Genomic DNA, 60,256 nt, shown 5'->3' with positions numbered 1-60,256 from the left:
CTCGCTTCTCCCGTTTGAGTCTGGGTCCCTAGAGACTCGCCTGGATCTGTAGCCCAGAGTCTGAGACTCACTCCTGAGTGAAAACGACAACCGCGCCCTCAGCCACCAGCCCGCTTTGCGTGCGCACCGCCGCACCACCGCACCACCGTACCTTTAAATTTTCCACACTACGCCTCCTCTGTGCATCGGAATGCTGTTGTTTTTGCTTCTAGTTGAAGAGTCTCTCCTCAGCCAGCCTTCCTGTGGTTCTGGTTGATGTCCGTTCCGACTTTTAGTTGTATTTTTGAAGTGGTTGTTTACGGCGGTAGTCTCCGGTGTTTACCTATGCCGCCATCTTCGATTCCCTTGACACTTTTTAAACAGAAATCTCTGGAATTAGTCTGTCAAATCCCCTGCAGGAAATGATGACTTAGCCAGAGTGAAGGAGAAATCAGTGGAGTGGATAAATGGAGTTGAGCCATGGGAACAGCTGACGGCATTATGATTAAATTTGACATACAATAATCTTTGTCATCTCTTTCCCGCCCCTTTCTCTACTTCCTGGCAGAGTCCAACACATGAGCTCAGGGGCTTTCATATGGGAGACAGTCATCCACCAGTCCTTGGGTTAAAACCAGAGGGAGGATTGGCCATTCCCAATTTTGTACAAATGGTCTGTTCTTCCTAAAAATGCTGGGGTCCAATCCCAGCGGGTCCAGGGTTCCCCAAAGGTGTGGACGGAGTCGGCAAAGAAGGAATGACACGAAGACAGCCTTCAGTTGATCAGCAGCCTAGTCAGGACCTCTAGCCAGGATCTCCAGCCAAAGTTCTGGTCGGAGTTCTGGTTAGGAACTGATGAGGATCTGATGAGGATCTCATCCACTATGAACATTCTTGTACATGTTTCTGAATGTCTGTGTGCAAAAATTTCTCTAAAATACATACTTAAGAGGGGGATTGCTGGAACATAGGATAGTCACATCTTTAGCTTATTAGATATGTTGAATTATTTTTCAAAGCAGTTGTATCATTTCATGCTTGCCCTGGCTGTTCTTGTCATTCTACATCTTCTTCAACACATGGTACTGGACTTTTTCATTGCCAATCAGATGGGGATGAAGTGATCTCTCATGGTTTAATTTGCATTTTCCTTATACTGAGGAAGTTAAGATCTCTTCACATCTAGATGAACTATTCAGGGTTTCTTTTCTGCTAGAAATGTATTTATGTCAATTTTTATTAGTTATTCATCTTTTTCTTGTTGATATGTAAGAATTCTTTATATAACTTTTATACTATTTATCCAGTTTATTTGTTATAGATATCTGTACTAGTTTGTGGCTTATCACTCTAATTTTGGTGTTTTGGGATAAACAGACATTCTTATTTTTAAGATAGAGAAATTTGTTAAGATTTTACTTTTGTGTATTTTATTACTTGGTAAGAGCATATCCTATTTTGGCTCAAATTCTTGCGATGTCTCCCTATTTTATTCATAATCATACCCAGTGTTCTAACAATGGCATGATCTGGTTCCCCTTACCTCTTTGCCCTTTTCTCCTTCTACTCTCTGTTTTGTTTTTCCTGGTTCAACTACATTGACCTCCTTGTTCTACTTTTAATATGCTAGACATACTTCTGTCTTAGGCCTGAGCATAGGCTATTTCCTTTGCCCATAATGCTTTTCCCCCAGAAATATGTGCATGGATAACTACTTTATCTCCTTCAGTTTTGTTCTGGTGTCACCTTCCCCCTGAGGAGCGTGGTGTCTCAACTCCACACCAGCCTCCTCAACCCTGAGCACCAGAGCTGGGAAGAGGTGCCCACATAACATTCTGTCCACCAGGGAGAGACAAGAGTCTGCTAGAGACACAAGCACCCTATTAAAGGGCCAACACAGAAAATCTTGTTCATAGCCACTCCCTTGGGCTCTGCAGCTGTTCACCCTGGGTTCAGGTGGAGGGAAGGCAAAGTTGCCTAGAGTCATGTGAGCAGAGACTGGGGTTTGGACTCTGGAGAGATAGCTGAAGGGACAGCTGCCAGGAACCCTGTGCTGAGCCCCTCTTCCATACCACAGAAGTCATCTTTCATGGGTAGAGCATTCCCTTATGGCATCAGCCTGGGGCAATGCAATAGCCACACCCACCGGACTCCCTATTGTCCCACCCTGTGGAGCTCATGCCCTGCTGAGGAGTCAGCTGCCTGGACCAGGGACTAGAGATCCGGGCAGATTTAGGGGTATCAGTGACTGAGTTGTGCGGCTTTGGGGTAGGGGTCATTTTCCTCACTTTCTAGTGAATCTGACTGATGCCTCCCCCTTAAGGGAGATTTGCTAGCCCCATTGCCCAGGCTTCTGGAAGCCCCACCCTCCTGACTCCTGGTGGCCCCACCCTTCAGAGTGTGGGCTCCCCCGGAGGTCTGGGCAGAATCCAAGATAGGCTAAGTTGTGTGGCTCTGAGGTGGGGCCTACTCCCTCTCACCTTCTCCAAGTTTGATTGGCACTTTTCCCTCATGGGTGATCCACTAGCTCTATTCTCACGACTCCAGGTGGCCCCACCCTGCTGAACTTGGGCTCCCAGCAGAATATGGGATATTCTGAGTTGTGTGGCTCTAGGACAGGGGCCATCTTCCCTGCACATGCCTGACTGGTTCAGAGTCCTCCCTTCACAAAATCAAATCTTGGTCTGTTTGGGCCTGATAAACTCTGCTGGCCTCACCCTGATGACTCTCTGAGACATCACCACAAAGATCTGTGGGCACCCTGCAGGGGGCAGCTAGACTTGGTAAAACTTAGGACATTTGCTGAGTGACCTCAGACCCAGCACTGGCAATGAGATTGAACCTGTATCAATTTGGTGAACACCACTCGCCCTTACCTGAAATAGTGACTAGACAATTTGTCCATGAAACATGGGATTCACCAGTTCCCTAAGTCAGCCACATGACGTTGTATCCAGCTTGTGAGCCTCAGTTTGATTTCTTTCTCACTCACAGTAGGGCAATATCTAAGACCTTGATCTCTGATGGGTCTTTGACAGGGTTCCATACCTCATGGCTTTAGGATATTTTGGAAGTTCTACTACACTTCTTGTGAACAGCAATGAAATTGCCTCAAGCAAAAGAAAATTATCATTTCCTCCCAATTAGGATGGTAAATATTGGCAGTTTTTCAAATGGTGGAAATCCAAGTCTTGTTTGGTAGGGGAATATAGGGATATCCCATCTGAAGACATGGGAATGGATTAGGTATACTTTTATGGCATCCAGGATTTAAAGAAAAGGTATGGGAGCAATGTTTAAAAATAAACTGTAGTTTCTTATGGTACTAATTACTGGGATGTACACCTGAAACTAATATAATATTATATGTTAATTGTAATTTAAAAATAAAAGATGACTTAAATAGAAAACAAACAGAAAATACATAATATTTGTAGTCTCTATTTTCTCTGAAATCTTTCTCTTTCACTGGACACCCCAATGCTGTATGTGGACCATGTGACTTCACTTCCCTGGCCATCAAAGTGTGGAGGTTATGAACTGTTGAACCAAACAGGGTCCAGAAAAATTGGAATCAGGATTCAAAAGGATTAGACACCACCTCTTATGCTGGAAAGACAGGTAGACATGGGAGATGAAGCTAACATTTTGGTTCAGCCATTTCTGCCATGAATACAGAAAAAGCCATCTGCAAGATGGAATGAGGAGGAAAGCAGAATTTAGAGAGGGACCGAGAAGAGTGAACACATGGCTTCAGGGAGAGAGGAGGAGACTTGGGTCTTGGTGTCAATATAGTTCCTGGCTCCAGTCTCTTTGATACAAGCTGCTTCTCGTATCCTCAGGTTATTTAAATACCTGAATATCCTGGCAATTAACCCCCTTTTCTGGCTCATGTGACCTTGAGTGAATTTCTAGCCTTGCTGATCTGAAATGTTACTGTGCACATCCACTATAGAGCAGTCTTCAGAGCAGTCAAATGATCTTGGAACCATTCCCAGAGCTGTGGTTAGTAGTAGTATCTGAAGCATCTGAAGGGGTTCTTAATAAGGGACGGTTCCTGAATTTAGGCTAATAGTTGGGTCTAATGCATTTTGACAACTTGTGACCATGACATTACACTTTTGAACAAATGGAAACCATACGGAATTTTAGGTTAAACTGTATTCAGTGCTCAATAGTTTTATTGAAACTTAAAGAAATCAAACAGTTCAGAATGACATGATTAAAAACCATTAGAACTCAAATTCTTCTGCATAAAATATTTTGATGACTAAACCCACAGCACCTTTTTTTTTTTTTACTTTCCTGTTAGAGTTCCACAGAAGGAAATGGTCCAATACGGGTGTATTGGAGTACTGAAGCAGAGTGGTAAGGAAAAGCCTAGGCTTGCTCCTGATAAAAAGAAAAGAAAAAAACACACAACATCAATGTCTTTTCAAGGACATGTTTGGGAATGTGGGGATGCAGGAAGGGAGTGGGGAAAAAGGGGATGTCACAGTTTCCAAACTAGCTTTTCAACAATTTCAAGATCTAGCTAGTTAGCTATCAGCATTAAATCAATTGATTCAAAGATCTGGGAAATTGCTGTTAGGTTAGGTTCCTAGGTGGATACTTTGCTTTTGTGTAAGTTATTCTTTGAATGCTCAGAAATGAAGTGATTGCTTCAGCTATGAAAAGTCAATAGATTCTCTTAGTGTTGTCCTTTCATCTAGTAATTCATGTATTTCTTTGAATATGCCTTGAGTGCTCTCTAGATTCACCTTGAAAGGCAGTATTTCTGGACACTTAAGAGCACAGAATCGAGAGCCAAAATGCTTAGAATTGACCCAGGCAAGGGTTTTGTGATCTCTGTGCCTCAGTTTCCTCATCCAGGAACAAATGAGTTAACATACTTAAGTCACATACAATAATACATGGCAGGGAGCAAGCACTACCTAAGTATTAGCTTTGACATCTCTGAGTAGTTGGTGTTCTCTGGGAACACACCTTGAGAATAGTTTGACAATTCCACCAGCACTAATTTGGAATGCACAGTAAGGTGGCTACTCACCATGAATTTCTTCAGCCATGTATGTTGGGACCCCCTTGCACATGCTAACGATGGGTTTTCCAAACTTGTCCAGGTTGTCAACTTTGTCGGAGTTGATGGAGTATGTCAGGCCTTTGGGAGGTGGTCCACCTGCTCCTTCACCCTGAAACTGTGTATAGAGAAGACAGGGAAAAAGAAAGAGGGAGAATGAATGCTAAGCCCAGTGGTTCATTGAATTGAGGATTGTGTACAAGACCAACAGGCAGTATTGCTTAACTATAATTTTTCCATAATCAAAATGAAGAAGAACCAATCTCAACTGTGAGTATCTCAGAATTTCTAAGTGTCCCAAGGCATTTAGCTGGCGTGAAATTTAACTGTGTATCCTCTATTTTTTTTCTAAATCTAATATCCTTAACTCAATTCTTACAGAAAAATGTCCTTGAAAAAGTGCTGGAAGCTCTCCTGGGAGTGAGCAGAGTTTTGTTTCTCTAACAGTAAATGTTAGATGTTCTGAGAACCTCTGTAGGGGGAGGTGCGAGCCACAGCTTTTGAGCTTGGTGGCAGCTGCTTCTCAGGCACTTATCAATTCCACTTCCCCTTTTGTGTTGCACACTACTGTGGTCAAGAGAAAATGATTGTGACCGTCTCATTTTTTTCTGGAGATCCTAAGATGTCCCCTGGACAAAATTAAAAAAGACTTTTATTTTTACCTTCTTTTCCTTGACCATTGCATCAAGGGCTTGAAGAGAGGGCATGACACCCTTGTTCATTCTGTGCACAATGCATGCCTTCTTGCGAAAAACTCGGACTGCAGCAAAGCCCTGTTAGGAAGATGGTAGGTAGTGAGGAGTATGTTCTCCAAGCAGCTTTTTTTTTTTTTTTTTTTTTTTTTTTGTCAGAAATCGCTTTGCCAGCAGAGGGAAATGGAACTCTGAGATCATGTTGAACTGGGATAAGAGTGCAGGATCTGACCCTGTTTTGCAATCCTATTTATCGCTAACAGTTCTAAGGATAAACCACTAAATCTTTGAGGGGGCAGAACCTGAGTGTCTAACTTGTTGCTTTATCTTCAAGTTCTAGCGTGGTAAGAGTCATGACATATGTCTGTTTTGCTGAAATAAACTTTAAAATATTATCACATTTTAATCTCCTTTGATCTTTACATTTCAAGGAGGCAGGTAAGACAGGAAATAGTTTTCTAATTTATCAGATGATAAAACTAAACCAAAAAAGAGTTGGCTTTTTAAAAGTACAAAGTTTGTTAAATACAGAGCTGGTAATTGGACAATTGGGTCTTCTAACTAGAGCCAAGTATTTTTTGCTTCCCTTACCAATTAATACTATCATTTGCATTTCCCTGGGTCCTTTTGAATTACGAGTGAAATGCCAATTCTCATTTTTTAGAAGGAAATTGAAAATAGAATGAGATAGGCTATACTTTGGCAGCAGTAATATAGCGATGGCCTTTGATCATTGCTGAGGGTATCTGCAGGCAAAGCAAAAGGATGCTCATATTTGTCTTAGAGCCCTACCAACCCCTTGAACATAGTGGATCCTACTTACTGTTCATTGGTTTGAATTTTAACTGATGGTGGGAAACTTACTAGCAGCAGTTGTAGGGGGTGGAACTAGGTGAGCAAAATAGGCACTTTTGCTTATAACTATGCTTATGTGCAGTTAGAATTTACTTTTTATGGTTAGCAGGCAATTTTTTTTTTAGCTAAAAAAGAAACTTCGTATTTGTAAAGAATGGAAATAGCCTGTTGGCTACCTACAGTATTGTAATCCAAGAGCATATTCCAGGAGTCCAATCCATCATTGTTGTCAACATTGGCCACGTTCTGTGCATTGTTGACACTCACGGACAGCTGTCCACTTCCACCACTGTTGTTGCTATCGCCGCTGTTGACATTCTGAAATGTGTGAGAAATTGATAATGCTTTAATATCACACTTCTTTTGCAAATACATTTTGGTAACACTTTAAAATGTGAGACTTACATATTCAGCAAGGGCAGGAGCCAGGAGGACACCAAGAAGTCCAGCAAAGAAAATCTGAAATCACAAATAACATTGGTCTCCAGTCACATGGCAAGACGATGTCCTCTTCTTTCTTTCTCTACCCAAGCTCATAGAAAATATTTACTAATTTTACTACTCTGTGGGGTATGCTCTCTGTTCTTCTTTGCCCTTGTGTATTTTTAACCATAGAAAGTTTCAATGATAATGTAGAATTGTAGGTTAATTACTTAGTTATTATGTTGTGATATATAGTTTTACAATTTTTAATGTAGGTCTTGTGAAAAAAAATAAAGTGTTGGTATATTAAAAAATAAAATTGAAAATTAACAGCATGATATGAAAATGGTTATAAGTTCTGAGAATCACATCTGAAAATGATTTGTTACTTTCCCTATTTGATATGAATGCCTTCCTTCCTTCCTTCCTTCCTTCCTTCCTTCCTTCCTTCCTTCCTTCCTAGACTTCCTAATAGCAGAAATAGTCTTTTTAATTTTTAAAGCAATAGATTAGTAAACAGTTTGAATACTGGTGTTGAGAGGCAAAGGATGGAGTGCCTGGCTGTCAAGTGTGGTTGGCATAAGGGAAGTTAGTAACTGTCCCAGGTACCTGGGTTAGTCATTTGTCACGGGGTCCATGATACTGCTTGTCAAAACACAGTGTTTTATGCAGGGTGCCTGATTCTGAGTACCTATTCTCATTTCCTTTACTTGGGACAAAATGGTTTGAGAACTGCACTGGTAATTCAAGGTAATTTTTTTATTTGCTTAATTTCTCTCCTGATAGCTTAGGAAGAAAGTAAAAATTAGCCTCAAAAAAAAAGTGTCAAGAGATGAAAGAAATTTTAAAGAGGAATAGTACAACGCAGTCTTTTCACAGATCAGGAAATTGAGCTTCAGATGTTACTTAAGTGACTTGACCAAGTTTGTATTGGCCAAAGTTCTATCCCTTGTTCATTGCAGAACTAGGAAAGATCCAGATATGACCTCTTTAAAAAAACAAAAAACACAAACTGTGGTTTCTAGAACTTATTTCTAGATAATGATTTTATACTCTATTATGAAGCAGTCTGCTGTAATAAATTTCAGTATTTAGTATGTTGAAACATGAGAGTACTCATCTGATTCTAGCCTCATACATGCTGTTATAAAACACACATGATACCACCAGTTGTTTTGGCAGAATTTTGTGGTCCACCTGCTGCACTCCTAGCCCTTTATCTGGAACCACAGGTGAAATGCTGCACTAGTTCATGCTTCAGGTGTTTTCATGAATAAATGAGTCTGGACAAGGTCCTGGGCGAGCCGTTTTGACTTGGAGATCCATTTGACAGCAGAGAATGTGCCAGTAAGTCTCTCCCTCATTTGCTTTGATAAGATGCTTTTTATCTCGCCTGAACATACTTAGGAGTTTTGGTAAAAGAGGGAGTTAAGAAAGAGGGGAAAGATCAGACATTTTCTAGGGATTAGGGACTGCCTGCTCTTCGCCCAGACTTAAATCTGGAGATCTGGAAGGTAATTTTATTAAAGATAGCATGGTATAAGATTCTCAGACAGCTGTTTAATCCCAGTATAACTATCCTTGTAGAGATGCTTATAAACATCACAATTCTGTGAAAATAAAAGACATATATTTTTAAAACAAAATTTTCCATTATGGTGATATTGTCCTAAGAAGCAGATGCCCTTAGCTCAAAATGTTGACAGTCTCCTATTATAACGTAATAAATTCAAAAGAAAAATTCTACTCACTGTGAATTTCATCTTGACTTCACCAGAGCGATGGAGTGGAGGAGACAGGCAGGCATGGAATCAGACAAGTTCTCTCATATTTGTACTTGACTGGCTTTACTCAAAGTAGGTGTGACTGGGTGGAGTCAAAGACTTATCTTCCCTCATTTCTCATATCCATGCCATAATCCAGTGTAGCAAGAAGCTTTTGGAATATCTACCTGATTAGCAAGGCACTTTGACATGGAGTTCAACTGACTCATCATTTGTTGAAGTTGAAGATATCATAACAAACTCAATATGATTTATGATAACTTATGAAGTGCGGGTGTGGGTATTTTATATATTGATATTCCAGATTCAGAAAAGGAATAATCCCTAAAGTCAAACAAGATCACAGATAAGAAACTGTGGACACATTGGGCCTTCCAGGGAGCATGTGTGAACGTGCGAATGACTTCATTCCTGTAAGAATGTGAGAATGACTTCCTCTCCTTACCTTTACCTGAACCCATTGTAATAGTTTTGCTTAGGCTAAACATGTTCTATTAGCTAACCCCACCAAACTTACTCCCTTTTCTGCAGTCCTGAGCTCTCACCATGATAGTACCATGCATTTGGTTGGGCAACCTGGGGGCTGTCTTCAGCCTATTCTTCTGACCACCTCATCCCATTAGTTACTCAACCTTGTCATTTCATCTTAGAAATGCCTTTTGCTCTTTTTCATGGCTCCTCCAAGGCAGACGGCTGCTTCAGGATGAAGCTGAACATTTCTTTCCCAGCCACTAGCTGCCAGAAACTCACTGATGTGCATGATGCATGCAAACTTCGTACCTTTTATGAGAAGCGGATGGACACAGAAGTTGCTGCTAATACACTGGATGGAAAATGGAAGGGTTATGTGGTTGGAATCAGTAGTGGGAATGACAAACAAGATTTCCCCTTGAAGCAGGTGTCTTGATCCATGGCCGTGTCCTCCTGCTGCTGAGTAAGGGGCATCTCTGTTATAGACCACGGAAGACTGGAGAGAGCATAAATCTCTCAGGGCTGCATTGTGAATGCCAGTCTCAGTGTTCTCAACTTGGTCATTGTAAAAAAAGGGGGAAAAAGATATTCCTGGTCTCACTGATACTACTGTGCTTTGTCTCCAGGGGCCCCAAAGAGCTAGCAGAATATGCAAACTTTTCAATCTCTCTAAAGAAGATGACATCCACCAATATGTTGTGAGAAATCCCCTAAACAAAGAGGGCAAGAAACCTAGACCTAAAGCACCCAAGCTTCAGTGTTTCGTTACTCCAAATGCTCTGCAACACAAATGTGAGTATATTGTTCTGGAGAAACAACATACTAAGAAAAATAAGGATGAGGCCATCGAGTATGCTAAACTTCTGCCAAGAGAATGAAGGAGACTGAAGAAAAATGCCAGGAACAGCCCTGGCCAGGTGGCTCATTGGTGGAGCATTGTCCTGTGCACCAAAAGGTTGTAGGTTCGATCCCTGGTCAGGACACTTACGAGAGGCAATCAATTGATGTTCACATCGATGTTCTCTCTCTCTCTCTCTTCCTCTCTCTCTCATTAATAAAAATATATTCAAGTGAAGATAAAAAAGAAAAAGAAGAAAGAAAAACACCAGGAACAGATTGCCCAGAAACTTAGGCTTTTACCTCTGAGTCCAGTTAAAAGTGAGTTTTTTTCTACGAGTAACAAGTAAGTAAGATCAAGCTTTAAAAAAGAAAGTAAGAAAGAAATGAAAGAAATGCCTCTCAACTCTGTCCTTGCCCATAGCTCCTCTCACCTAGACTCTTACAACAGTTATGTAATTGATCACTCTGTCGCCACCTTTTACATTTCAGTGCATGACTCTGCCATGCTTAGCATCTTTCACTGACAGCTTATGAGATAAACTTCAAACTCATTGGAATGACTTCCAGGGTCTTTTATAATAAGGTTCCCAAAGCCTTCCAAGCTGTATCTGTCAGTCTCCGCCATGTAATACATTCTAGCTACAGCAGAGTTCCCATCATTCTTGGAATACTCAGGATGTTCCATGCCATTCTCTCACCCTGGAGTACCAACCCCTTGCCTTTCTTTTTTTTAATTAAATTTATTGGGGTGACATTGGTCAACATGAACATATAGGTTTCAGGTATGGGTTTCTAGGTTACAAGATCTGTTCTTGCCTTTCTTGAATTGGTAAACTGCTTTTCATTTTTCAAGGCCCAGCTCAATACCACTGCTTCTCAATTTTCCTGGAGCTATAAAAGAAATTTCTGTCCCTTTATTGACTTATAGATAATTTATTTTACAAAAATTATGTTAAAATAATAAAAAATATGTTCATCAAAAACAAAGAGTAGAAACTGTCACTGACAAACAAGTAAATGCTCAGGAGGTGAATTTAAGTTGTATTTTTGTCCTATTCTTCCTACAAATTTAAGGTGGTAAATCAAATTGCTGAAGAGGAAAACTTTATTTCATTAATCATTGATCTATAAATTTCCGCTTTGGATACCTTCTTGAGCCCATGATTATCTTTCTATGTGTGCGCTAGAGGCCCGGTGCACAAAATTCATGCACGGGTAGGGAGCCTAGGCATGGCCAGCCATCAGGGCTGATCGGGGCCTTCCAGCTGCCGGCCAGGGTCTTCCTTTGTTCCACGCTGCCCCCTGGTGATCAGCGCACATCATAGCGAGCAATTGAACTCCTGGTCTCCCGGTCAAACTCCCAAGGGGACAATTTGCATATTAGGCTTTTATATAGAGAGATTGTAACCACAGCATGTGATTACATGGTTATAAAGCTCGATTTACTACCAATAGCTCTATCAAAATGTTGGCCTGGGTGGTAAGATTTTATTTATGTTTTAAATTTGTCCACAAACTTCTTTCAAATTCACTCTTTAGCTGCAAAAGATCAATTAGCCTGGGGTGGGAGGTAGACATGTGAAGAGGTATTCATCTGCTTTGGGAACTGTCACATGGCTGCAAAGTCAAAGAGTGTTTGGCATGGTGCCTTTCCACTCAGCCACGAGTAGTTGTTTTAGTACACGGGCACAGGACCTAGAGCACTTTGTGCATGTCATATCTTACCAAGGACTTGAGGTTGACATTTCTACAGTGGGCCTGTGAATGGTCCATGACAAATAGCGAGACAGAGTGCAGGATTGAATAATCCCTCTGTTAGAGATCGACAATGCATGTTCAGATATCAAATGTACTAAGAAATCTGTAGGGGAGAAATCTATGTCACACTGTTTCATCCAGATTCTCCTCAATTTAAGTTTCCATAGATCCCAGTTGCTTTTCCTTTCCCTTTTATTAATTTATTTTTTTCAACACACATTAACATCCCTGGGGGTCCATGTGCTACTTCTGAGGATGCACCCTGGATTTGAAAATCCATTTGGGGAACTACTGATTGGAACTAGAAGCCAGGAGACTTTGATTCTATTGTGCTTTCTTCATTCAGTAAGTCTTTTTTACCCTCTATGGGTCAAAGAGAAAAAAATTCCTTCTGTATACAATATTGTTACTTTAGTGGCTCCAAAAATCAGAAGACCCTCTTCCTCTGTTAATTTTTTAAAAAATATATTTTATTGATTTTTTTACAGAAAGGAAGGGAGAGGGAGAGAGAGTTAGAAACATCCATGAGAGAGAAACATCAATCAGCTGCCTCTTGCACACCCCCTACTGGGGATGTGCCCGCAACCAAGGTACATGCCCTTGACCGGAATCGAACCTGGGACTCTTCAGTCCGCAGGCCGACACTCTTTCCATTGAGCCAAACTGGTCAGGGCATCTTCCTCTGTTCTTTGTGTTGCACATGTATGATGTGTGTTTGTGAGTGTGTGAGGGTGAGTGGGGGTAAGGTGGATAGTCAGCTCTTACCTCCACCCTTGTCTCTCATCCAAGGCCAAAAGTATGAAGGAAGCATGAGCAAGTCCCTTGCTTGCTCTCACACTGAGAGTATATTTAATATGCTTCTTGTCCCATAGGAGAAAGACCGAATATATCCATGTTTGTTTTTATCACCTCCATAGAACTTAGAATATGCTGGCACATATATGATGCTCGATAGGCCCGGCTTTAAAAATTGTAATTGCAGCCCATCCGGGTGTGGCTCAGTGGTTGAGCCTTGACCCAGGAAGCAAGAGGTCACCAGTTCGATTCCTGGTCCCAATGGGAGTGTATGTAGAAGGCACCCGATCGATGGTTCTCTCTCATCATTGATTTTTTTTTTATCTCTCTTTCCCTTCCTTTCTGAAATCAATAAGAATATATTTAAAAAAATATAATTGCATAAAAGAGATGCTTACGCTAGACAATAAAAATGAACTATATTGCCGAAACCGGTTTGGCTCAGTGGATAGAGCGTCGGCCTGCGGACTGAAAGGTCCCAGGTTCGATTCCGGTCAAGGGCATGTACCTGGGTTGCGGGCACATCCCCAGTAGGAGATGTGCAGGAGGCAGCTGGTCGATGTTTCTCTCTCATCGATGTTTCTGACTCTCTATCTCTCTCCCTTCCTCCCTGCAAAAAAATCAATAAAATATATTTAAAAAAAAAAAAAAAAAAAAAAAAAAATGAACTATATTTATTTATGAGTTTTGGAGCCAGTGGGAGAGGTGCTGACCTATATTGGCTAGAATGATGCATTAAGGGAGTCCCAGGAGGTGGTGTGGCCCCAATGAGTCAATAGAGCCTGCCCTGCTCACAGAGCTTGATGTGGGGCCATGCCAAGAACCCTATGGTCATTTTATCTCCCAGCACACACACCCAAGGCCTCACTTTCCCCACACCCTGTCATGTCGAACTGGGTGGGAACTCCCTTAGTGTGGAACAAATGGAATACAGCCCACATATATTATGTTCATGCTGTAGATCTGGAAGGCCTTTAGCGCTTTCAGACTTTTCTCTAAATGGAAGGGAATATCTCTGTGCAGGGCACTTTATCATCATTAAATAACCTTATTCAATATCCCTCTCCTGTGTAGACATGGTAATGGGCTGGCTTTGCAGTCAGTTATGAGGCCCTTAGTAAATCTCGTCTTCCATTTCATTCTTTGCTGTTTCTGATATTCAGGACTCTAATTAATTTGCTTCAGTGTAGAAGCCCGTTCAGGCAGAGATTCTGAGTCAGTCTCTTTGCCTTTATTTTTGTTTTCCTGAGCATCCTCTGCATCAGTGTGAAGACCCTTTGGATGGTCTCAAGTCAGGTGGTTCATTGTGAAGTGTGAATACATTTTGCCATCTCAGGGGAAATTTTTGTCTCGGCCAGTCATCTTGGTTTATTAGCCTGTAGTTAAGACTCCAATTACAGTTACATCCTATGGCTACAGCTCCCAGAGGTTATGGCAGTGATGTACTTGTATCAATGATGTCCAAAAGAATAGCAATAGGAACATGTATATGAACATTTTAATAACTATTGCTAGAAAGCTTCTAATTCCAGAAAACCCATGCCTAGTACATTATTGTTTTTGTATGGGAGAGAAATGATCAAATATCAGCCAAGTGGAACAAGCTCTTTCCTGTGCATTGCAGAGCCCTCTCCTTTCTCTAGTTCCTCCGGGACCACTGTCATCCAAAATATAGACAATGCTGCCTTTCTGTTGCTGCTTGTCTATCTGCCCAATTGCATTTGCCAAACTTTTTGGATCCTCCCCCATCCCAAGGCAACCAAACTGGAAAAGTCTTGCTAAAAGAAGGTCTCCTGAGTGATGACTTCACTTATATAAAATATATGAAAGTAGAGATAAACAGAATGTTAAACAATCAAGCCTGACTGAGTACGTCCATTCTGAAAAGGAGGTGGAGAAAATATGAGAAACAATAATCACAAAGCAATAGCAATATGTTGCTTTATAATGTTCTCACAGCTCATTCAGAAACAAGAGCACTTATTCCTTGTTTAGTGTTCATTGCGAAGCAGGTTAGAGAAGATGGTGCAAAAGCACTCATGATTAAGGTGTATTTCTTCAACAATGGCAGCCACTCCTGGAAAGGGCAAAATACTGCGATAAGGATATTGGATTCTCAGAGGGGCCTCAGGGAATTTTGAGCTTCCAGGTTAATTTTTTAATTAGCAGCAAGCCACCAGGCTCCAGCAAATGCGATGCCCCAGTTAAGCACAAGTGCTACAGAAGAGTCAAAGATGTAAAACAGCCAGTACTCATACTCCAGAGTCCTGAAATCTACATCTGAAACAGGCTAGCTTCATGATCACATGGCCAGTGTCTTCACAGGGCTTGTGCTTAGAAGAGAGACTCATGCTTGAATTCAGTGCTTTGCTGGTGCCATCTTGAAATTCTTAATAATTTTATTTTTGAATTTGTGTTTTGTAAGTCAAGTCTGATGAGACAATATCGCATACACTGGGACTTGGGAGCTGTGGCTCATGAGTGATCCCACCTTCTGCCTCTCCCCATCTCCCTGCATAGACCCTCTACCTCCACTGATGGGGCCTGGGTGCAGATGCAGAAAGTGTCAAGGTTTAACACATACACCTGCATGATGAGTCACAGGGTGAGGCCAGGTGGTGTGAACTTGGGGTTCAGTGGCTGTGAGGAGACCAGCTTATAACATTCTTAACTCTCTCAGATTCACCTTTATGGTTCTGAAATATCTCAGTTAATTACAATTAGATAGAGACAAATTGAGTCAGAATTATTTCACTTATCAAGAAACTACAACTTGCTACACACTGAGCTTGAGATAGTATATGGATTTAATTCTCACCAATAACCACTTGAAACTTCCCTTTCTCCCTGGCCTTTGTGCTTAGGTGTATCCCTGCGTGTCTGAGAACCTTTTCTCTTTCTCAAAGCTGTGTGGTGTGTACAACACCCTTGAGCTCCTCCCAGTAAATTAATATTTTAGTTGTTGTCCATGGGTGTTCCTCTAGAAAAGCAATCACTTGATTTCTTTTTGGTAATTGACACACCTTTAAAATTGATTTGGTCTCTTCATAAAGGAATATAAGGCATGCACAAAAGGAGATACCTAAACACATATGTATATTTAAGAAATGTAGACACCATTTATTGTTTAAAATTTTATGATTCACCTTAAAATAGGTTGAAGGTATATACAGATGATGTGTGATGGACATCTTATACATCTATTATGCTATAAGTCTTCTGTGACAGAACTCATATTCCTTGTGTCTAACATAGTTACTGTCACATGATTAGGGCTCAATCAAGGATGAGCTCAACTGAAATACAGGTACAAAATAGATTCTACTAATTTTGGCCATTTTCCCCAAATCTAGAAGAGGTTATACAATTTCCACTCTATTATTGAATAGGATGTGAAAAAGAAAAGAATTTAAACTAAAAAATATCCTCCTTGCACCTGCAATAGTATCAGCTTTTCTTGTCTGTAGTGATGTTCTCCCCTCTTCCTTTTAGCCACTGTTCAAAATGTTTGCCATTCTATCCAAGTCCTTTATGTCAGCTGATCAGGAAAGCAGCTCATAGAAATTTATAAAAAGCTTGAAAAATTGTCAAGAAAAAATGATAGCTGGGTGGCTCAGTTGGTTGGAGTGTTGTCCCATACACCAAAAGTTTTTGGGTTCCATCCTAGTCAGGGTAGATACAGGAGGTAATCAATTGATGTTTCTCTCTCTCATTGATCTCTCTCTCTCTCTCTCTCTCTCTCTCTCTCAAACTAATAAATATCATCAGATGAGGATAAAAAAAAGAAAAAAAATGAGTGACACATTATTTTACTATGCAAAAATAATCACTGTTAACAACTTTTTAGTATATTTCCTTTTCATTTCTTTTGAGACTTCTTTGATCCACATATTATGCAGAAGTGTATTATTTTGTCTCCTAATATTTTGGGATTTTCCAGTTATTTTTCTGTTATTGATATATAATTTAATTCAATTGTGGGCTGAGAACATACCTGGATTTCTATTATATTTCTATTATTTTAAGTTGTTAAGATATGTTTTATGGCCTAGGATGTGGTCTAGCTTGGTGAATGTTCCACATGAGCTTGTTCCATGTTCTGTTGTTGCTGAATGAAGTATTCTACGTCAGTTAGATCCAATTGATTGATGGTATTCTTTAGTTCAACTATATTCATATTGATTTTATGGCTTTTTGATCTACCAATTACTGGACAGGAATAGTGAAGTATCCAGCCAGAATAGTAGGTCTCTATTTCTAATTGCAGTTCTGTTAGTTTTGCCTCATGTTTTTATGATACTCTGTTGTTAGGTGCGTGTATATTAAGGATTATTATATCTCCTGGAGAATTGACCCCTTTATCATGATGTAATGCCTCTCTATCCAATTTCATTGATTTCTGCTCTTTATCATTGCTTTGTGCTTGCTTTGGGTTTAATTTGATATTTGTTTTAGGGTTTCTTTTTTTTTCTTCTTCTCTAATTCTCACATGAGTATATGTTTTCATTGATTTTTAGAGAGAGAGGAAGGGGGAGAGAGAGAAAAGCAAACAAACACATCAGTGTGAGAGAAACATCAACTGATTGCCTCCTGAACTCAACCCAGCCAGGGATTAAACAAGCATCCTAGGCAAGTGCCCTGACCAGGAGTCAAACCCACAACCTTTTGGTGTAAGGGACGATGCTCCAACCAAATGAGCCACCCAACAGGGTTAGAAGTGGTTTTAAAAAAATGTCCAAATAATTAGGGAATTTCCAGATATCTTAGTTTCATTTAAATTTAATTTAATAATGTTTTTTTGAATTTGCAATTCTCTAATAACTTATGAGGTTCAAATGTTTTACCTATAATAACATGATAATAATATTAGATAAACTTTATTGGGAGCTTACTCTGTGGTAGTTCTAGGTATTTTATGTATGTGAGCCATCAGTGTTCATGAGGATGCTTTGAGAGGGCACTTTGCAATGCTTCCTTCCACAAGAGAAATTAGAGAAGTTGGAATTCAAGTCCAGGTAGGATGTTTCTGGAACTTCAACTCTTCACCATTTCTTGTTAGTGCTTTCTCTTCCTCTAATCATGTTCTGTGCCCTTTAAAAAATTATATTTGCTCATTAGCTTCCTGTGGATTTGTAAAAACTTTTTGTAAATTGAAAATATGTGAATTTAGGGTCACTAAAGAAAAGAAGTGATTATTTATATAATGTAGAAAACGATGAAGAATATAAATGTTTTTGTTTGTCATCAATAGATGTGGCTAATATGTGTACTTTGGATTATCATAACATTCAACTTGTGCCTCTCCTCTGATACTTAACAGTTACTATATTTTGATAGCTTAACAGTTATTTGTATTTTATGATAGCAAACCCTCTGAGAGCAGTTTCATTTGGTCTAGTTCATCCTTCTGTCTCTTTCAGAATATTCTTTTTAAAATATATTTTTATTAATTTCAGAGAGGAAGGGAGAGGGAGAGAGAGATAGAAATATCAATGATTAGAGATAATTATTGATTGGCTGCCTCTTGCACACCCCCTACTGAGGTTTGAGCCCACAACTTGGGCATATGCCTGACCTGGAATCAAACCGTGACCTCCTGGCTCATAGGTTGACGTTCAACCACTGAGCAACACCAGACAGGCTTTCAGAATATTCTTCCCATGATTTTCATAAGGTAGGAAGCCACGAAGAATAGAAGGAAGAAGGGAAATGAAAGTAAGAAGGAGAGGAGGAAGAAAGACAAAATGGATAAAGGTAGCGTGAAAGGAAAATAACATGATAAAAAGTGGGGAGTTTAGGATATGGAGGGAAAGGACAGAAAAAGTATAGTCAAATAATTTGAGTGTCTTTTTATGGCAATTGAGCACATGAACCTTTTTCTACCTCTATGTTCACATCTTCTTTCCTTTATTTAGAATATTTCCTCACTCATATCAGTTGGGGAGATTAGTTTGGAAGACGACTATAGAGTGAGTTAAAAGCCAAGCTAAGAGTCAACCACTGTGTCCTAGAGTTGATGGAGAATTTTAAAAAGTTTTGAGCACAAGAGCAATGTAGGCAAAGTGGTGCTTTTGAACCATGAATTAATAGTGATGTTGAGGATGAAACAATGGACAGCCTGGAAGCAGGAAGTACAATTTTGGTCTTTTGGCACAGACAGGCTTTGTCTTCTTGGCATAGAGCTAAGCTTTATTCCCCTCACATCTAGATATGGCGATGTGACCGTCTTTATCAACGGATGATGAACAGATGTGGTCATTTTCAGTCTGAAGAAGTTAAAAGCAGATGTGTCTTCTCACACTGTTTATCTAAACTCCCATCTGCCAGTTTCATGATGTCAGGATACCATGAAGCTACAGATTCAAGATGGGGAAGCTGCCTAAGGAAGAAGGTGGAATCCATAAGTCATCACTTGGAAGAGAGCCACCCACCATGAAGTCATCTGTCTTAGACTTTATGTGAGTGAGAAATAAAAGTTTATTTAGTCAAATGGCTGAGATGTAAGTGTTGTTTGTTACGACAGCTAGTGTCAATTATTCTAATTAAAATCATCGTGACAGGGACAGAATGTGGTGGTGATGACAAGGAATGGAGTATGGGCTGATGTATTGGAGAGAAAGACCCAAATTATAGAGTCATTACAGAGGAAAAATGGCAGAAGAATCAAGGATAACTTCAAAATGAGCCTGGAGACCCAGAGAAATTATCAACAGAAATAACAGTGTCCAAAAAAAGATCAGCTTTGGGGAAAAGAATGCACTATTCTTTACTTTAGACATGTTGAGTCTGATATATTATGGCATATGATGTAATGTAAATCCCTGCAAAAAAAAAAAAAGAGTTGCAGAAGTAAATTGTGAGATAGAAAGAAAGGAAACGGGAGAGAATAGGGATGGAGAAAGCGAGCAAGAGAGAGATTGCGAAAGTAGAGGATTTAGGTCTTATAATAGAAAAGGTAACTGATATATGTATATATTGGAGAGAAAGACACACATTGGCTTAAACTTATGTATAGAAAGGCAACAACCCAAGGAATTTTCTATTTTTTGAACAATAGAATAGCAAGAAAAAGTCTTATTTTTGCCACTAACTATGCATGGACCTTGGCTATGTTTTTTTTTTTTAACCTTTTGTTTGTTTGCTTTTTTCTTTAAAATTTTATGTCCTTTTTTTTTTATTGACCCCCTCCACCCCACACCTACCCCCATTTTTTAACCTGTTTGAGTCTTATTTTCCTCACAAGAGGTTTGAACAGGATTTGAAACAGCTCTTTCAATCAGAACAACATGGAGCTTTAAAAGTCCACAGGCCTGTGCCCCTTCTCAGAACTGCTACGTCAGAGTATCCAAGGTGTGGGTATAGCATGAGGCCCTTCCATGTCAGCAATTGCATCCCCTCAGTGGGGAGTGAGCAGCTTAGCCATGAATTTCACTTATAACAACTCTTACAAACACAGTGTCTCATTCCCCCTATTTAAAAATTTTCACTGTTGCCCAGCTGGCATGGCTCAGTGGTTGAGCATCGACCTATGAAACAGTTCAATTTTTGATCAGGGCACATGCCCAAGTTGTGGGCTCGATCCCATGCAGCAGGAAGCTGATCAATGCTTCTCTCTTATCATTGATGTTTTTATCTTTTTCTCCCTCTCCCTTCCTCTCTGAAATTAATAAAAAAAATTTTTTTTTTAAGTTTTCACCATCAAGTTGTGGGTAGGCCTGATTTTTCGAAACCAATCTTGTGGCCAAAAAACATTCTTTTCTGGGAGGGGGGTGGAAGGGATGGGTGAAAAATGTGAAGGGATTAACAAGTACAACTCGGTAGTTACAGAATAGTCATGGGAATGTAAAGTGCAGCATAGGAAATATAGTCAATAGTATTCTAATAACTATCTATGGTGCCAGATGGATCCAAGATTTAACTGGATGATCACTTAGTAAGTTATTAAATGTCGAGGTGTATACCTGAAACTAATATAATATTGTATGTCAACTATAATTGAAAAATGAAAAATGACGAAATTTTTTTTTTTTTTATAAAAAGGAAACATATGGAGGCAGAAGCCTCCATCCTAATGCCTCCATCTCAGTAAGGCAAGAAGTTACACTCACCCAGCAACTAACAGGCGTGTAGTACTGGTAGTTACAAGTGTGGACTGTGAAGTCAGATTGGGCTCAGATTCCCTCCTGCCCCTGGAAGCATAATGCTGAGGAGTTACTTCCCTGCTCCTTAGTTTTCCTGTATGTAAAATGGAACATGGACAGAAGGTAGCTTAGTGGGTTGTTATGAGATCAAATGAAGCAAAGTGCTTGGAAAGTGCTAGAACATGTCAAGTGCTTCATAAATGCTAACTATATCATTATCAAGCCTATAGACTCAGAACTCCTGGGGATAGGACAAAGTAAAGGGTAGAGCAGTGATGGTGAACCTATGACACGTGTGTCAGAGGTGACACGCGAACTCATTTTTTTGGTTGATTTTTCTTTGTTAAATGGCATTTAAATATATAAAATAAATATCAAAAATATGTCTTTGTTTTACTATGGTTGCAAATATCAAAACATTTCTATATGTGACACAGCACCAGAGTTAAGTTAGGGTTTTTCAAAATGCTGACACGCCGAGCTCAAAAGGTTCGCCATCACTGGGGTAGACCGTAATACCTCTATCTGCTCTCATGTCTACTAGTATGGTTGTGGCTTGCTTTGGGGAGCTTTGGGAGCCAGACCTGGGAGAAAAGTGGCAGATATACTACAAAATTGTTATCCTTCTTGCTACTGCTATCTCAGAAAGCTAAAAAAAAATAAAAGCAGCACACAGGTCAGTAGCACAATTGTTTAGAGCAGCGGTTCTCAACCTGTGGGTCGTGACCCCTTTGGGGGTCAAATGACCCTTTCACAGGGGTTGCCTAAGACCATCAGAAAGCACATATATAATTACATATTATTTTGTGATTAATCACTATGCTTTAATTATGTTCAATTTGTAACAATGAAATTGGGGGTCACCACAACATGAGGAACTGTATTAAAGGGTCACAACATTAGGAAGATTGAGAACTACTGGTTTAGAGCATTTTCCCATCAGGTTACATACAAGAATCAACCAATGAACGCATAAATAAGTGTAACAACAAATCCATGTTTCTCTCTCTCTCTTCCTCTCTATCTCTAAAATAAAATAAAATGAATTTTTTAAGCAGCACATTTTACATCCACCACAGCTGAACAGACCAGTATAGCAGGATTCCAGTGAACTAGGTCAGCCCCAAATTGCCCAAATATCTGTTTTTTAAAAGCCCTATTAAAAAATCCTGCTAATTAGGAAGTCACTGTAGCTGTAGATCAAGGACATCATTTATGCTTACTATGTTATTCTTTGCTTACTGTAGTGATTTTCAATATTTAACAAATTTTCAATTTTTTGTTTGTTTTTGTATTCCCCCACCTTCTGAGTTCATGATCCCACCCTAACACTAGATAGCCTTTTCTGATTGTGGCATTATAAAAGTTATACAAATTAAACTTTATTTTCTCTTTTTCTTTCAATTTTAGAATTTCTCAATGCTCCTCAAGACAACTAGAGATATATAAATCACAGTTTCACAGTGTCTTGGCCAAAGCTTAATGTAAAAATTTGGTTAACCCTAGTAATTGGGCAGAGACATCTCTGAGCCCTGTTCTTCATGAGTCTCTGAAAATTGATACCAACTCTAAAGGGGAAGAGAAAGAAAGTCATAAGTTTGTTTGTTCTCAAAAGAGGCCCCCAGCCACTGTTCTTGCCTCTAGTCTCATGTCCACTCCTTGGGTGGAGGAATTCAAGAAGCAGGGTAGGGACGAATAATCACTGAGTGGGAACCCCAACTCAGATCTTAAGGGAGGACTTTACTTCAAGGTGGGGCGGGGGGGGGGGGGACAATATTAAGAATATGCCCTTCTATGTTAAGATGTCTGTGTAAAACAAGCATCTCGCAATGTTTTTAAAGGGTGGAAATTGAACTCTCATGTGCAACGTAGAGCAGATAAGCTGGGAATATTTACAGAGTGACCAAGTGGTGAATTTTCACTACTGACTAATGAACTTCACTGATATCAGGTTATGTGGTTGGGTCTCAATCTCGATAAAGGAGTTTGCTGGGGTGTGTCAGATATGACACAGCTTTTTCCACAGTGATCGATCTGGAAAGAGATTTCCACACCTTGAAACCAATATAAAGGGTAGGAGCTGCTCCAGGCAGACTCACTTGTTCCAGCACCTTCTTCCCTTCCGACAAAATGAAAACCCTTGTAAGTATTTGTTTATGCTTCTTTATACTTGTGTGGTGGCTGCCTGCAAAGAATGTTTGTATCCAATATGCCTTAGATTTCAGGGTTCTTAGATAAGCTTCTGGGATTGAATTAATGATGTCTTTTTTAGGAATAGTGTTGAATATTAAGTCAAATATTTATTTGTTTATTGTCTTTATTTTGAAATGTTTACTGAAAATACAAAGAAAAAGTTTTGGAAATACCTAGAGAATTTTAATGTGGAAGATTTTTGATAATAATTCTTATTATGAGCTTTGGAGGGAATAGAAGCATTTCAGGATAACTTCATTTACTATCTAAAAGAGAAGTGGTGATTTAAAATAATAACATTAAAAATATTAACAACAATAATAATAGCAGAAGTTATTTCCAAGTATATACTAGGCCCTATGCTAAACATATCACATGAATAATTTAATCTAGTTACTTCAACAACTCTGAGTTGAGTATTACCCCATTCTACAGATGAGAAGACTGAGACATGGAGAAATGTGATTTTCCCAAACCATTGAACTTGGGATTTAGGCTAGAAATGTACCCATCTTAGGCCCCACTTACAAGAGAATCCTGGCAAAGCATCCCTGTCATGACCCCCTCTACCCCTCCAACTGATCTCAGTCCAGCCCCAATCTCCCATAGTTCCTCACTACAGTGCTCCATGGCCAGTGGACTATGTTCTGTTCTATATCAGAATTCCTTGCTCCCGTCTCTATCCTTTATTCTCATTTAGAAGCCACGGGAGAAAGCAAAATGATAAGTACCTCCCCACAAGGTGTTAAAGACTGTCAACTTAAAGAGTTTCCTCTCCCAGGAGCCTCTTGATTTTCCAAGAGGAGACCTAACGGGAAGCACAGACCTATCGCTGTGGTATACTAATCACAGTGTTGAGTGGGTGGTTATTTGGAGGCAGGGGGCACTTCCTGAGCCCTCTCTAATCATACCACTAAGGTGGTCAGTCCTCCACCCACCTGTTCACGCCTCATTAATAGAATACATAGGAGTGTCAGAGGTTACTAGAACCAGCCTGGAGTCAGAGAAGATGTGTCCCTATGCAGATCAGTGGGTGGGATATCTGCATACAGGTCTTTGTCAGACACTCCACCCCCAGCCATCAGGAGAGAAATGTTATTGGCAATATAGAAGGGGCAGTAGAAAAGTCCCACTGACAGTTCTTAAAAATACCAGCCTTCTAGCAGATGCCCTCCAGCAGCAGTTTTCAATGATAGTGCGGTGCACTGTGAAGTCAGAAGAGACAGCACAAAACCAGGATCAGAGAATTGGATTAGACTTTTACACAACTACAGCTAAGTGTCGGAACTGCCTCAGTGTCAGTTACATAGCCTGTAGCCTAACCTTTCTCTGATAGTAACACTAAGGCATAGGTTGTGGGAGAATAAGAGGGTTTTCCTTGATGTCAGCCTGAAAAGTTAGCCATGCCCCCAAGCATCTTATTTTCATATTTTCCTTTAAAAACCCATTGTGTCTATTGCCCATGAATCCATGTTTAACGTGTTTTACTCTCTCATTTCCTTTTTTTTTTTTTTTTTGGTTAATTCTCACCCGAGGATATTTTTCCATAGATTTTCAGAGAGATTGGAAGGGAAGGGGAGAGACAGAGAGAGTGAAATATCCATGTGAGAGAGACACATTGATTGGTTGCCTCCCACATGCACCCCAACCTGAGCTGGGGTCTGAGCCTGCAACCGAGATACATGCCTTTGACCAGAAACAAACCCGGGACCCTTCAGTCCAGGAACTATCCGCTGAGCCAAATGGGCTAGGTCCGTTTTCCTTCCCTTTCTTTCTTTCTTTCTTTCTTTCTTTCTTTCTTTCTTTCTTTCTTTCTTTCTTTCTTTCTTTCTCTCTCTCTCTCTCTCTCTCTCTCTCTCTCTCTCTCTCTCTCTCCAGAGGACACAAATTGACCTCTTGCAATCCAAAGCCAGAATGAACCACACCAGGGCATTCCCATAGTAAAATCAGTCATTTCTCACTGCTCCTCTGCCCTAAGTTCTTCCTGGCATAAGAACACATGCTTTGTATCAGGTTTTGATGTTAGAAAGGGCTGGGAACTGGGTGACAAAAAATTCAATAAATACCTGTCAACCAAGTGAATGTGTGTGTGTTTTATACTTTGGACTATTGACCATCCATGACCACACACCAGTGTCTCTAGGTTATATTTTCTGAGATATTTATGCTTGTCCTGTCCAGTGTCCTCTCATGTCTCGATCTTCAATGATTACCTTATTGGGAATGAAAGTGACTGGTCTGTTTTTCAGGTGTTATTTCTGGTGGTGCTGGCCATCTTTGGAACACAGTCTCATGGGTTCGAGGTGAGTTGATTCATGACGAACTTTCTAGTTTGGAGATGTTGGGAGAGGAAAAGGAAGATACAAGATAATCTGAAGGACAGTAGAGAGTCCATATGACCTATCTGGGATAGAATCCCAGAAATAACCAGTAATGGAAACAATGAGATTGAATATTTCTTTCCAATGGCAATAGCTTAAAAAATGTAAACCATTGCTTTAAAATGTGGTCAATCTCAACTCTCTTGTGATATCATTGTTTCTTCCTTACAATTGTCCACTATGAGAAAGAGTTTTACATTCTTATTTTAACATGTGCTTTTGGTCTGGGTTCCCAGTGGAGAGGTTTTAGGCTTCAACTGCTTGTTCATAGCAGATATAAGGCTCTATTTTGCTGGGAGGGATTCTTTCAAATGCATGTGATTTATAGAAAACCCATTTTGTCTTTGTGACCAATCTAGGTTTTTAACATCATCAGCCCAAACAACAATGGTGGCAATATTCAGGAGACAATGACAATTGACAATGAAAAAAACACTGCCATCGTTAACATCCATGCCGGGTCGTGCTCCTCTACCACCGTTTTTGACTATAAACATGTAAGCTGCAAGGGAATGTTTATATTATTTGAATCCTATAATCTATCCTGCGAGTCCATCAGCATGTCCTTACTTCTGCTTTTCCTTTTAAATAATCAAGCTATTGATGAACAAACAGATAAAATCATTTCTGAGACAAAAAAATGACAGAGGAAACATACACCTTTACTTGACCTTTTCAGGTGGAAATTGAAAGCATGATGATACTGTCTCGCTACAGGCTCAGAAAGAATGGACAAAGCCCAAAGCAACGCATAGCACTCAGACTCTAAAAACATATTTATCGAATAAATAAATGAATGAATTGGGGTTTCTCATACAAAAAATTGTTCAGAAAAAGAGTGATCATGAAACAGTCACAAATGACCAGAAATCCAGAACAACTATACACGTTTAACTCTGCATGTAGGCTACACAATAAATCATGCTTCTTCTGTAAGCATGCTTCTTCTGTATGCTAATTAAAACACCGAACTATTTCCAAGTTTTAGTTACTCTCATTAACAAAAAATCTCAGAAATCTGCTCAGAAAACATATTCTGTCCTTTTTCCGTGTATTATTTGCTTATTTCCTGGTTGTTCACTGTAACTACGAGTTTGCTTTTACTCAGGCACAATGCTATGCACTGTGGATATGGGCAGGTTGTCGTCCATCTCACTGGATGTCTGGATACATTTTTCTTCTTGTCTTGTACAAGCATCCTCACATGTTTTCTCCCCATTGGTATTGGGAGTTCCAGGACACATTTGAAAGTATAGAGTCTTTGAAAAACATGAGCTAAAAGGAAGTTCTACTGAAATTGTTTTCAAGCAGATGTCAAGAAAATCCCAAAAGTGTCTTTAAAAAATGAAGTGGTGAGGATGTAAGCCTCTTCCATGATCATCACCATTGGTCTCAGTCTATTTTTGAATTTTAGGAACTGAAAATGTGTGAGAATTGAAAAATAGGAAGCAGAAGGGTTGATGTTACATACAGTCTTCTGGGCTGTATAACTATTTGGAACTCTGAAGCGTACCACTCTAGATGAAGATTGGATGCCCTTAGGTTCCTTCTGGCTCCAAGGTCCTTGCCCTCCATTGCTCTTCCAATTCCAACTTCTTCCAACCCATCCTTACCCAGCTAGCTTGGGTTAGAGGTGGAGAAAAGATGGAGAGAAGGTGGTGGAGAAGGGAAGAATAGATGAATCAAGTGTGTATGGGGGAATGAGGGTGGGTATGGGCATGTTAAGGAGAGTTTCTAGACCAGTTTCTGTCCAATGGAACTTTCTGCAATGGTGGAAATGTTCTACATCCGCATTTCCCAAAAGGGAAGCAGCTGGCCCTTGTGGCTATGGAGCCCTTGAAGACAACAATCTACCTATATCCACAGTGTACAGCTCTGTGCCTGGGTAAAAGTGTGACAGAGGACGTACATTTTCAATTTTATTGAATTTAAATTTAAAGAGCTACATGTGCCTAATAACTAACATATTGGAAAGCTCAGTTCTAAAGAATATTGTATGTACTCCAAATCAAGGGGAGGCTGCCCAAAATCAGTAGAGACAGAGAGCTGCTGCTTCTCAATCTTTCAAATTGCAAACTGTAGACCCTCATTCCATAACAAATCATGTGACCCACTTTTCAGAGGTAGAGATGACAAGTGAAGAAATAAAAATACTATGTCAAAGAAGTTGAATGGATAGGATTTATTGCAGATTAAAAAATCAGTCATGTGCACTCACTGTGCATGTTCAAGGTTTTCTCAAGGTCCACACATCGTTCTCACCAAGTTCAGAATCCAGGGAATTGGGAGGGGCAGTAACTGTGCTCTTGCTGCCTCAGGGTTACATCGCATCCAGGATTCTCTCCCGAAGAGCCTGCTACGTCATGAAGATGAACCATGACGCCATCCCTGCTCTGGACCAACTCAAACGGTTCATCTATGAGAGGAAGGTAATTCTGGAGTGGCCTTAAATATTCCATGTTCTTGAGCCAGGAAAACTGGTGACTATGGAGAAATGAAGAGGGTAAGGGATCATAATTTTATATCTTATTACTATGCACTTATTTGAGTATTTTCACATTTATTGTTTTTGATGCAGGAGTACATCTCTTAGCTTGATTTCTACCATAGAGTCCCCAATACAAGAACTTATAGTAAATCCCATTGTTTCTGTAGAAAGGACTGCACAGCTTCTCTTTTCAGAGCAGGGATCTAAGAAAGAGTGAAGGGCAAAGAAAAGGAGTGAAGTTATAATATTCAATGACACAACATGCAAAGAAACAATATAGTATAGTGAGAATTATAAAAAACATTATGAAGCTGGACATCTGGGGTTTAATTCTCCCTCCCATTTGTGCCACCTTGGGCATAGGCATCACCCTCTCTGGGTTTCATTGTCATCACCAGCAAAATAATATTGGTAATAATGAGGATTCTCTGAAGACCAAGTGGTCAGGAAGAGAAGATGTCTTGAGATTCCTGACCACCTTCTACTTAATAACCTGAAAGAAAAAAAAAGTCACAATTGAGAATGAGGTACACCTGATTATGTCGATGTATTTTTATCCAGTCCCAATTTATTATACTGATCTAGGCTCTGAAGACCATGTCCTCCACCGAATACACCTGGGTCAAGTACAACCCGCTGCAGTCTTGGTTCACAGACATGAAATGGTACTTTTTCGGGTCACCCATCGAGCAGCTCTGCAAACACCTCCCCTTGTACAAGGCAGAAGTGGTTGAAAAGCCACGTGAGTACAAATAAATTATTCCTTCACCCAATATTTTCTGAAACCTCTAATGTGCCAACACTTTGCTAGGTGTTGTGTGAAATACAAATATAAAACATGATTCAATCTGGTTTGCTTTGGGAATTAAATACTGACCACATGTGGACATTGTGCTAAATGTTAGGAGAGATACAGAAATGGATAAAACTCCGCCCCCAAGAAACATATAATCTGGTGGAGAAGTTGACCAGTTAACACAGAGAATGGAATAAAAAAAAGATTCCTGGTGTCAAGGAAAACCTGAGGCATGTGCCCTGACCAGGAATTGAACTGGTGATCTCTTAGTTCATGGGTCGCTGGGCTTTACTGGTATTTTTATACATAGTTTCTAAATACGGAAGAGAGGCCAGAGCCAAAGAGGCTGGGCCACAGATGTTGCACACAACAACACAAATTCCCCAGAGTTGTGGGAGGTAGATAAAGATGAAAAGAATTAGCATTCAATACATTTCTACTGCCCAGAAAAAAAAATTAGTTAAGACATTTTTCTTTTAGTAAGGTCATTAGCTTTTGTAAGTAAAGACACATAGAATGGCATTAATGCAGAGCTTCAATTGAATGGAGCCAGACATCTCTTCCAGGAATTGTCCGTCTATTTAAGCTAGGATATTATTATCCTTTGCAGTACGTGTATAGCTAAAATCTTGGGTAACATGAAATTACGTGTACAACCCCCTGTCAAGACATTTACAAAAGGCTCTGATTTGCTGTATTCCAATAATGTATTTCTTAATCCTCTTTCTTCAAAAATGTTCCCCCTTTTCAGATGATGCCGGTGCTCATGGCTGCGTAAAGGCTGGCCTCCTGGGCATCCTTGGGATTTCCATCTGTGGAGGCATCGATGTTTAAGCATCAGCCCACTGGTTGCATCTTTTCAAAGAAATACGGCCTCTGGTTTCACCTCAGAAGACAAATTAAATTCTTTCCAAAAACCCCAACTAATTTTGAGATTCAGTAGTAAAACATAAATACAACATTTACAGCTATCTGAGTGTTTGCTTTTTTTTGTAAATAGCAAAGGGGTGCCAACTGATGTTTATGTCAATATATAGAAGGAGAGAAATTGCCAGGATTTCAAGTCAAGTACACAAAGTGTGAAAAATTCCAAATAATATGGCTGGGTCACATACAGGCTCGTTGTGGGTGCAAATCTCCATCTTTGCATCTGTTCACTGACCAGCTGCCCCTTTGTCTGTCCAACACCCTAGGGCAGCCCGGGGGGGAAGCAGGGGCTCAGGTGGCACTAACCTCCACCTAGTGAAGGGGCATGGATTTGGAGTACCCTTAGCAAAGACTTGACTACTCAGATGAAGGAAACTATCCCCTCTGACAAAGCACTAAGCTTTGAGGGCCATTCACATGCCTTTTAGCTCATCAACACAGTAGACTCACCCTTAATAAACACTATCATGATGTATTTTGTCCCAGGAGAGAAGGAGGTTGGAACACCCTTCACCCAGGGAACTTTTGCTGAAAATCTCAGCAGAAGTAAGAACCCTATATAGAAGGGAAGCAATTTCCGATATGACAAAGAAATTGCATAATGTGGGCAAATTTCCAGATCATGTAGCTCAGTGGTTCTCAACCTTCTGGCCCTTTAAATACAGTTCCTCATGTTGTGACCCAACCATAAAATTATTTTCGTTGCTACTTCATAACTGTAATGTTGCTACTGTTATGAATTGTAATGTAAATATCTGATATGCAGGATGTCTTAGGCGACCTCTGTGAAAGGGTCGTTCGACCGCCAAAGGGGTCGCGACCCACATTGTAGCTGGTTCTCATGTTGACTGATCATCAAATGCTCCTATTCCAAACACTGTACTTCTTTGTTTAAAATATATTTTTATTGATTTCAGAGAAGAAGGGAGAGGGAGAGAGAGATAGAAACATCATTGAAGAGAGAGAATCATTAATTGGCTTCCTCCTGCACCCCCCACACTGGGGATCGAACCCACAACCTGGGCTTGTGCCCTGACTGGGAATCAAACCGTGACCTCCTGGTTCATAGGTCAATGCTCAAACACTGAGCCACACCGGCAGGGCTTAACACTGTTCTTCTTAATAACCATTACTGAATACATTTAAAGCACGTACAGTGGGTCAGCACTGGGTTAGGCATGCTAGAGGAAGGGGCCCAAGACAAAACTGCCATAGACAATAAAGTTATTTTCTTGTTGGGGAAGTGAGAAATTTATCGAAAACATTTGTAACAATAGTAAAAGAGTATACATTAAAGTGCAAAATGAATGATAGAGTGTACTAGCTGGAATCTTAGTGTTTGCAAGTGATAGAACCCAAATCTAATTCACAGAGGCTAGATGCAGTGGAATTCATTGTCCCTGCTTAGTATAGGAGGATAGGGATATTCTGGTCTTGGGTGGCTAGAGTTGGGAACTTTAAGGTGGCCAGACTCGTTCCCTCCCCTACCCATCTCAACATTCTTTCTCCCTCCACATTAGCCTCAGAATCTTACATTAGCTTTCTCCAGGAGAGCAGATGCCACAAGGTCCCCATATTCCCAGCATCATTGTCAGAAAGAAAGAGGCTCCTCTTGTTTGAATTTCAAATTTAAAATCGTCTGGAAGGGACCATAACAGAATAACTTAGGGGTACATACTTATTCCTGTGGCCAGGATTGGTAGGGGTGGGAGTGGTAAAAAATGGTATTTTAATTGTTAACTTCCTTTGGAATCCAATGCTCAGAGATGTATTATTCTCGTCAATGTTTATAATGATACTAGAGGCCTGGTGCACAGATTCGTGCACTGGTGGGGTCCCTTGGCCTGGCCTGTGCCCTCTTGCAATCTGGGACCCCTTGGGGGATGTCGGACTGCCAATTTTAGCCCAGTCCCTGCAGGTGGTCAGTGCACGTCATAGCTACTGGTCGGATGGTCGAATGGTTGTTTAGGCTTTTATATATAGAGATTCCCACTCTTAAAACGAACTTGTGAGTTCTACTCTTTCATGACTGCTTTCTCTAAGTCAGTTAATCCTGCTCAGACTTGGCCTGTCACATCTGATGCCTCCACTCTGAATGTGTTTATGCACATATCTCCACCTTCCTCATCCTCAACAAGCTGCATGCGACCAAATCCTTAGGTTCCAAGCATCTGGTCTGTCCAAACACACCCTAATTAAGCCCAGAGGTTTATCCTGGACCTTTCTCTGCAATTGCCTTTCCATTCATGGCTGTAGGTAGCCACACCACATCATACTTTACAGCGCTGGTGCTCAGCTCTGTCTCCTGCAAATTGGTGCTGAGATCACCCAGAGTTCTCCCACTCGCTGCACTCCTCCCCACTCCCTGGCCAATCCCATCCCAGTCCCACCCTATTTAAAGTGCTCCTAACTCCAACACAACCTCTGTGGCCATCTGCATCTGTATCTTCTTCAATAGTCCTTCCTCTTTTCATTCTTGTGTCTAAGGTAAGGGGAGCCAGGGATGCTCTGTGTGGTGGGAGTGGAGCTGTCTCTGTCCCTCCCAGCCCCAGTAATGGACAGTTAAAGAACCAGTGCTAAGAGACCAGGCCCCTTATTCATTTGTAGCAGAGAGAAATGGCTAGGTCTTACCACTAAGGTATCTAAACCACTAAGAAGGTTTAGACCAGTTCCAAGGGGAGGCCTTGGAGGTCTAATTTCACTTGGATCTCTCTTAGGGGTTTGCATGGTGCAGGCTGGGTTACCATGGTGAATAGGCTTTCATAGACACTTAGCACCAATTTGCAGGAATCTGACATATGGCCTCAGACATGACAGATTATCTATGCCAGGGGTGGGCAAACTTTTTGACTCGAGGGCCACAATGGGTTCTTAAACTGGACCGGAGGGCCGGAACAAAAGCATGGATGGAGTGTTTGTGTGAACTAATATAAATTCAAAGTAAACATCATTACATAAAAGGGTACAGTCTTTTTTTTTTTTTTTTAGTTTTATTCATTTCAAACGGGCGGGATCCGGCCTGCGGGCCGTAGTTTGCCCACGGCTGATCTATGCTGTGGCTAGCATCTTTTTGTTATTTATTTATCAAGGTATTATTTACTAGTGAGGGACACCCTGAGAGAGGCCTTTAGCGTTGACACATTCTGGGAGAGGCCCCTCCTCCTTCACATCATACAGGCATGCAGTTTTGTGGAATGCACGTGGAGGGGGATGCCAGCAACTCGAGAGAGGACAGTGCAGGCAGGAGGGCTAGACCATCATCTGCTAGACCAGTGAGGCAAGAAACTTTATTGTTCTGTCTCAGAAGGAGAAACTGTACCCAAAGTTCCAGGTTACAAAGCTGGATCTTGGGTCAAAAGGTAGAAGGTAGAAACAAGGAGCTTTTTATTGGCAGATGGGAGTGCTGAGCCCCTAAGTGCTGGTTTCAGGCCAGTAGCCCCGTCTAGGCGGGTCCATTCTCCACATGGCGGACCTGGAGCTTCAGAGCCCAGGGATCTCCCCGCAGATGGAGATCCCCATAAAGTACAGAAGTTGGATTTCAAAACATGAATCAGGGTCCACTGACAGTGCGGTACCTTTAAGAAAAAAGAGGAGCATTTTACAAAATAATTACTCAATCACTTTCAGACCTCAAAGTAGAGTGGATATCTTACATCCCGCACCTAAACCGATGTGATGCTCAGGAGAGCTCTACTAGCAAGAGACTAAAATGGGACTAAAATGGGAGCTCTCCCTTGTGCTGCAAAATGGGCCCCACATCCCCCCTTTCTATTTCTACTGACCTGTAATCATACTCCCAATCCCCAGCCCCTCAAGTTCTCCCTGTTTTCCTGCTGGATCTTCTTGTTATGAAAAAGCCTTGTTCATTGGGTTAATTTATACTAAGATGTAAGTGACTGGCACTAGCCTAATGGGAAAAGATTACTGACTATATCTGGAGTAGCAGGTAGTTTTGAGATATTATGTGGTAGCTTTTCAAGCCGACCACCACTGATCCCCACCACATCCCCAGCAGCGGTGCCAGCCTCTGAGGTGCTCCTTCCCCGTGCTGTCTACAAGTACTAGGGTCCTGCATTCCAACCTCTGGGAAGCCTGAGAAAGAGGAGGACTGAGAACCCCAAAGCGATGGACCTGTAATGGTGTGACATCAGCCACTGGGTGACTTGGGCAGGAGTTGATGAAGCTTTGGGTTGAGTGAGGGTGTCTACCAACTGTCAAATGATGAGATGGCGGCCCTCAACCATCTGGGAAAGCTAAGTTCACTCTGCTTCCTGTTCTCAGTGAGCCCTGATGACAGCAGAACATCTCTGCCACCAGGGGAAATATATCCCAGGCCACATTACTTTTCTACCCAGTAGCAAAGAAATGGAATAGACCCAAAAAATGTCATTAGAATTGTCCAATGACCTAAAAATTGTATTGCACCTTTTGTCTCACCAAAGGTCTTTGGTTTCTAGTTAAATTCCTAACACACCTTCTTTTTGCTGCTGGGCAAAGTAGGTAGGGACCTCTCGGCACATGTCCTGGATAGCCATTCCATACTGTGCCAAGTTCTTGACCCGGGTGGGTAAAACAGTGTAGGTCAGGCCACGCGTGGATGGATAATGCTTTAAACCCTGGAAGAGGTGGTATTTGAAAGTGGTGAGACAGTATATGGAGACGGTACAGCAAGGAAGAAGAGACAAGGAACGTATTTCAGCACACTTGGGTGATTCATTTTACAGAAATAGCTGTAAACCCAAACTTGTCCTTGTGTTTTGTCTTTAGCTGCAATATCTTCTCTGGCCACAAGGGGATGATATTACTCCAGAAAAATCTGTGAATGAGCCTGTGTGTCTTTGTTACTGGTTTTGTATTTCTTTACCCTTCCTAATTCCACAACTTTCCAGCCTCCATAGCTTTTCTCAGCAGTGATGATAATATAGAATAGTTTTTAAATTATGTGTCATTTGTATATTAAGTTTTTACTAGCTATAAACCAGAGGAGTGGACAACTTTCTACCTCTTTTTCTATGTGACCCAAAGTGCATTTTTTCCCAAGTTCAGTGATTCTCCTGCCATGGACATGAATGTTGCTCAAATGATCTGGGCAGGTTACAAAAGCAAATGGAAGCATGTTTGGCTATCTTTGTCATTTAAGAGGCTGAGAGAAAGATAGTTTCAGCAGGCCTGGTTTATTTTCATCTAAAGATGGTATGTATGTATGTGATGGGCGGGGGTTGGTGCAGGGAAGGAGAGAAGGCACAGGGATGTGAGCACTCTATTAATTTACTCTAATACTTATAGTCAACAATTTATATTCACTAACGTGTAGCTCACATCCCTTTGGAATACATCAAAATTATGTCATTGCATGGCATTTTTATTGGTCAGGTTATGATTTGACTTAAGTGGGCCATGGACTGGACTTGGGGTCCTTTGTATGGTGGTAGGATTTCATGGACATTAAGCACAAGCATGAACCAAGTTTTCTCTGTGTGTATTGTCCCAGGAGGTCGGGATGCAGAGTTGGAATACACCATCCTAGGAGGGGACCACAAGGAGCTGTCTCACTTACCTGGTGGTCCAGGGCCTTGATAATGTCATCCAAAGTTGGGAAGACAGCTTGGTCCATCTTGGCCAAGACACAAGCCATCTTGTTATATATCTTAGCCACCAAGAGATCCTTAAAGCAACACAGCAGAACCATGTCATTCATCAGTCACAGTATTAGTGGGATCCTACTCCCCATCAAAGCTGGCAAATAGCTGTTCTTTAGACTGTGATGTAGAGCACCCCAGAGAGAGCACCCCTGGGCGCCAGAGTGAAGAGCCAGCAGCAGGACTGGCAATGCGCACAGAGCCCTGTTGCTTCTGAGGGCCATGTGGCACTGTCCCTGCTGCAGGCACAGGAAGGAATCTTCCAGGACACGCTACACGCTACTGATAGACTGGTGGGAGAGAGGCCAGGTAACAAAGCTGACTTTAAGGTCCTGATCTGGCATTCGGTCCTCAGCTGCCTCCATGACCCTCAGCCTCCCCATCAGTAAAGAAGAAATGATAGGCCTTCCACCACAGGGTTGTCATGATGAGGAGAGGATGAGACGAGATACTACGTGAAAGCATCCTGTGCATTACAGAATGTTCTCTGAATGTACGGGCTGATTAGGATCTTTGGGTCATACCTTCTAGACTCAGATTCTAGGCCTGTGTCTGCCACCAACTGCCCCTCCATGTGGCCCTGAGACTGTCATTTGGCTTCTCTAAGCTTTGGATCATAGAAGTGTGTCTCTGGCTGTGTCTGACTTAGCCTAAGAATACTTCACCTGTGTCTCCCTCCCCTAGCCAGAGCAGTTCTGACTTCTTCTGTTCTATATAATGGAATTCTATGGAATGTATTGTTTGAAAAAGAAGTTTCTAGGGGTTAACACAGAGTTGGAAATCACTAACCTGCATTCCCTTTAGGAGGGTTCAGGAGATATCTCCTTGAGGAAGTCAGAGGCAGGTTAGGTGAAGAGTGAGGGAGAATGTATTCAGGAAAGAGAGCATGGTAGTAGATACAAGTGGGAGCAGAGAGAAAGCCTGCATTTGAGGTGTCTGTCCTGAGATGTCCAATGTGAAGACAGGCGGAGGGACTTCTAACCAGCAGTGGCTGGATGTCGGAGGGTTGTCTGGGCCGGAGAGAGGACTGTGGGTTCTTACTTTCCAGAGTCCTTTCAGGTATGGAAGGGAGCTATTGGATGCAGATGAGAAGACCCAGGCACAGAAAGGCTGGGTGATGTCCCTGTGGTTGTAGAGCTTTTCTATCAGAGAGCCAGGCCAAGGTCATAGGCAGTTGCTTCCTAATCCTGCATCTTTCTGCCACGTCTTACTATCTAAGGACACAGGCAGGCAGGTTAAGGCAATATTTCTAAAAGTGAAAGTAAATCATCCTTCTTTGTAAATAAACTGGTTAAAATCTGAGATCAAGACAAAAGAACTCTTATAGTACATACCACTTATAAGAAATAGGCGTCCTTTAAATGGCTCTTTATTTTCAGAGACTTCCATGAGCCCTGTGAAGTCAGCAGCTCACAGGAAGCAAACAGGTGTGGGACCCCTACAGACTACAGAAGTTCCTCCTACAGTTGCTAGATCAGAAAAAAGTCACACAATGGCAGGAAGGCTAGTCCCTGACCTAGAGACAGGTAGTACAATTGAGAGCCTAAACCTAGAGAAGGCAAATGTAGACAGTGTCCTCTTCTCTCTGGCAAAGTGTAAGGCTAAAGTTTGGATTGTGACAAACGTGTTCCACATCTTACATTGTTGTAGTCCATGTGTCCATCCCATTCACTCAAAACATTGTTGTCTCGGACGCTGACCATACCTCGGAAGGCACTGACGTGGATGCTCTGGGTCCCCACAGACCCACTCAGAGGGTGGCTGTCACTGATGGTCTAGAGAAAACCAAGCAACAAGGAGAAGAGTTGAAAGTCCAGGGTTTCCTCTTTGCCCATATCTTGCAGGTTTACAGGGACACCCATAAGACATTTGAGAAAAGTCACCCTGGATTATAACTTATGAAAAACTTCTGCTTGAGGAAGACTACACAGGTTGGGTCCCTCCACGCTCACTCACCGTCAGGGCCAAGGTTGGAGTTAGGAGGAAAGTCACTAGGATGGAAGACACAATCTGAAATAGAAACAAATATTAATGCACCGTGGTTACCTTAGTCTCAGGTGAGTCTAGAGCCTGGAACTCAAAGGGCTCCCAAAGTTGGAGCCTTCTTAAAATTATTTTCACAGATTCGTGCACCCCTGGGGTCCCAATGTGCACCAGAGGACTGTTTGGTGTGGCTGATACAGAGTGTATCTACTCAGAAGGGAAAAGTTTATTGTTCGCTCAAGAACCTCTTTTGTTTTGCTCTATATCTACTGTCAAATGACTGGGCTGAATTATTAGGCATCTTACCAACCACTTTACCTGCACATAGGACAGGACCACATTAACCCAAATCATAAAATAAGTGATAATTCAGGTTCTCAGTCTTCCCTTTCTATACATTCCTCTCTTCTCCTAACCACTGGGGACTCCTCCTTGTTCCCCTTACCCTCCCTCCCCCCTCCTCCTCTAAGGCACTGCTGTTCTCCTCTTTCCTTTCCTTTCTCTCCCACCTTGCCTGAGAAGAAAGGACCAGGCACCACTTATTTACGCCTCACTTGGAAATAGATTTTACTTAAATGTCACTAGTTCTTGAGATCTTTTCAGTGACTCATTTTCTCTTGGCATGGCTTGCCTTACCTGTTGAGGGAATTCCAGGCATCAGAGAGTAAGCGAAAGGGAACTAGTAGGGCAGGAACAAGCCAGGATAAGAGTATGTGACAGTGAACCTTTCTCTACTGAAGGGTCACTCAGCTTAAGTGCACTTAAACATAAACAAAAATCGACAACCTCCTTCCCCATCTTCACAATACCCTATGCAGTACGCCACATGCCATGACACCATAAAAGTGAGGTTCATCTTCAAAGGAAAAGAAAACAGCTCCTCTATGAACACTAATCATAATGCAATGGGATCAATCAAGGAGATACTTGAGATGCAGATAGCAGTAATATTTTATTAAACTATTCTGAGAGTTGGGGCCATATATCAAATACATGTGAAACTCCCCATTCACTGGCAATTTTTAAATACAATCAATCTAGCAAGAGAGAACCCTAAAATATGGATATCTACTCAACCCGCAAAGATTCTTGACTTTTAAGAAATTAGTTATCAGGTCTCTTGGGAAATACCCATCATTCCGATGGGTATCCCAAAACAGAGAGGTTTGCCAACAGAGAGGTTATGTATCAAATTAATGATTAGAAATTCTATTTGGGTTTAATTTGAAGAGTCCACAGGAAGGAAAAAAGAACTGCTCCCTGGCAATTTTGATTCTGAAAACATAATCATCTGCATTTGAAATCAGAAAATATACTTACAAGGTCTTTCATATTGCCTCTCTTGCAGACCCCATGCAACTGTGTGCATAATAGAATTTTCTATGTTCCATTTATTTTCTAAGTCTGGTTTATATAGTTCTGGACTTTTCAATTATTGCCATAATAAAGGACTCTGGGTAGTTAACCATAATCCGGATGCCATTCAGAGGGGAAATAAGGCAAATTTATGTAATCACAGTTATCACTTTTCTTTAACTACTTCTAAATATTTTCTTTTTACTGTGCTACCTCTACTGGTTCCAAGGCAAACATGGCATATGAACAACTCTTTGTGGGCTGGCATGCCCATGACCTTAACAACTAAGGTAAGAATTGCAAAAATTAGATTCTGCAGAATGGTCCTGATATGCCATTAGTGAGTTTACCCTTCAACTTCTCAATTCCAGACAAGTTCTATACAAACAGTGGAGGGTTGAGAAATACCTTATGAAGCCAAAAGAGGCAGATTGGAATTATAAGATTAGATTGAAAAACAATTTGGTTAACTCTTCATCCAAACCCAAAATCACATGGTTGGTCTTTCAATGCCCTCTGCCCACCCACCAAGCTGGCCTCATTTTACCTCATCAAACATCCGCCTCTAGCTGACTTCCTTGACATTCTGATATTTTGCTTTCACTGTATGGCTTGTCTCTCTCCTGCCAGCTTTCATTTAAGGGCTCTTTTTTTCCCATAAAGGACCATTTGACCAGCTCTTGAACTCCTAAGACCATGAGAACCCCTTTCTATGATGAGTCAAGCACCAATTCAGGCCTTTTCATTTAAGATCTTATTTTTTCTCAAGCTCTTGATTGGTAGTGACCTGACTACCTGGATCAAAGTCCAGATGGCAAGAACCAAACAGATCATTTTTTTTTCTGAGAGAAGATAAATTTATGGATGAGCTTAGTCACAAAAGTGGTCAAAGGGGAAAGACAGACATCTCAGACCTTATAATGTTAAATGTAAATCAGCAATGGGAACCTGAAGTAGATGGGCTTTGGGGACTATCAGGTGACCCAAGGCTCAAATATCATACCCCTATCTCCATTACTGTCTGTACTTGAAAAGCATGCACAGAGCACATATTCAACAGTTAGTGATTGAATAAGTAAAATAGATCAAAGAAATGCCTTTCATTAGTTTGCATGTAGAGATCCAATTTTCCCAACATTATTTATACTGTTTTGCTTACTATAGCTTTGTAATATAGTTTGAAATCAGGATGTGTGATGTCTCCAGCTCTGTTCTTGTTTCTCAGGATTGCTTTAGCTATTCAGATCAAGGTCTTAACAGTCAATAAATTAAAATGGTGACCTACAGAATGGCAGAAAATATTTGCTAATATAATGTATATAGTTATACTTGTCAATTATTCCTCAATAAAGTTAAAAATAAAAGAATAACTTTCAGGGACTAATGAAACGACAAGTGCTGTATCCAAGGAAGTTGTGGAAATGTGGAAGAACTAAAAGTTAAACCATTTGTTTTGTGAGAAATGCTATAGAGCAATTAAATTAGCATCCAGAAGGGATCTTAAAATCCAGTGTGAATTCTTTAATGAAAATGATGCAGAAATCACCAGGAGAGAAAACAGGAAGGCTTGTGAGTTGCAGGATATCAAAGGGAAATGCAATTGTATATATTAGTAAGACACTTTATCACTGTCATTGTTATGACTTCATTTGCTTCTTATTACCAACTGTGAGTTAGGAGGAGCAGCAATTGTTAACTGATTTTATAGATGAGGACAAGCAATCTGTGGACTAACTCTCATTAACCGAGGCCCAATCCCAGATCTGCAGTAACCACTTCTATCAGTGCAGAGTTTAAATTTGAATCCTGGTCTGTGGATTTCAAAGGCTTCAACTATACCCATTTCCCCCAACAATGGACTGCTTTTGGGGCTCATTAACTTTAAGCTGTAGATTAACAGAGCAAGGGTCTTGAGGAACAAAAGTTCTTCTTTCGTGTCCCCGTCTATAATTTGCTTTTCAGATTACCAGGCGGAGCAGCTAATTTTCTTGGAGTTTCTCCCTAGGCAAACAGGGGCCCGGAATCATTAAAGTCACAGATAGCCAAACACCACTCCTCCGATCCCTAAGTCCAGGTTTGAGGAGTACAGGGAACAAAAATAAAGGTAGTTGTGTCATAGAGGCAGAACCAGAGATGGCCCCAAATGTGTTTCTAATCATGGACATGTCTGAAAGAGAAGGGGCACTTAGATAAGAATGCAAACAAAATGGAGACTGGAGTCAGAAAATAAGGCCTCAAGAAATCAGAAAGCCATGAGGTGTGCAAACTCTCTCACTTCTAATTCCTCACTCATGAGCATCTGGTATGAGGGGGTGTGGATGTCATTTAACTTCCCCCCAACCTCAAACATTCTCCCTGTAGGACTAGGCTCTGGGATCATGCTTTTCAATTCGTTGGGGTCTCTGGTGAGCAATAACAAAATGTTTAGATTATCTTACTCCTGTAAATGAGTCTATTATTAAAGGAAATGATTATTATAATGATGTTTGAATGCTTGTTAAAATATTGACATGTAAATTAAATAAACTAATCAGCCACATATTCAAATCTGTATTTAGTTCTGCAAAGGCCAACAGCCATGTGCACAATGGAATAATCAATATATTCAAACCATGGAGTCTCATTAAAGGAATGAGCTTTGGCCAAAACAAAGTTTGGAAAGCACCTCCCTTTTGCTCTACATTCTCTCTTCTATTTTCCAGTCTATTCCACAAACTCTTACAGTCTTGCTACTTTACTTCTCAAAAGTCTTCTGAGGTCTTCCAGGATTTGGACCCCTGTTTTCCTGTTCTTTCCAACCTATGCCAAGATGCTAACCACATCTGGCTCCCCAGTGTTCCCCATTTACAGCCCATGCTTTCATAACTCCAGTCCCACTTCACGCCTGCAGACTCCTTACCCTACTTCTTTCTCCTATGCCTTCTTCAAGGCTGATTTGCACAGTGCCCCACTCCCCAGCCTTTCTTCACTCCTAGCCAATCACGATCTCTCTTCATTCAAAATATCACAGTTTTGTGCTGTGTGTTTTTTCTACTTATATTCTTCATTGTGCTGTATTTACTTATTTAGTTGTCTGATCAGGCTATTAAATTGCACATTTGTGTTCCTAGACTATAAATTCCATAGGATTAGAGATTTTACTCTCTGTTGTTGTTCTAATATATAGTATTTCGAACAGTACCTGACACAGAGTAGGTACTTAAAAAATACATTTGTTAAATGAATGAACAAATGAATGAATGGACTGCATTGATGGTGTATTATTCCACCCTCTCTCTTCTAGGATACTTAGCAGTGTCTGTGGAATTTTTTTAAAAATTATCTTTATTGTTGAAAGTATTATAGATGTCCCTTTTTTGTGCTTTTTTCTTCTCATTGACCCCCTCCACCCTGTACCTGCCCCTCCCAGGCCTTCATCACCCTATTGTCTATATCCATGGGTTATGCATATATGCATATAAGCTCCCCAGTTAATCACTCCCCTCAATTTATTTAATGGCAAGTCACGGAATCAAGTATTTAATAGTAATGTGAAGAGGAAGACATTTAAAATCTGAACAGAATCTATAATAATAAAAGCATAATATACTAATTAGACCGGGTGTCCTTCTGGATGACCTTCTGGACAAAGCTGCCCTGCCTTGGTAGGCAGAGGCCCCGGCTGGCTGCCGTGGCAGGCGGGGGCGAGGCAGCCACTGTGGCAGCATCAGCTGAGCTCTTTGCACAAATTTCATGCATTGGGCCTCCAGTAGTATGCATAACAAAGAAAAATGGTCCTCTCTATAAACTCTAATTATAGTGCAATTATGAGATTAGCAGAGAGGCATTAATATTTTTGTCTCTGGATTATTAGGGGTAGGGGGTGAAGAAAAAGGAAAACAAAAGCCAGGAGTCTGCAAAGTTGTTTGCCTTTTATCTTGTATCCTGGAACCTCTGGCAAGAGCAGGACTCCTTTGCCCGGATCCCTTGCCTGGTGTTTGATAAACACCCTTTGATTTTTTTCTGTAATGTACCCGCCACCTGCTGCAAACCAGAAACTTCCTCATCCTTATTTTACATTTTTCTAGTTTTGTCTTGGAATTCAGATGTTTATATTCATCCCTGTAACGGTATTGATATTTTACTAACCTTTCCAACTTTGAGAACACACTGGGCATCACAACTGAGGTGTTCTTTTTTTAATTCACAAAGTTTTGCTCAGGCCCCTCTATTCTTGTATTTCTTCCCTAATCGCTAAGAAATGAAAAATATAAGGCAATAATCAATCACATAATTTCTGCCAGAAAGCAACTCTCCTCCTGATATTCTTGTTTTGTTTGGTTTGATTGTTTCTAATTAGCTGTCCTTTCCAGAATCTGATACACAGTGAGGCTGGACTTTGTCCAGGTGCCACTTGTTTGACACGCCTTTGTTCAATTAGGAGTGTCTTCATTGGTTTCCTAAGGCTGTTTTCAAGGTCCATACCCACTCCCTTCTTTCTCTGCCCTCGGATTGTCTCCTCCCAGACCCCTTTACCGCCCTCATCTCACCATATGTACATCCTGAAACCCAGATGTGGCCTTCTCAGACCCTGACTGCCCAGCCCCATGCTGCTCTGTTATCTCTTCCTTTTCTGGCTGTTTTCCTGGATGTTCTCTCTGCCTTTTCTTTTGTCCTCCCTGATCCCAGACCCGAATACTTTCTCCAAAGCAGGCACCCCTGAGCCTGCATTTCCTAAGCAGGTACAATCTCCGAGAAAGCCTTATCTTGCTGCATCTTGCATCTATCATGAGTTACTTATCGTTATGTCTACCCAACTTGCAATTGCTTGATGGCTCCCACTTCTTCCTGAAGTTCATTCCAGATGATGAAATTGCATCCAGGATCCAGTGTACCTTATCTTTTTTTAAAATATACATTTTGATTGATTTCAGAAAGGAAGGAGAGGGAGAGAGAAACATCAATGATGAGAGAGAATCGTTGATCAGCTGCCTCCTTCACACCTCACACAGGGGATTGAGCTCACAACCCAGGCATGTGCCCTGACCAGGAATCGAACCATGACCTCTTGGTTCATAGGTGGATGCTCGACTACTGAGCCACGCTGGCTGGGCTGGTGTACCCTATCTTGATAGGCAGCTGACATTATCTTTTTCAAAGTTAACTTTCACAATAGAGCTTTTTAAAAAACAAGAAATCTTATCTACCTGGATGGTTCTAAAGTAAGCCTCCTGAAATTCCATGTAAAACTTTATTTGTGGGTACAGAGGAGTTTTGTACCCCAAGTCAAATTTTTCAAAGGAATCTTAAAGAGCTTAAGAACCACTGCCTCAAAGATTCTCTTTTTCCCACAGGGCCTCTAGTCACTAATAAAGGCAGACTTAGAACTGGACGCCATTTCGAAGCTTTAGGGCTACAAAATCTGAGTTAACTTCATAAAATCGCAGTACCTGTAAAAAATTAGGCAGATAAATGCCAGTGGTCAATTTTAGAACTACAAACATTCGGCATCATAAGTAATCTGCACTTAGGTGCCATCTGTCAATAAAGAGTGAACTACTAGCATCTAATAGTGGCACTGCAGGAGGAGCGTGATCGCACTCCCCGGCACTCTAGGGGTTAAACATTGACTAATGAGCCTTGCTCTTTATTTCACTGAGAATATGGAAGTGACCTGAAAAGAACTTCCATGCGCTCCCACCACCATGTCAGCCCCCATGTGTGTAGACTCTAATTTGTCTCCTATTGCTAAACATTGGGCCTCTGTAGTCCCAGCTAAATTCACCTCTGCTTAGGTTCTAGATCCCATTCCTTCCCTCCCATTCGTGCACTTCTCCATCTCTTATCAATTCCTCTTCCCTGTTTCTTCCACTTTCACGTCTCTTCTGAATTATTCCCATAAGCAGAAATACATGATATTACTTAAACTACATTCAAACAAGGTACAACAATAGTAATGACAGAAATAAACCAGAAAGAAATTCCTCTATTGGCAGCATTTCCCATTCTATGTGCCACTCCTTTTCTTTCCTTACATTTAGAGGAAAATCCTTTGAAAGAGAGGTCCATAGTGTCTCCTCCCTGCCTCCCTTGAGCCCACTCCCATCAGGTTTAAACCTGAATACACTGCTGAGAGGTTCCTTGGTGTTAAAAGGAAAGTGCCAGGCAGACAGGGACTGGTTGGTCACTCCAGAGGAGGAAAGAAGAAGGTGTCCCCCGCAGAAGTGGGGCAAATGCAAATGCTCTGCTGGAGAGACCCTGGGGCCCGGCTGGGTGGGGCTTACAGGCTGGGTCAGAGGTTTTTTTCTATTGTCTATGCCAGTGCTTAGCAAACTGCGGCTCTCGAGCTACATGCGGCTCTTTGGCTCCTTGAGTGTGGCTCTTCCACAAAATACCATGTGCGGACGCGCCCGTACAGTGTGATTGAAACTTCGTGGCCCATGCGCAGAAGTTGGTATTTTGTGGAAGAGCCACACTCAAGGGGCCAAAGAGCCGCAGTTTGCCGACCACTGGCTATGCCATGGGAGGGCACCAGAGGGTCTTGAAAAGGCCCTTTCTAACTCTGGGTGGAGAATGAGCTAGAGGCCTGTAAAACTGAAATGTGGAGACTTGTTATCTCCGTGTAATAGTAATAATGTTAGAAAAGGGGTCTGGTTTTTATGAGCTTCCAGTCAGATTCATTACAGGCCCTTGGAGTGGGGGTGTGGGACAGGCTTGACTCAGTTACTGCTGCCTTGTCCCTTGGGGTTGAACACAATGGGGAGATTGGGACCTACCTAATTTCAGTTAATATAGGCACTTACTGAGAATTGCTAAGTGGGTGACATCAGAGTGGCTTCTTGATAAGGAGAGAGCTTGTCAAGGGGGATTTCTGAGCCATTTTCTACATCAAATCAATAGAGGTGCTAATCCTCAATCTAGATAGCAGAATAATTCAATTACAGACTTGGGCTTTAAGCCCACAGCAGATTAACCAACTGTCAAGGACCTCAGCCACCAGCAGACAGGCCTTGTTGATGAAGAATGCCAGATCCACATGGCAGTGCACATCCATTCCAGACCTGGCTCCTGTGCCATGGGCACAAGGGCAGTGCCCAGGAGCTCCTGGACGGCCTTATGGCCAGTCACCATCATACCCTGGGGCCTGGAAGAAACCTATCCTGTGCCAGACCATAGAGTGGAATCTCTGGCCCAGACTCTTTAAGGCAGAAACTACAAATCTAGAAAAAGAGATTGGCAGACAGACAAGCACCATCAAAACAGTTTTGTCCTTTTAAAAATATATTTTTAAACATCTGGAAAATAAAGTTGACCCTAACATGCTCACAAAAGCTATGATTATTCTTGCATAAGCCCTCCTAATATTTTCACTGGGACTTTATCTATGAACATAGTTTCTATAAATCAATGTATCTCTTGAGAAATATTTTTTTACAATCATATATTTTAATTAATCATTCAAAGAGGTTGGGGGGTGGTGAGTAGATTAGATGAATCCAGGATAATTTTATAGTTATTTGCTTAATGTTGCAATGAACATCTTTGGGTGACAACATTTTTTATTCTTTTGTATTATTTCTATAAGATAAACTCACAGAAGTAGATCAAAATCAAAACATTTGAAGGACATTGTGATTTATGATCCACATACCAAATTGTTTTCCAAAGTATTGCATTGATTTGCACTTCCACTCAAAGTATATGAGTATACACATTTTACAGCAATAAATATTATCTGTAGGGGGTCTGGGTTTTATGAGATCTACTTTTGTCCTTTACATAGATGAAACATAGTTTATTGAATAATTCCTCTACTCACCAACAGAGAATGAGTGCCCCTTCCCCAGACTCTGACAGATATAAAAAATGTCTTTAATTTTTGTCAATCAGATTACTTAAAATGGCATAATTTTTTTTTACTTTGAATGTCTTTAATATGTGACTATTTACATCTTTTCATACATTTATAGATCACCTGATTTTCTGTTGTGAATTAATCGCTTTTATACTGAGCTTCTTTTCAATAGGGTCATTTAAAAATTAATTTATCAGAGTTTCCTTGCATATTATTCTTTCATTGCAATACTCTTCTTTCAGACTTTTAATTATATTTTTAAATGTTTTATGGTCTTTTATTGCACAGAACTTTCTTAGTTTGATGTAATCAATTTTATCATACACTTAAAGCTTAGTTTTGTGTGTTTTCAAATGATTTAAAAGCCTTTTATACGACCAAAGTATTTTCCTTTAACACTATGTAGTTTCATTTTCTAAGTTTAGATCAATAGTTCATTTAGGATTTAGTTTTATGAATGTGTGACTTAGGTTTTAATGGACAGCCAGCTGTTCCAATCCCATTTACTGAGTTATTTCCCCATTAACTTGAAATAATATTTTTATCCTATGAGAAATTTCTATATTTACAGGTATGCTTCTAGATTGTTCTATTGTGTTACATTGATCAGTTTGCTTACTTCTGTGAAAAATAACAGTTTTTAGAACTATAGGTTTACAATATATTTATTTTTACTTCTTTGTTATTTTTCTTTATTTACAAATATTTTTTGGATATTGATTTGTGACAGGCATTTTACTAGGTCATAATAACAGTTCCTCTCATCTCCCCCCCCCCCCCCCATTTATTCTTATTTTTCAAATTTATCTGGGCTATTCTTGCCCATTCAGTTTTCCATATAAATTTAGACTCATCCAATCAAGAGTTAGTTTTGATTGGAAATGCACTGAATGTATTAATTAATTTAGGGAGAAATAACAAATAATTTTTTATTTGTAAATTAGTCATTTTTTTCTTACCATCCTTTAACTGTAGCATGCCATTCACAAAGCAGCCACCAGGTGGGTGTAGGAGCACAGAAGGTGAAACAGGCTCAGTAATAACGGAAGAGCCAGACAGAAAGAGGTTGTAATTATCTGCCCTTAACTCCTTGCACCTATTTTGTATAGCTTACAAACATTTCATTTACATTATTTCCCTCAGAATTGGCAAATAAAGTGATAGTTCCCCCATTTTATAGATGAATAAATAAAGCCCAGAGAGGTGAGGGGACTTCTGCAGGCTATGCAGCCACTACAGGAGGATGCACAGCCCATGTCTTCCTTCCATGCCAACTCAGATGCCCTTTCTGCTACATCCCACTGCGGATTCCAGATTTCCCTTCTCCACACTATCCGAAAGGAATACAAAATAAGTAGAAACTAAAATCGAAAGCAATAGCAGAAAAATGTGTGCAGGAACATCATCCCTAAATTCAAAATGTTGGCATCACCTTCCATGGGTCTCTCAGCTCCATTTACTAATTTAGGCCGCCAAGCCTGTGCATTTTCCCTTGTTGGCATATCTCACCACTCTCTTTTCTCTTCTCCCAACATCATCTTCATCTCACTTCTGGCTGGCATCTATGGCCCCAGGTTTCCCCTCCAATGCATCTCCTTTGCCAAGCTAATAATTTTTGTTAGAGATGAGGAAACTGGGGACAAACGAGGATGAGATGACTTGGGTTGAATAGGAAGTTTGTGGGGTTTCCAAAGCAGGCAGGACCTTCCAGGAACATTTGGGTGTGTTGATACCCAAATGCTGAGATATGGGGAACTGAGACGGGGTTCAGGTAGTCATCTCTATTTGATTACCTAGAGGGTTTGGGGAGGGAAGAAGCAACAGGAGACAGGTGAGGGGCTATCCAAAGTTAGGCAGGCATGGACCTTATGGCTCTTCAGGAGATATCAGTTCCTACCTTGTGGAGCAACAAGACCACAGCCACACTCAACCATGGCCTTAGCTTTGGAATCAATTATGCTCTGGGCCATGCTAATTCCAGCAACTTTGAGCCAGGGATCTGGTAGCTCAGAGACTGTGCTGCTTTGACTGTTTCCTGGCACTATTACTGAGCTTTTGTCACATTCCTCATGAACAGGGCTTTGTTTTCCATCCAGGCCCAATCACGGTCTTGTACCTGAGCTCAGCCCTCACTTCTTCCAGCTCCAGAATCTTGCCTCACGGGTCTCTCAGGGCCTGCAGGCCTGGTCTTAACTCAGCCTTGCAGGTCCCCCTGACCCTGGACATTTGCTTCCCTGGATCTCCAGTTGTTTTCTACCCCAAGCTCCCCTGCCATGGGATTCTGCTCTGCCTATAACCCCCTAATGGCCCTTCCTGCTGCTGAGCACCTGCTCTGACCCTGGGCTCTGCCTGCCTCACTCACATCCTCCCTGAACTTGACACCGACCTGCCCATAGCACCTCTCTTTGTTCCTCTTGAGTCACCTATAGGAGCCTCTTTAAAATATATATATATATATATATTTTATTGATTTTTTACAGAGAGGAAGGGAGAGAGATAGAGAGTTAGAAACATCGATGAGAGAGAAACATTGATCAGCTCCTCCTGCACACCCCCTACTGGGGATGTGCCTGCAACCAAGGTACATGCCTGTCGAGTAACACTCCCTCCACGTTCTGCGTGGAGTAGGGTTCGGTATCTGAAAGAGGAGCCGCACAACAAATGAGAGAAAAAGACACGAGATAATTTTGCAATATTGGGGGACCAGGCGGACAAGTCCCTAACGACTTCCACCCATGCTCAGGCTGCTCCAATCTTTTATTGATCTGGGGTAGCCCTTAGGGTAAGAAGGTTTCAATGACATACAGATCAGCAGACAATTTCCAGGAATAGACAAAGTATCTGATTAGCTCATCAATAAATGATTTCCAGGAATAGGCAGAGTATCTGATCAACAATAATCAACAAGGATCTACATAAGTATCTAAGGGATTAAGTGAACTAAGGTGGGGATGATGCTTCAACTATTATTACCTAAATTAACTGGGTGGTTCCTAGATTAACTGGGTGGTGCACAGTTCTGACCTTTGCTAGGACTTTCAAGCGCTACTAGCTTTTGGGGGGTCTCTGTCTAAACTCAGCTAGTAAAGACAATGAATGGACTCCAGCACATGCCCTTGATCGGAATTGAACCCGGGACTCTTCAGTCCCCAGGCCGACGCTCTATCCAGTGAGCCAAACCGGCTAGGGCCAGGAGCCTCTTGAAGTGTCTCCAAAGACCAGGGCATATAGTCTATTGACCCCAGAGAATGGGTAGATCAGATAAGCATGTTGGAACAAGCAGCAGGAGCAACAGGCAACCCCTCCACTGCCAATCACCAAGAGGCTGCTGAAAAATATGCACCCTCATGGGGGCCTGTTTTCCAAGAAGACTTGCTGAGTCACTGTGGAAATGTGACCCTGGGCCAGGCTCTCAGAACCTGCTGTTTCTACTTCCTATAACCTTAACAAGAGAAATGAGAACGCTCAATTCTGCCTTATAAGGTAAATGCGGGCAGTTCTTCTGGAAGGTGGGGCTGTGGCTCAAAGAGGCCTGCAGGAGGCCAGAGAGAAGGTTTCTGTGCAAGCATAGATCAGATGTTCACACACACACACACACACACACACACGCACACACACACACAGCTCCTCTTTGTCCTCTGTGAGTTCTCTCCCTCTAAACTCACAGAGCCTGAATTCATTGCTGCAAGAATGGGGGCTTGGGGATGTTCATTCCCACCATCTAGGAAGCAGGTCGACATGACCTGTGCCTCTAAAAGGAAACCATCTGTCAGATCTAAGAGCCCATCAAGGGGTGGGGGCATGAAAAACACGGAAACCTTAGCCAATTTGGTGAACAGAATCAGAAACTGTATTAGACTTTTAAAAGATTTAACCACATAGTAAACATTTCTTCAGCTGCATTGTTAGACCACATCCTTAAAAAAAAAAAAAAGACCTTATTTAAGAGACAGTTATGAAAGCCAAACATCCTCACTCAATTCTTTTCTTATCTCTAATCCAGCCCAATAACCTACTAGTAAGTGAATGCAAGTGGAACCCTAAGCAAGTAGAATAAAATAAAGAGAATCGAAAGGCCTTTTGGGCTCCAAATTACCCTGTGGCCTTGCGCTGAATAATTTCTTAAATGAACTGGTGGGTGGTCTGGACCCCAAAGAAGGACAGCCACTGGAGCTATTAGGACAGGTTGGGGAGGACCACACCCAGATGTTTCTCCTTGGTCAGGTCATCTCCCTTGACAGCTACTATTGTCCATTCACATCACTGGAGGTGACCTATGGGTATAGGTAGCTATGGCCAGAGCACCTCCACTTGTGTTTTGACTCAGGGGTCAAGGACACTTTAGGCCTCTGGGAGACTGATGCCATGCCTTGCCCATCTCCAAGCTCCTGATATGTCTTCACATCATATCCCCCCAATATTCAATAATCTCCTTATGAAGAAGGCCCACTTTATCTCCTCGCATAAATCCCCCATTGTAATGCCTTCTTGTTTGTGAGGGTGAGCGATTTGCCACCCAAAAATATGCCTTTTGGGATATTGATTATTTTTAAGAAACAAAAGACCAAAGAAAACCTTTGACCTTCCCCTAACTGCCCAAAAGGATTTAGATAAAAGATCTGCTCTAAGAAGGGCGTTATCATCTTAGATAACTATAGTTTAATATGAACTCAATGTGATAGACAGGGAGGAACCCAGCAAGGCCTGTTTGATCAAAGTTCGTTCTCTGTCCCATTGTTAAGGATGACCCACCAAATATTTATTTACCAAAAGTTTGCTTTTCCATGTCCTTCAGCCACCTTTGAAGTACAAACCATTTCTCCTTAGCTCAAGATGACATATAACTTTCAACTGCCTGATTTGTCATCAGGTCCCATATTCTTATGGTTTCCTGTGTGTACACATGTAATAAATTTGGTTATTTTCTCCTGTTAATCAGTCTCATGTCAATTTGATTATTAGACTAGCCTAAAGAACTAAGAAGGGTAGAAGTAAAATTATTTTTCCTCCCTACATTAGTGTGCTATTCCTCTGCCCGTCTCTTATTTAAGTTAGCTGATAGCCAACCTTTGTCCCTAGTGAGTATATTGTTTTGGAAAGTGCTGTTCAAGGCCCTTCACAATTACTTATTTACTGCCCATGACCTACAGCCTAATTGCCAAGTGGACCAGTTTATAAGATAGCAGATATACATTCACAGTAGGCCAGCTGTTTCCCTCTTACCATATAACTGTTCCATTTATCACACAATTTATTTACATCATCTTCGTGTGCTCACCAGCCATATCTCCTCTTTTCTCAGTGCAAGTATAGGAAACTGTATTACTTTTCCAAATATTGACTGCCCCTCCTTTGGAGGGAGGGAAGCATTTTATCTCCCGCCCCATTGATGTCAGATTTGCCCATGTGACTTGTTTTGGCCAATAAATGTGAACAAAAGTGGGATGTGTCACTTCTGGGTAGAAGGTTAAGGAATCAGCATTTGTTCCACCATATTCCCTTTCCTCCTGTCAAAAGCAACAGTGATGTTGCAAACAGAAGCTACTCTGTCCCCCTTAGTCCCAGGAAGATGATACGAAGTAAATCTGCAGCCAACATGTAATGCACATGTTATCAGGAAGAAATATACTTTTGTTATTGAAGGTTTTGAGGTTCATTACTGCAGCATGATGTGCAGGGGGAAGCACTACACCCCTGCTCATTGTGTATCCATGAAGGGGAGGGTGTGTCTTCCATTCTTCAGGAAGAAAACAATATGGTAGACATACTTCCAGCTTTTCTACATCCTCCTCCCTTCCTCTTAGAAGATATGTATCTTACCTATTTGGTGATGTGGGAGAGGGAGGTGGCATAGGGAGCTCACCTCTTCCAGTCTCCCATCAGGGTCTGTGAGTGTGCAGAGTGTTGGCATCTTCTGCAAGTGGCAGTGAGGTAAGGTCCCAGGGGCCAGCCTTGTGGGGAAGGGGCTGCCAATAAGGTGGTTGGTAAAATATTAAGAAGTCCATGTGGGAAAACACCTAAACCAACCAAGTTTTTATTAGTGATAAAGATGATATGTTGACATCCATATGTCTGCTCCTGTCTGTTATTAACATTCACATCTGAACTTGGAAACAAGGGTGTTATTTATTTGCCCCTTAAGACTCCAGAACACAACATCTATGTGGTCCAACTCAATTTCTACAGCTTATCATATAGCACCAGTGACATCCCCCAAAGATTCCTGGGGGGAGCTATGAGCCATCCAGGAAGACTCTGGCACAGCCTGACAAACCAAAGTTGCAATTAAAGAGCAAATAACTTTCTTTTTCTGACCCATTTGAGTGTTAAGTGCCATCCTGATGCACATTATCATCAAATTCTTAATTGTATTTCCTACAAACCAGAACATTCTTCTATATCGTCAAAATACAACCAACAAGATCAGGAAATGAACATTACTACCATCTAATTCTTAAGCCCCCAATCGTGCTTTGCCAACTGTTAGGGACCTTTATAGAAAAAGAACCCAGTTCAGAATCACCTCTTGCATTTAGTTGTCACGTCTCTTTAATTCCCTGCAATTTGGAACATTCTGCAGTCTTTCCTTCACTCTAATGACCTTGACACATTTGAAGATTACAGGCCAGTTATTTTGTCCCTCCATTTACGTTTATTTGGTGTCTCCTATGGTTAGATTCTGGTTATATATCATGGGCAGGAGAATTACGGAGGCAATGCCATGTCCTTCCCATTGCATCGCATCGGACGGTGCGTGACTTAGCTTTGTCCTGTTCCTTATGAGGCTCACTCTGAGCACTGATTAAGGTGGCTCTGCCAAGCTTTTCACTGTAGTTACGCTTTTTCCCTTTTATAATCAATAAGGATTTGGTTGAGAGATGCTTTGGAAATATGTAAATATTCCATTTCTCATTGAGTATTCTATTTATTTATTTACTTACCTATTTATTTACTTACCCATTTATTTACTTATTTCTTTACATGTGTCATATGGACTCTAGGTTTCCTATTTTATTCAGTGGGTTGTAACCATTAATATCATTATTTATGTGATGCACAAATTGTCCTCAGTTTGGTCAGAGGGCGTGCTTCCCACTGTTTCCTGTGAGTGCCCCATCACTCCTTGAGCGCTTCTCTAGTGTCTGATTGAGCAGAACAGATGTGCCAGACTCTCCTGTAATCTCCCTGCTCCAATTCTGGAACAAGCCATTTCTTCAAGGAGCAATGGCTCCTTTTCCTGGAGAATGGTATTCAGAAAGCAGGATCCGGTCTCTAGATGTGCTCACTGCTGTTGCAGTATCTGTGTCTCAGGCCTTCTCAGTGGTCAGAGCTAGCGAGTACATGGATGTATATGCATACATACATTCATACATATTTAGATCTGGATTGAAACATAGATATAGATGTGTATGTGTCACATTTTATATCTGCATATTGATAATTTATCATTTATATCTTTATCATTCATATCAATATCTGTAGCTATAAAAATTATAGTTCACACTGATAGCTACAATTTATATTTAACAGCCCAGGGTTCATTTTAGTTTCTCACTTTCCATATGTATAACTCCCTTCTCTTACAGCCAGGAATCTGGCTCCCATTGTGCTTAATATATTTACTCATGTCATCAATCATCCTGCAAGGGACCAATGCCCCTTAGCCAGCAGCACACCTCTGCCACGTGGACACCCTTCTCACCCCACTCAGACCCTGACTTCCTGCACTAGGCTGCCATGCTTCCCACTCTCACCCAACTCCCCGGCATAGATGCCTACTTTGTTCTGTCCCTCTGATGGACTTAGGGAGAAATTGTATTAAATTCTTCAGGAGGAGAAGGAAAAAACAACAACACCAGAAAGAGCACTATTTATTATTATTATTATTATTATATTATTATTATTATTTTGCAAGATAAAGCAAAGGAAATCTCTACCATAGCACTGTATTATTTGAATGTTCTTAATGGTGAGTATTTGAACTGGCTTAGATTTGAAGGGAATAAATCTGGAAATAATATCCTGAAAGTTTTACACCAAAAGGTGTTCCCAAGTAGCAAAATCTTTGTTCAAAGACAGCCTCGACAAGCTGTGATGACATAGCCCAGAAATGACAAAATTAATGTGCATAACGGCCCTGTGAAAGTCTCTTTGTGGTTTGTCCTTCAGACTGGGGTGGGGTGGGTTGGAGGTTGGGGGAGAAGGTGCTAAGCTGGGAGTCAACTTTGGTTCTAATCTTGGCTGCACAATCCATTTAAGGAGAATCCCAGACAGATTCTTAACCGCTGAGTATCAGTCTGGTTAGTAAAACCTGACCCTCTCCCTAGGTCCTGTATAGTCAGACAGCAAAGGATCCCACAGCTCCCTGTGCATTTATAATATTGTCTCCCACTCACCTTGGAGGCAAGGAGCAGGCCTTACTCATTATCCCCACGGTGCCAGCCCTGTTTTTTTGTTGTTGTTTTTGTGTGTTTTTTTAAAGAGGCATTTTATTTTATTTTATTTTATTTCATATATTTTTTCTTTATTGATTAAGGTATTACATATGTGTCCTTATCCCTCCATTGCCCCCCAACCCCGGTGCCAGCCCTTGTGGGTGAGTGGGTGCAGGACCGCATCCCCCCAGGCGGCAGGTCCCCTCTTGGGAAGCACCCTCTGTTAGCACAGCTGAGAGCTCACTCCAGAGTGCATTGCGGGGAGTCATGCTTATTAGGACAGCTGGTGCCCTGCAGGGACTTACATCCACCCACCCAGGCCCTCATAAAAAGCCCCGATTCCCTGATAAGGGGAGGAAGTGACTGCTGCAGGAATTTGATCTGTGATAACCCGTTCCCCCATCTCGTGGACTGCACTGCGCAACGCGCAGGCCCTTGGCCTGTCGCTGGAGGCGGCAGCAGCTGCAGCCTAAAGGAATGTGTGTCCAGTCCTTCCTGCTGAAAGGCTGGAAGGAGGAGAAGCAGAGTCCGGGACTTGTCAGGGCGGATGCCTGCTGATGAAAAGGGCATGATCCTCATGTGGGCAGCCAGTGGGGACGGCGGGGTCCAGGGAAGAATGTAGAGAGGGTTAGGAGGTCTTGCCTCCCTGGGCCTAATTTTTTAAAGAAACAGGAAATCTATCCTATCTGTTTCCCTTTGATCTTGTAACCTGGCCTCTCCGAAAACTGAGTTTTAAATGAATTAAAGTTAGCGGTGCCTCTTGTGCTCATTCATGAACTTTGCAAAGAGCACCCTCCCTCTGGAGACCAGGAAATGGTCCATCATCTTAGTTTGCCGTCTAAGGCTCCAGGTTTTTCAGTTTACAGTGGCCAGGGAGGAGGCACATTTTCAGAAGTAAAGAGCCAGGTGATTAAGAAGGGAACGAAGGAGGAATTCCTAACACTGCTTAACCCCCTGGCAGGCATCCACCCATTCATTAGGATTATCTGTTAGTGGAAAGAGCCCTGGATTAAGTGAGGGAAGACCTAGGTGTCACCCTCCCCCAGAGAAAGGAAGGTGGACCCCTGAGCCTCACATTCTCCATCTGTACAGTAAACACCACACGCGTAGGCAGCTCCAATATGAACGTGCTGGGGAAAAGGCCAACAGCTACAAATAGGCACCAAGTATTATTGGGGACTTGCCTTCTTTTTAAACACACATTCCCTGGAGGATGATACCTACTGGCATTCACTTCTTAGTGTTAATTGTGCTAGCAGACAGCATTCTCCTAATCCCTAACTATAATTAGCAGCAGAAAAAAAGAGAATTTTGTTCCTGTCCTCACTGCACCAGTTGATGGGGTGAAGAGTCTTAGAGCTGGCCAGTTGCAGGGCAGGCGGAGAAGGGATTAGCTGTGGAATGTTAACGTGAAGGGATGGAAATGCTCTGGATTCATAGAGAGCTGTGTTCAAATCCCAGTTCTTTTAGAGACGACGTCATCCGGGGAAAGTCTTTTAAACATCTTCAGGCCTAAGTTTCCTATCTGTAGAATAATGATGGAGGGCTTCAACAGATGATCTGCAGGCACTACCTGTGGGTACAGGTTGTGATAGTACAATACACCTTAGAAAACAAACCACTGTCTGGTATATGATGTACAATTATCATGAATTATTTCCTAAAAAGAATTAGGAGTATTTCTTCTGAAGTGGTAATTCAGACCTGAACTAAGGACTATTGATTAAAGTCATTTGTAGAATTTCCAGTACAAAGCACAGTGCCTGGCACGCAGAAGGTGCTTATGTATGATAGAGACAGGTTTATACAGTGCAAGCCTTCATTTTAGCGCAAGGAAAAAGTCAACTCCTCTGCTTGTACCACTGACTGTGTTATGAGTCTGCTTATCAAAGATTCCCCCTGTTAATTTTTTTTTAGATTCAAAGCAGTATTTAAATAGTAAAAAGAAGAGAAAACAATCTAAATATTTAATGAGAGATTGACTAAACAAATGTAGACTTATGCAAATGTAGTTTTATGTAGCTATTTAATAAAGATTATATAAATGTACATTGACATAAAAAGATATTCAAGTTACATTGTTAAATTTAAAGAGGTAGATGTCCAACTGGTGTGGTTCAGTGGTTGAGTGTTGACCCATGAGCCAGGAGATCATGGATTTGATTTCTAGTCAGGACATATGCCTGGGGTTGCAGGCTCGATCCCCAGTAGGGGGTGTACAGGAGGCAGCTGATCAATAATTCTCTCATCATTGATGTTTCTCTCTCTCCCTCTCCTTTCCTCTCTCTGAAAACAATAAAATCATTAAAACATTTTTTAAATAAAAAGGTAGATTACAGCTTTCATATCATGGAGAAAAGTCCAGAATGCTTATTCCCCAAAATACTTATAGAGGCTATATATCTTCACAGTAGGATTAAAGGTTTATAAACTAAACTAGAGGCCCAGTGCATGAATTCGTGCATGGGTGGGGTCTTGCTGGTCCACCCCAATTGGGGCCAATGGGGCTGGGCCAGCTGGGGGGAGGGGCCAAGGTCGGTTGACCGGCCCTGCCCCCTGGTTAAACTCTGGGTTGAACTCCCGGTCGAGGGGACAATTTGCATATTAGCCTTTTATTATACAGTGGGGCCTTGACTTACGAGTTTAATTCGTTCCATGACGGAGCTCATAACTCAAATTACTCATATGTCAAATCAAAAGTGAACGAGTGAGACACGTGAGGCTGGGCTGATGTTGTGGCATTCACTGTGATGTTCGCTGTGCCATCTAGAGGTGGGGTATCTGAAGCTGGCTCGTAACCTGAATTTTAGCTCGCAACTCAAAGCAAAAAAACGGCTGAGAGATGGCTCATATCGAAAAACTCGTTAGTTGGGAAACTCGTAAGTCAAGGCCCCACTGTATAAGATTATATAATTCACATATTTTATAACTCACACTTAAGGTGTGTAATTCAATTGCTTCTAGTATATTCACAGAGTTGTGCAATTATCACCACAATTTTAGAACTTTTTCAATACCACAAAATTTGCATTCCTTAGCCATCACCCCTGAGTCCCCCACACCATTCCTTTGCAACTACTAATCAATTTTTGTGTCTACAGATTTGCAAATGCCCCGCTGGTTTATGTTTTAAATTCACATTTATATGTTTTAAATGTGCTTTTCAGTGGAAGTCCCCTGAGAATACCTCCAATGATCATGCATCAAAACTACCATCACTTAAGTGGATCCTCTGGACCAAAACCAGGGACCAGAGTTGCATCTGTTATTAGAGGTGGTTTAGACCTGGCAGTAATGGTGCGTAGCATGTAAGGTGAGATCTGAAGATCCCAAGCTTCCTTTGACTTCTCATGGTGCTCTTATCCTGGAGAGAGAGCTTTGTAACTTTTAGCTTCTTGCATCTGGGATCTCTTTCAATTGTTTGGAGAGTGGCAATGATATGCCTGAAACCTCCACCTTGGACTTAATACCCATTTCCATGCTATGGTTTGCACAGTCTTATTTTTCATCAAGAATCACTGCCTTGAAGTGAAATGGTTTCTAGAGCATAGATCTAGTTCCCAAACTCAACCAGGTCAACTCAAGTCATACATATTTGCTATTCATGTTTTTTAAATGATTGTGTCAACTTGATCTTAGGTATCAAAAAAGGGATTTGATAACTCAGGGAAATAGGGTGATTTTTTTAAAAGTAGCTAGTTGCTTACTTCCTAAAGTTCAGATATTTCATATATGTAAATTCATTTCTCCAATATTTATTAATCATCTCCTATGTAGAAAGCCCCTAGTTAAGTGCTCAGTTACATAAGAAAGTATAATCCTGACTTAAGTAAACTTATAATTTGTATGCCTGCAACCCCAGTCTTTGAACACCATGTTTCTTTCCTTATTTACACTATTAAGGAAGTCAGTCTCCTTAACTCTGATAGCAACCAACATAAGCCCATCTAGAAAACACAGAATACATTAAGTTGAACCGTATGAAGTTACTAATAGTCTACATTTTTGATATACAAAAATGGCAATTTCAAATGGCTCAATCTAATAGAAAGAGAAAATTTTGTACTAAATAATGACAGTGAATGCTTAAAGTTTACCTGAATTGGATTTAAAATATTTTATAGGCATTATCTCATTTTAGTCTCACAACAACCCCATGATGAAGATAGTACTTTGATCTCCATTTTATAGATGAGAAAACAGTATCAGAAAGATTCAGTAATCAGTTCAAGTTCATATGGTCAATAAGTGATCTTATTGTCTGGTACCCAGAAAGGTCTGCATGACACAAAAAGACTATGCTCTTAAATAAAACTATGTTAAATAAAACATTAAAAGGATTGGAGAGAAAGGACAAACTATGGAGAAGTTTTTATCCAAGTCTCTAGCATATAGTGTTTGCTTCATAAATTTAGAAGGCAGAGAACATGATTAATGTTAATAAAAAGTTGGGAGAACCAAGATGGCGGCGTAGGGAGCGGACCTGTGTGTGCTGCTCTCTCACAGCATCATTGAAACTATCAACTATGAAGTAAACAACCGCCACTCAGAACCATGGGGAAGTTGGCCCAGTGGGAGATCTACAACTGGAGGAAAAGAAAGAAGCGCAGTGAGACTGAGTGGGAGCTACGGGAGGCACCAAAACCAGAGGTACGCAGTCACACGCCACGTGGGCTGCAAATGGATTCTCGGTTTTTTACGAACCCTCGAATCCTCTGGGCCTGCTCGGGGCGGGTCTCTGAGGCCCCAGATCCCACAGGGAGAGGCGGCCACGGCCTTGCAGTGGTCGGAGAGCGAGGGAAGCTCTGACACGCGGCTGCTCGCCGGCACTGAGGGACAAGAAGTCCTGGTGTCCCGGGGAGGCGAGGGGCGCAGAGACGCCGCCATCGCTATTTCCTCCACGCTGGCGACTCCCTGTGACCCCGCCCTACCCTCAGGGCTGTGCCAGAGGCACAAGAGGGAATGACTGTGCTTTTACAAACTCTCAAATCCACTGAGCTGGTTCGGGCGGGTCTCTGAGGCCCCAGGCCCCAAGGCAAGAGACGGCATGGCCTTCCAGCAGTCAGAAAGCGAGGGAGGCTCTGGCGCTCGGCTGCTCGCTGGCACTGGGGGACGCAAAGTCCTGGTGTCCTGGATAGGCAAGGGGCCACTGAGACTCCGCCCCGGCGACTCCCTGTGACCCCGCCCTACGCAATTTACATTCCCATCTGGGCTGTGCCAGACTCACAAGTAGAAACGCCTTTGCTTCTGCAAACTTTCAAATCCACTGAGCTGGTTCAGGCGGGATCATGAGGCACCAGACCCTACGGGGAGAGGCAGCACGGCCTTGCAGCCATCAGAAAGCGAGGGAGACTCTGTTGCACAGCTGCTCACCGGCACTGGGGGACACAAAGCCCTGGCAGAGAT

The 60,256-nt window shown here is 41.5% G+C and overlaps 3 protein-coding genes and 1 pseudogene across 3 annotated transcripts; 2 read left to right on the top strand and 2 right to left on the bottom strand.

Annotated features, from left to right (window-relative positions):
• Positions 1 to 4,125: 4,125 nt before the first annotated feature.
• On the bottom strand, positions 4,126 to 8,882 carry GKN1 (gastrokine 1). Its single transcript, XM_070429382.1, has 6 exons — positions 8,781 to 8,882; positions 7,012 to 7,065; positions 6,787 to 6,924; positions 5,722 to 5,832; positions 5,030 to 5,177; positions 4,126 to 4,371 (listed from the first exon to the last, which is right to left on the bottom strand). The coding sequence occupies exons 1-6, from the start codon at positions 8,790 to 8,792 to the stop codon at positions 4,277 to 4,279; spliced, it is 558 nt and encodes a 185-aa protein (XP_070285483.1). The 5' UTR covers positions 8,793 to 8,882; the 3' UTR covers positions 4,126 to 4,276.
• A 634-nt stretch (positions 8,883 to 9,516) lies between these two features.
• On the top strand, positions 9,517 to 14,961 carry LOC139019224 (small ribosomal subunit protein eS6-like; annotated as a pseudogene).
• Positions 14,962 to 22,883: 7,922 nt separating this feature from the next.
• Positions 22,884 to 29,647, top strand: GKN2 (gastrokine 2). The gene is made up of 6 exons (XM_070429381.1): positions 22,884 to 22,960; positions 25,261 to 25,314; positions 25,752 to 25,889; positions 27,711 to 27,821; positions 28,466 to 28,622; positions 29,428 to 29,647. Exons 1-6 carry the CDS (start codon positions 22,949 to 22,951, stop codon positions 29,508 to 29,510), a joined length of 555 nt encoding a protein of 184 aa, XP_070285482.1. The 5' UTR covers positions 22,884 to 22,948; the 3' UTR covers positions 29,511 to 29,647.
• A 3,218-nt stretch (positions 29,648 to 32,865) lies between these two features.
• LOC139019445 (gastrokine-3-like) lies at positions 32,866 to 38,648 on the bottom strand. Its single transcript, XM_070428457.1, has 6 exons — positions 38,546 to 38,648; positions 37,199 to 37,252; positions 36,883 to 37,017; positions 35,161 to 35,268; positions 34,078 to 34,219; positions 32,866 to 33,178 (listed from the first exon to the last, which is right to left on the bottom strand). Exons 1-6 carry the CDS (start codon positions 38,555 to 38,557, stop codon positions 33,084 to 33,086), a joined length of 546 nt encoding a protein of 181 aa, XP_070284558.1. The 5' UTR covers positions 38,558 to 38,648; the 3' UTR covers positions 32,866 to 33,083.
• Between the last annotated feature and the right edge of the window lie 21,608 nt (positions 38,649 to 60,256).

This window comes from Myotis yumanensis, unplaced genomic scaffold, assembly GCF_028538775.1.
Source record: "Myotis yumanensis isolate MYYU_CA2020_CCGP unplaced genomic scaffold, mMyoYum1.0.hap1 SCAF_11, whole genome shotgun sequence".
Lineage (NCBI taxonomy): Eukaryota > Metazoa > Chordata > Mammalia > Chiroptera > Vespertilionidae > Myotis > Myotis yumanensis.
Note: the sequence above shows the minus strand (reverse complement) of the source record. Positions and strands in the feature narration are given on the sequence as shown.

Excerpts from the sequence above, each read along its gene's own strand:
- GKN1 (XM_070429382.1), bottom strand. Across the intron at positions 6,925-7,011 it reads CTCCTGCCCTTGCTGAATAT|AATGTCAACAGCGGCGATAG; the intron begins GTAAGTCTCACA and ends CACACATTTCAG. Across the intron at positions 5,178-5,721 it reads CAATGGTCAAGGAAAAGAAG|TTTCAGGGTGAAGGAGCAGG; the intron begins GTAAAAATAAAA and ends CTCTATACACAG.
- GKN2 (XM_070429381.1), top strand. Across the intron at positions 25,315-25,751 it reads CACAGTCTCATGGGTTCGAG|GTTTTTAACATCATCAGCCC; the intron begins GTGAGTTGATTC and ends TGACCAATCTAG. Across the intron at positions 28,623-29,427 it reads AGAAGTGGTTGAAAAGCCAC|ATGATGCCGGTGCTCATGGC; the intron begins GTGAGTACAAAT and ends CCCCCTTTTCAG.
- LOC139019445 (XM_070428457.1), bottom strand. Across the intron at positions 35,269-36,882 it reads GACACATGGACTACAACAAT|GATCTCTTGGTGGCTAAGAT; the intron begins GTAAGATGTGGA and ends TGTTGCTTTAAG. Across the intron at positions 33,179-34,077 it reads TGCCCAGCAGCAAAAAGAAG|GTACCGCACTGTCAGTGGAC; the intron begins GTGTGTTAGGAA and ends TTTTTCTTAAAG.